At 43.4% G+C, this 72,089-nt stretch overlaps 1 protein-coding gene and 2 pseudogenes across 1 annotated transcript; 1 reads left to right on the top strand and 2 right to left on the bottom strand.

Moving 5' to 3' along the window:
• Positions 1 to 30,956: 30,956 nt before the first annotated feature.
• LOC123854964 (transmembrane protein 126A-like) lies at positions 30,957 to 31,676 on the bottom strand (annotated as a pseudogene).
• Positions 31,677 to 37,729: 6,053 nt separating this feature from the next.
• Positions 37,730 to 37,829, bottom strand: LOC123856303 (U6 spliceosomal RNA; annotated as a pseudogene).
• Positions 37,830 to 42,564: 4,735 nt separating this feature from the next.
• Positions 42,565 to 56,461, top strand: GINS3 (GINS complex subunit 3). The gene is made up of 5 exons (XM_054511307.2): positions 42,565 to 42,604; positions 42,863 to 42,955; positions 45,671 to 45,924; positions 52,717 to 52,950; positions 54,555 to 56,461. Exons 2-5 carry the CDS (start codon positions 42,913 to 42,915, stop codon positions 54,783 to 54,785), a joined length of 762 nt encoding a protein of 253 aa, XP_054367282.1. The 5' UTR covers positions 42,565 to 42,604; positions 42,863 to 42,912; the 3' UTR covers positions 54,786 to 56,461.
• The last annotated feature ends 15,628 nt before the right edge of the window (positions 56,462 to 72,089 follow it).

Below are 72,089 nucleotides of genomic sequence, written 5' to 3'. Positions count from 1 at the left end.
ATTTGTTCAAAGAATGAATAAATGAAAATGGGTGTTCATCTACATGTGGACCAGCTGAAGCTATGGGTTGTGGGCTTTGCAACTGTGCTTATGGGCATGCAGTGTGGAAGCATGGCTGGATACTTAAAAAAAAAAAAATCAGACCACAGCAAGCTTCATTATAGAATTTATTTTCCAGAGCATCTGTAGACAAGATATTGCTGTGTTGAGTGAGAGAGACAGGAAGAGGTGGGGGTGTGCCTTAGATCATCAGACTCTCCATCCCTCCCCTTCTTTTGCTCCTGACAAATGACCCCATTGAAGGGAAGAGTAGAAGGACCAAAGAAAGAACTAGGCCACCTTCTTTGTAGATCTCTGTTCAGGCCCTCCTCTACAGGGAGGAGGCAGAGTGCAAACAAGGATTTTTGTCTTATATGGATTTGGAAAATGTGCAATTCAGAGAGGCCTAGGGTGGATTCCGTGGCAGACCCAGAAAATAAGTTTTAATGATGAGGAAAGAAGGAAGTGATTGTCAAAATATGAATTCATTAAAGCATATTCCCTAGGGGCCTATTTTGGAAGCAAAGGTAATGAAGCTTAACTTTTAAAGGTCAGTTTTAACCAGCTCATGAGGCAAATGGCAACAGTGACATCAGACATCATCCTGGTCCTCTGTATCTATGGCAACTGAATTTCTGAGCTGTGATTAAACATAAAACTAGAACTACTGCATGAGTCCCAGCACCAGCCCCAAATAAGTGTATGAGCAAGTGGCAAACTTGACACATCTCTTGAAATATTCTGGCCATTGACTGGGAAAACAAGCAAAAGAATCTGGTGTTAAAGCTGCCTGCTAAAGAAGCCAGGTCATGGGGCGCCTGGGTGGCTCAGTCGTTGAGCGTCTGCCTTCGGCTCGGGTCAGGATCCCAGGGTCCTGGGATCGGGCCCCGCGTCGGGCTCCCTGCTCGGCAGAGAGTCTGCTTCTCCCTCTCCCACTCCCCCTGCTTGTGTTCCCTCTCTCCCTCTGCCTCTCTCTGTCAAATAAATAAATAAAATCTAAAAAAAAAAAAAAAGAAGCCAGGTCATCAGCCCCTACCCTCCTCTGGGACCTTGGATAAAAGAAAGATCACCCTCAAATCCATTGCTTTTCATTCATGTATTGGTCTTTAGTTGGGGAGTAAAGGTAGCAGAGGAAGGTGATTACTTAGGCATTTTAATTTAAAAAAAACCTTTTTTTCCTAATCATAGAAATGACTTAAGAAGAAACCAATTCATATTTATTGTAGGAAATTTCTAATATCCAGATGAATGTCAAGAAGAAAAAGTACCTGAAATCTCAACTGGGGTATTTCTTTCCTTTTTTCTGCATGTGCATTTATTTCATAAAATTAGAATTAATAATCCCCATGTCATTATTCATCGAAATATTTCAAATATGTTAAGATTAACAGTGGCATAAAATTCTGTCATGTAAACCAACTATGAATTATTTTTAAGCTTTGCCTCATTTTTCCTAATTATAAGATTAATTGAAGTGTAATTTTTTTTTATTTTTAAAGATTTTATTTATTTATTTGACAGTGAGAGACACAGCGAGAGAGGGAACACAAGCAGGGGGAGTGGGAGAGGGAGAAGCAGGCTTCCTGCTGAGCAGGGAGCCCGATGCGGGGCTCGATCCCAGGACCCTGGAATCATGACCTGAGCTGAAGGCAGCCGCTTAACCGACTGAGCCACCCAGGCGCCCTGAAGTGTAATTCTTATACTTGGCATTTTTACAGCCCCTTAGCATGTCCTGTGCAGGCAATCCTGCCCCTCGCTTAGGAGGTGGGGTTCCTGGTATCTGCTGTGTTGGTCTCCCACTTTGGGTCCTCAGCGGAAGCTGGAATGAGGTAATCCCATTTTAGTCTCCTATTTCTTACATAACAACAAAGTGCAGGAATAACCAAGCAAAACAGACAGAACTACAACAGTGGAGGTAGACTTTCACCCACTTAAGTCAGTCCTTGTTGGACTAGACAGTGGGGAAAAGGTAAGAAAATTATAGATAATAATATAATTAATGATTATTTAAGTATGATTTTTATATCATAAAAATTATATACACTAACACTATATTAATAATAATACGTGTTTATTAATAAACTAAAAGAACAATATAATCAGTAACTAAATATTCTAAACTGCATCCCTTGAAAAGAGTAGATTTATTTTCAAGTATGAATGGAACAATTTTATAAAAATGAACCCAAAGGAAAACTCATTATATATAATGAATTAGAAATAGTACAAATCACAATCTCTGATCATAACACCATAAACCTAGAAATAAGTTAAAAAGTAGAAGCAAAACATCAACCATTTGAGAATGTCAGGACTTTCTATCAAATTACCGTTGGACAAAGAATAAAGTTATAGACTCTTTGGGAAATAATGCTGATGGAAACATCACCTTGAAAACCCATGGATAGAGCTGCACTCAGAGGAAAATGGGTAGTCTTAACCATGCTCCTTACTGAATAAGAAAGAAATCTAAAATACAGCAGGCAACCTAGTTTGCCCAAGAAGCAGGGACGAGGAATGTGGGTTTTCCTCTGGGGGTTCCCTGAAAGAGGTGCCCCTTTACTAACCTCCCCCAGAGTCAAAGCTCTAGTCCAGCAAAACACGCAAAGAGGCAAACCAATAAATATCACAATTCCAAGGCTTATTCAGAGCTCAGTAAAGTAGACATTAGTGTTTTATCAGTTTTTTCTTAAGTATATTGAGATATAATTCACATACCACCCAATTCACCCACCCAAAGTTTAAAATTCAGTGGCTTTTAGCATATTCACAGATTTGTGCACCCACCACCACAATCAATTTTAGAACATTTTCATTACCATTAAAAAAAAAACAAAACTATACACTTTGGTAGTCACTCTCTGTTTCTGCCCAACAACCCCCGCCCGAGAGCCTGGCAGCCTCTGTCTCTGGATTTGTCTATTCTGGGCATTTCATATAAATAAAACCATTCAATATGTGGGGGGAGAGGGAATGGGGAGTGACCACTTAACGGGTATAGGAGTGATAAGAAAGCTCTGGAATGCAATGCTTCCAACTAGGTGGAGCTAAGTGGTTGCATGACACTGTGAATCTATTGAATGCCAGTGAATCATACTTTATTTATTTATTTTTAAGATCTTATTTATTATTAGAGACAGAGCATGAGCAGGGGGAGGGGCAGAAGGAGAGAGGCAAGCAGACTTCCCGCTGAGCAGAGAGCCCGATGTGGGGCTTGACCCCAAGACTCTGGGATCATGACCTGAGCTGAAGGCAGACGCTTAACCGACTGAGCCACCCAGGTGCCCCCTGAATCATACTTTAAAATGGTTAAAATGGTCAAGTTGGTATTATGTGTGCTTTACTACAATAGTAATTTAAAAAATCCAAATCTGTTATTTGTGAAGTCATTGGACAGGATCATATCTAATTTAAGAATGAGTCATGAATATTTAAGTGACTTATTTTTTGTCACATTGTATTAAGAGAAGCAACAAACACTACCAGCGAATTATCACCCGAAACAACAAATATTGAAGCGTATTTAACTAAAACAAGTTTAGGCATTTTGTTTCTTCAACAGCAAGGTACAATAATTTTAACAAAACAAACATATGGAGTTGAAAACTGTTTTTACTATAAATATGAAATGTGCTGTTGTTGTATTTCCATAGACCGAGCTATCTGAGTGATCGGGAAAGGCTTGGAACGTTAGGTTATGAGGCTGGCTTCCCCCTGCTCCTCCTCTTTATGTACAGATTAGGGAAGGAAGATAATCCTCCAGCTTCTTCAAGTCCCGGGAGATTTCTCACTTAGGCGTGGACAGAACATCTATTGCTTCTGTGGTTGCTGCCCCATCTCTTCCCTCATCCCCCCCACCCCGCCCCGGGGACTGCCTAGCTCAGCCAGCGAACAGGGGGCAAATCATCTCCCCCAGAGGCTGTCTCATCCTGAAGGCAATAAGGCTCAAAGAAATGGCATCAAATTCTAGAGCAAATTCAAGGCACCTGCCATAGTTGTGCCAAATGTCCTTCTGTTTCCAGGTGAGGGAACATGACAGTTTCTGAATGGTTTGGGATTTTAGGAATAAAATTACTCAAGAACACTGCAACTGAGCACACGTGGTTTGTGAGGTAGGCTGCACACTGGAATCATCTGGGGGCTTTCAAAAACCTCCATGCCCTCCCTGGTCCCACCCCAGACCAATGGAGTCAGAGGCTGAGGGGACTTGGCTCCCCAGGTGGTCCTGATGCACAGAGGAGGCTGGATGTAAGGGCCCGAGAAGCCTGACAAGAAGCTGCAAATACCTTCAGCTGCCAGCACTGAGGCTGCTCAGCTTTGCTGGAATAAACCTGTAGGAGGAACAGAAGTCCCGCTCTGGGCTCTGGGCGCCCTGAGCAGATGGAGAAGACACAGGGGAGCCTGGCTTCCATGCACACCCTCACCTGCTCAGCATTCATTTGTTCACTCACGCATTCACTCAACATTCCTTAGGCTCCCCCCTGGGCTGGGCCCTGGGGAAACCAAGCCAGAAGGAAGCCTGGTGTCCCCCCTCAGAAAGCTCAGAGTCTGGCAACTGAGTACAAAAAGTGCTGGGCTTCGAGGAGCCTTCACGGGAAGGAGCACGTCACCTAGGTCACCTAGGCAGGAGTAGGGAGCACCGTGAAGACAACTTTCTGAAGGAGAGGACAATTGACTGGGACCAGGTAGGAGGCAAATGCTACACTTCCGAGATATAGCCACAAACCCCCCTGTGAATGTGGTTCTCAGCCAGGGCTGCTCCTGGAACCCCACCCTCCCACCCCCCGGGAGCTTCTAAGCACGTTCACCTCTGGTCCCACCTCCAGAGGCTCTGATTTCATTAGTCTGCAGTGGGGACTGGGCGTTTGTATATTTTATAACTGTCATCATTTTTTATTGAGGTGACTTTCACATAACACAAAATTAACCATTTTAAAGCGAACAAGTCAGTGGCATTTAGGACATTCACACTGTCATGCAGCCACCACCTCTATTTGGCTCCAGAACATTTTCATCACCCTAAAATAAAACCCTGTATGCGTTAAATAGTCACTCCCCGTTTCCCCTCCCTCCAGCCCCTGGCAACCATAAATCTGCTTTCCATCTTTATGGATTTAACTATTCTGGATAGTGCACATAAAAGGAATCATACAAAATGGGACCTTTTATATCTGTCTTCTCTCACTTAAGCATAATATTTTCAAGGTTCATGCACATTGTAGCAGGCGTCAACACTTCATTCCTTTTTATGACTGAATAATATTCCATCATACGGATAGTCTAAAATTCGTTCATCCACTCACCCGTCAATGGACATGTGGCTTGTTTCCATTGCGTGGCTATTGTGAATAGTGCTGCTATGAACATTTGTACACAAATGTTTGACATCTATTTGCAATCCTTTTGGGTATATACTCAAGTCTGTAGTTTTTAAAAGCTCCCCAAAGATTCTTTTTTTTTTTTTTTAATTATGTTCAGTTAGCCATCATTAGTCTCCCCAAAGATTCTAACTTGCAGCCAAGGTTGCAAACTGCTAGTTTGGAATGGTGGTTCCCAACCTGTGGTTCTGGTTTAAAGATTTTATTTATGTATGTATTTATGTATTTATTTGAGAGCACGCACCCAAATGAGCACGGGCAGGAGTGGGGTGGAGGAGCAGCAGGGAAGTGAGAGGGAGGGGGAAAGAACTTCAAGCAGATTCTGCACTGAGCCCAGAGCCCAACAGGGGGCTGGATCTCACGACCTGAGATCATGACCTGAGCTGAAACCAAGAGTCAGACGCTTAGCCGACTGAGCCACCCAGGTGCCCCTTGTTCTGGTTTAGTAGATTTCTGGGCCTTGCTCTGGACAGTCTAATTTAGTGGCTCAAGGAATTTTTCTTTCTGGCCCCCTCTCTACCTTGGCATTTCCTTCCTCCGTGTTAACAGGCCAGTGTACCTATCAGCCTCAGGAGTGCCTCTGACAATGTATGTCTTTTTTTTTTTATTTAATTTTATTATGTTATGTTAGTCATCATACAGTACATCATTAGTTTTTGATGTAGTGTTCCATGATTCATTGTTTGCGTATAACACCCAGTGCTCCATGCAGTACATGCCCTCCTTAATACCCATCACTGGGCTAACCCATCCCCCCACCCCCTCCCCTCTAGAACCCTCAGTTTATTTCTCAGAGTCCATAGTCTCTCATGGTTCTTCTCCCCCTCTGATTCCCCCCCCCCTTCATTTTTCCCTTCCTACTATCTTTTTTTTTTTTTAACATATAATGTATTATTTGTTTCAGAGGTACAGGTCTGTGATTCATCAGTCTTACACAATTCACAGCACTCACCATAGCACATACCCTCCTCAGTGTCCATCACCCAGCCACCCCATCCCTCCCACCCCCCACCACTCCAGCAACCCTGTTTGTTTCCTGAGATTAAGAGTCTCTTATGGTTTGTCTCCCTGTCTGGTTTCATCTTGTTTCATTTTTTCCTCCCTTCCCCTATGATCCTCTGTCTTGTTCTCAAATTCCTCATATAAGTGAGATCATATGATACTTGTCTTTCTCTGATTGACTTATTTCGCTTAGCATAATACCCTCTAGTTCCATCCATGTTGTTGCAAATGGCAAGATTTCATTTTTTGATGGCTGCATAATATTCCATTGTGTATATATACCACATCTTCTTTATCCATTCATCTGTTGATGGACATCTAGGCTCTTTCCATAGTTTGGCTATTGTGGACATTGCTGCTATAAACATCCGGGTGCACGTACCCCTTCAGATCCCTACATTTGTATCTTTGGGGTAAATATCCAGTAGTGCAATTGCTGGGTCGTAGGGTAGCTCTACTTTCAACTTTTTGAGGAACCTCCATGCTTCTTTCCAGAGTGGCTGCTCCAGCTTGCATTCCCACCAACAGTGTAGGAGGGTTCCCCTTTCTCCGCATCTTTACCAACATCTGTCATTTCCTGACTTGACAATGTATGTCTTATCAAGTACAGGAAAACCCCCTTCCCCTCCAAGAGAGGTCCCTCACTTCCCCAGCTCAGTGCCCCCAGGCTGGTTCTTCTGGGGCCCACTCCAGCTGAGGCAGAGATGCTGCTCATCCTTCCTGCCTGGGCCAGCCCCTGCTCCTGACCTCCTGTGGGAGATTTTGGGCACTCTTATCCCCCCAAAACAAATCATCACGTTTAGAGATGGTGCGGTCTGGATTGACCTTTGTGGCCCAAAGCCCTCTGACTCTGTAAGGACGTATTTGGGCTGTAGATGCCCCCGCCAGTCACCTGTCTCATTCCTGGGATATCCTTGTCCAAAGCATTGGTATTTTGGTCACAGGTGACCACAGATTTGTCACCAAGAATCTTTTATTTGTGTCACTAAAAGGTCCATCCTGGAGATTTTCTCCAAGCAAAGGAAGCTACTCCAAAAGTGATCACAACCTTCAGAGACAGAAAACTGACCACTTTCAAACACCACTTCTCCAGCTTCAAAAAAATCAGTGAAGTCCATGGGTACCGGTTATTTAAATAAACCAAAATTTTATGGGTTCTGGCACCAGTGTCCAATCCAAGGACGGCATGGGCGTCTGTGAGTATTCACAAGCATACCTGGTGTGACCTCTTGCAAGGTAAGGAGGCCTCTTTCCTCCCCTGAGAACTGGAAAACCAGGAAAGCTGACTTGTTTCCTCAATAGGAGGGGTCGAAGCGGCTCTAAAGATCTTGAGCAATAAAAGACAAAAAAATTGGAAATGCTGCTATGTCAACCAAGTCCTACTCTATAAGTCACAGAGCAAAACCAGCTAAATATATTTAATCTACGTGTTAAAATACTTATAACATTTATTTTTACTATGGGCCAAACTCTGCTCAATGCATTAACACATATTATCTCATTTAATCCTCACAACTCCCAGGTGAGGTAAAATTTATTATCTACATTTTAAAGATAAGGTGATTGAGGCCAAGAGAGGCTAATCAACTCGCCAAAGGTCACACAGCTATTCAGAAATGTTGCTGGGATGCAAGCCCGGATCTGTTTGACTTCAAAGTATGTGCTCTAAATACAAACATTCTCTTAAAAAATGTATTTTGAGAAAGGAATGACCTACTGATCTGCACAGATGCTGCACCCACTCAGAGCGGTAAGAAGGATCTAAAAAGGATATCTACTGGGCGTGTTTAAAAAATAGAACATGATGTAAGCTAAGTGCTAGACTGTGCCATCTGTGGGAGGCGAAGGACCCAATGAACATCCCTCGTTCCCAACACCTGGCCCAGCAGCAGGTGGGAGCTGTGCTGGGTGAAATCTGATCACTGGTGATGTCTCTCTTGGTCTTAGATTGCTCTTTCAAATTTAATAACTCATAAATCCATAGAGTGACATCTTTTTAGAGCTTCTATTCCACAGGGTGAGTTTGTAAAACCTGATTCATTTTGGACAACACCAGTTTGTTCAGAGGCAAAGAGGATTCCCAGAGAGTGGCAGCAGAAATGGGAACACTCTTTCCTCGAGTGGGTAAGTTCTGGGCTCTGATTCCTTCCTGAGGTGACCACATACCTGTTATCACCCATCCATTGTCCAAGCAAGTCCAGCCGGGGAACAGACTAGGTAAATATTTCCACCCAACCAAAGGCCACCCTGGCACTTGCCTGTGGTGGTCACTTCGGCCGGCAGGCGGCGATCTTGCCTGCGATATTCCACCGTAGAGGTTTCTCCGAAGGGCAGCCGGGTGTGGCCCCCCAGCAAGTTGACCAAAGAGGTTTCCACGCTGCCGCGCCGAGGACTCCTTGGCAGAGAAGCTGGTATTCGCGACAGCAAAAGCGAGTGTCAGAAGCAGGTGCGCCTTCTCTGGCCTCAGATCACTGTTCTTAGAAGGAACTGCTTTTTAAAAAAAGGAAACAGAATTGCTTGCTTTTGTGGACATATTGAAAATGTTATTATTACATTCAACTAATTAAAACTTTAAATACCATCTTGGTGGGCTGGGGGTTTTTTCACTGACGTCAGCCTGAATTTCCCTCATTTTCCAAGGTGGCTTCGCATTTGGACTTTTCTTTTAAATGATTTCTCAAAGTAGAGGCTGAACAGGCGGACTGGCCTTGCGGGAAAATGTGTGTCTGCGGCTGTCACCCCTCACGGGGTGGCAGCGTCTAAACGTTCTATCTGCTTCACCGAAGCTTGGGGTTCCAGCTGCCCCCCTCCCCGTCCCCCGCAGAATCTCACGGACAGGCTGTGGGCCCCGGAGACTGAGGAGGGCGCCTGTCTTTGTATCGGAGATCAAAGGTAAGGTTCCATTTGATAGAAATTCTCTGTTGCTGTCAAAACAAACAAAACACCTTTAAAAACCAGTAATGGCACAAAGACCCAGGGGGGTCAAGTGGCACAGAAAAGCCCCTGGGGATCACACTTCAAGACTGGCAAAGACGAAGCTCTTTACAGAAATGTGTTTAAACTGAGTTGTGATCGGTTTGAATAGATTGACAGAAGTTAATGTTTGTAAGCTTGAATTGTAAACGAAAGCTCAAAAAAAAAAAACAAGCTTCAAAGGAGAAAACCGGTCATCCAAATTATTTTTGAAAAGATGATCAACCCACAAAAAGAAATATTTGGATGGAGGCTCTGCTTGTCTCACTCAGACCTTTCTCCTGGGAGAGAATTCTGTCCTCCCCTCGCTCCCCCACTGCTCGGGGGAGCCTTCTCTCCTGCCTTTGCCTTCCCCCTAACTTTGATTGAGCTCTATTTGGTTGTCTTAGAGAAAACCACAGGGGCTGTCCTTTTGTTCTGGCCCTGACAAGAGGTAAAGAACCACCATGGGTAATTTTGGAGTTGGAAAGGACAGGACTCAAGATGGTCCAACTCCCTCGTTGACAGAAGTGGGGGCCAGTGACTTGCCTGGGTGACCTTGGGTTACACAGCTGGGCTAGAAGCAGCAGATCCGATGTCTAGTTAGGCATTTTTTCCATTGCGTCCCAAGTGCCTAAGCCCAGCTCGGTGGGACACTGAAAATTGCCTTGGAATGAATGTCTTATGACCAAGGCCCCCAGAGAGTTCTCTCTGGGCCATTGACAGAACTTAGTTCCCATGATGTGAAAACCAAAGGAATGGTGAGGTTGCAGAATATTTTGTGGGGTTTTTTTTTTTTATGGCCATAATCTGATGAATAAAAGAGCTTTTTAAAAAATAATTCTTTGTACATATACCCTGGCTCCTTTATGAGCGTATAAGCTCGTTGAGGGCGGATAAAGGGTTACATTTATTCCTGTAAATTCTGTAATTCCCTCTCTATTCACAGTTGATTTCCAAGAAGTTATTCGTTGTTTGATTGAACAGAGATGGCTCTGAATTAAAGACTGGATTCAAAAATTGAAAGCAATGGCAGGATTTTTCAGACCTCTCATTTTTAGGTCTTTTTCTCCCCGAGACCAGGCCTGCAAGTTCTCCTCTTCCCTCTTAACACTTTTTCTCTGTGACACTCACTGGAAGTCTCGTCACCTGCAGCCATTTCCTATTGTTTCATGTACAACGTCTTATCTTCCCACCAAGGCTGTCCTCGAAGGCCAGGCTAATGTTCCCATGCTCCAGCGTCCAGGTGGCAGTGTGCTAGGCCCGTAGACAAATTCCAAAGGCTATCGAAAAGAACAGTTTCTGAATTGGTAAGAACTGACATGATGCTTTTATATGGCATTTTATTTTTTAAGTTCTCCCTCAGACATTATTCCTTTTTCAACAACATAACAAGTTTTTAATTTTCAAATTTTATTCAAAATAATTTTTTAGTTTATGTATTTTATTTTTTTATTGTGAAATTTACAGAACCGAAAATCTACCATCTTAACCATGTTTAGGTATACAGTTCGGAGGGAACAAGTACAATGATGTTATACAACCATCTCCAGCACGTCTCTCATCTTGCAAACCTCGAACTCTGTGTACATTAAACACTAACTCCCTCTTCTCCCCTCCCCCCAGCTCCTGGCAAGCCCCATTCTGTTTTCTGCCAAATTCTGTAAATTTGACGACTCTAGTGCTTTATGTTAGTGGGGCTGTACGGTATTTGTATTTTTTTGACTGGCTTGTTTCACCTACTATAATGTCCTCAAGTATCATCCATGTTGCAGCCTACGTCAGAATTTCCTTTCTTTTTAGGGCTGAATAATATTCCGTTGTATATACACACATGTATATCATATTTTGTTTATCCAGTCTTCCGTCAGTGGACACTTGGGTCGCTTTCTCCTCTTGGCTACTGTGATTAGTGCTGGTATGAACATGGGTGTACAAATAGCTGTCCTATTCCCTGTTTTTAATTTATGTGGGTATATACCCAGAAAGGTAATTACTGGATTATTTGAAAACTCCATTTTTAATTTTTTGAGGGACCTCCATAGGGGCTATGCCATTCTATACTCCTACCAACAGTACACTAGAGCTCCAATTTCTCCATGTCCTTGCCAACACTTGTTATTTCCTATTGTTTTGTTTCTGTTTTTGTTTATGACGGTCATCCTAATGAGTGTGAAGCGGGATCTCATTGTGGTTTTGGTTTGCATTTCCCTAATGACTAGTGATGTTGAGCATCTTTTCTTTCTTTTTTTTTTAAGATTTTATTTATTTATTTGACAGAGAGAGTACAAGTAGGGGGAGCAGCAGAGGGAGAGGGAGAGGCAGGCTCCTTGCTGAGCGGGGAGCCTGATGCGGGGCTCGATCCCAGAACCCTGGGATCATGACCTGAGCCGAAGGCAGATGCTTAACGACTGAGCCACCCAGGCGCCCCAAGCATCTTTTCATGTACTAAATGGCCATTTTTATATCTTCTTTGGAGAAATGTCTGTTCATCCTTTGCCCATTTTAAAATCAAGTTATTTGGGGTCTTTGTTGTTGTTGAGTTGTGGGAGTTGTTTAAATAATCTGGATATGTATGATTTACAAATATTTTCTGCCATTTCATGGGTTGCCTTTCCAGTCTTGATGGTGTCCTCTGGTGCACAAAAGTTTTTTATTTTGATATAGTCCAATTTATCTATTTTTCTTTCACTACTTATGCTTTTAATGTCTTATCCAAGAATAAGCTAACAATTTGATAGTGCAGTCCCCAAAATGGTTTCTAACCCTAAAATATAAGAAATTTGACATCGATTCAAGTGGGGAATGTCATTATTTCATTTTTTAAAAAATTGCAGTAGGGGCGCTTGAGTGGCTTAGTTGGTTGAGGGTCCAATTCTTGATCTCAGCTCAGGTCTTGATCTCAGGGTCACTGGGCATGGAGCCTACTTAAAAAAAAAAAAACTAAAATTGCAGGTGAATTGAATTAGTAAGTATCATTTTGATTAGGGATTAGGTTGCCATTACTGGGAATGTTTAAATATTATCTTTGTGTTGTGCCATGATGAGTGATAAGAGAGCCTGAGCCAGCCACTTCTAAGGTTGTTCTGGAAGATGTAAAAGTATGTGTCCTGACCTCTTAATCAGTAAATTTGGCCTGCAGGATCAATGTAACATATTTTCACTGCCGGGTGAATCTCTGTCCTTCTCAGAATACCTGTAAGAAGCAGAAGGGTACAGACATGGTCTTACAGACATAATGAGGAAAAAATGTCAGGCATCTCAGAAAAGATTATTACTCTTGGAATTTTAACTGGTTTAATATTATTATAAATTTTATCTGAGGGGTGCCTGGGTGGCTCAGTCATTAAGTGTCTGCCTTCAGCTCAGGTCATGATCCCAGGTTCCTGGGTTCGAGCCCCACATCGGGCTCCCTGCTCAGCGGGAAGCCTGCTTCTCCCTCTCCCACTCCCCTGCTTGTGTTCCCTTTCTCTCTGTGTCTCTCTCTGTCAAATAAATAAAATCTTTAAAATAAATAAATAAATAAATTTTATCTGAAAAGCATATATATGACAACTATGTAGGATAAAAATTACACCTCAGAAAACAAAGGAGGATTGAGCAAACGTGTAACTCTAATCACAGGAGAGGAAGAGAAGCTTGAAATATGCTCTGATGGCAACTTTGTGCTTACCCTGGTAATGGAACTACCCAAAGCTTCGAATACGATTTCCAGAACATTCTGCTTAACCCCCAATGTATTTTATCTTGTCACTCATTTATGGTATTAATAAATACCATACTCTATAGGAGAGTTACCTACTCTATAGGAGAGTAGAAGAGAGGGGAGGAGCAGAGGGGGAGAGAGAGAATCTCAAGGAGATTCCACTGCTGAGCACAGAGCCCCACATGAGGCTCTATCCCACGACCCTGAGATCACAACCCAAGCTGAAATCAAGGGCTGGACGCCCAACTGACTGAGCCACCCAAGCACCCTTACTCTATAGGATTTTTTAAAGTTTCTCCTACATTTTCTCCAAATTTGAAAACAAGCACTTTTCTTTTTTGTGAGCTCACATGAAAATATCAAGCTTACATGAACATGAGGACTTAAAATACAGACTCATTCTCAAGTCACCAAAACATTGGAAGTGTCAAAAATACATTCTTAATTATATTCTGGTTTGGGATTTTCAAACTTTTAAAAATCATGAGTCTTTATATTAAAATGTAAGTTGACCTTTTTCAAACACTAAGCTTATTGATATATAAAAGAGAGATTGTCATAAAATAAAATTTATGTGAGTTGTACCTAGCAATTCATAATAATGGAGAGTTTGGGGAAAATAATAATAATGGCGGGGTGGCTGGGTGGCTCAGTCGGTTAAATGTCTGCCTTTGGCTCAGGTCATGGTCCCAGGGTCCTGGGATCGAGCCCCAAAACGACGTCTTCAGGCTCCCTGCTCAATGGGGAACTTGCTTCTCCCTCTCCTCCCCACTTATACTCTCTCTCTGTCTCTCTCTCAAATAAATAAATAAATAAAATATTTTTAAAAATAAAATAATAATAGCAATAACATTTTAGAGTTATTACTTACTAAGTTGGAGATGAAGAATATAATAAATTTTTCCTGTTCTTTGATGTTGCCACCTACCCAAGTCAAAGAAAAACAAGTGTAATATATGTTCCACCTATAGGTGGCAATATTTGTACCATTAGCGTCATCTTTATTAAAAGGCAGATTATTAAAAATAATTAGAAATCCTCTTTTAGCAAATTTTTTAGAACTTTTTTATTATGAAAATCTAGAGCATACATAAAAGCATAGAGAGTAGTATACTGAACCACCATGTTCTCACCAGCCACTTCAAAAATTACCATGACCAATCTTGTTGTATTGGCCCATATCCCCTTCTCCACCATCTGGACTTTTATTTTTAGAGTTTGTCTATGTATGTATGTATGTATGTAATCTCTATGCCCAATATGCGGCTTGAACTCAGGACCCCAAGATCAAGAGTCCCATGCTTTTCCGACTGAGCCAGCTAGGCACCCCACACCATCTGAATTATTTTAAAGCAAATCTCAGACAATGCAAAATTAAAATAGAAAAATAAAGTTATGGTACCACCTTTAAAACACCTCCAAGGAATTCTCATAGCACACATGGAATCCTAAAAAATAAATAAATGGACAAATAAGAAACAAACCAAAAGCAACCTCCCTACTATGAAGATGAAGAAGCATTGATTGTCATACCCTGTAAAACATGGGGTGATAAACCTCCATCTATCAAGTAATGTAAGAATGTTTTTATTATATACATTGAGTATGCAGGTGAAATACAGGCGATACTTTAGGTCTGAAGGAGAGAAACTTCTTTAAGCAGTGGCTAAGTTACAGAAATACTGAGTGACAGAATATATGATATCCATATCCTTCCTTGGGGCTAAAAAAGTGATAAGACCAAGTTAGAAGTTTTTGCAAAATGAATGACGAAATATATAAAGGGTATACGAGTAAGCAAGGGGAATGGAAAATTACCGACTTGTTGGAACAAAGCAGTGACAGCTGCTAGCTCTAAAATTAGGAACAGAGAAGAAATTCTCAGAGCACCACCAAACAAAGACGCAATCCACCCAGCACCTCTTCAAATTTTAACCCCTAAGACAATACAAGGCAAACAGCTCTGCCGGGATGACCACTTAGTGTGTTCTCCTCCCCAAACCTTGATGCTCTCTGGGTCCAGGACCATCTCTCTACAGAGGGCTGCCCCTGGAGGACAGCTCAAATGAACACCAAGGGCAGGGAGCGAGCATCTCTTGAAAGACTTTAGCGTTTCTATGATTTACTGAGACATTTATGACTTCACAGACCATCTGAAAGTCCAACACATATTGCTTACATCTTCGTCACGCTCTCTGAGCTCTTCAAGCCCAGACTCTGGAAATAAAATGATTCCCAAAAGCACTCTAAGCATCTGGGTTGTAGACTCTTTCACCTACCTGAAGTAGAAACTTAGCCGCTGCTACCGAAAAGTTTTTTAATTATAAAAAATCCCACATGATGGTCTATAAACAGAGTACCTCCGAATGACTAAAAAGCAACGTTAGGGTCCCCAGACCTGCTTTCTAGTCAGGTCCCTGCCCCAGGATGACCAAGGACATCACACAAGCCACGTGGGGCTTGAGCTTCCTCCCCCAGGGAGAGGGAGTAGCTGTGCTGGGGGTAACTGAGTCACAGGAATATTGCTGAGGACGACTAGGAAAACTACCATAAATACACTTCAAAATTTTAATTTTTTTTAATTTTTCTTTTTTTTAAGATTTTATTTATTTGAGAGAGAGAGAATGAGAGAGAGCAAGCACATGAGAGGCCGGAGGGTCAGAGGGAGAAGCAGACTCCCTGCTGAGCAGGGAGCCCGATGTGGGACTTGATCCCGGGACTCCAGGATCATGACCTGAGCCGAAGGCAGTCGCTTAACCAACTGAGCCACCCAGGCGCCCACACTTCGAAATTTTTAAAACACTGAAAAGTTAGGTGGCTCAAGGGTTTCTTTTGCTCTGTTTCATGATTGGTTATATATGTTTTTACACTGGTGGTCATTTGCTCTCTTAATGGCCTAGCATTAACTTCTCCTCTCTGATAACAGTCAGCAAATTTGCCCCTAGGGCCACCCCGCCCCACTCTCTGCCCTGGGCTTGGGTACACTTGACCTCACCCTCCCCACCAGAGCAGGAGCCAGTCTGACCACAGGATGGCACATGCCCAGTGGGAGCCTTGTGACTTTGGGTGGTGTTTAAAGGGAGTGATGAGAGTCCTTTCTTCTCTTTTCCTGCTGGACTTGAACTGGAAGGATGGGAGGGTAAAACTGCAGCCACGTTACCTCAACATGAGGCCTGGGAATGAAGCCAACACCCAGAGAGAACAGAGCCAACAGACCAAGAGGTGGAGGCCTGAGCACATCACTTTAAGGTCCCTAACCCAGCTGCCCCAGGACTGCTCAGTTACGTCAGTGTATTCCCAGTTGGGGTTGGGTCTTCTGAAACTTGCAGTAACAAGAATCCTAACTGACAAGACACTCAGTAACTTGGCACAAAGCACCCAACGGCATCCTTTGGGGAAGCTCACTATATCACAAGGTATCTCACTCAAAATCAGGGATTCATTTGGTCATTGACTATCCCATAGATTCTGGGGGCGAGTCTTGGTTACCTCTGAATCAGAACTCTTAAATAATGTCTGAAGCGCCTAGTTTCACTTTCTCCTTTGCTCTCAAGAAATCAGGGAAATACCACTACTTGGAATTTCAAGGATTTCTAGCCTAGGATGGTGGCTACCAGCTAGAGACAATTACCTGGATCCTATATATTTCAGATTCATTGCTACATGGTGGTGCTAATGTGGAGATATTTGCTGCAAACAAATTTGTGGATTATATCCATTTTCCAAACCACCTGAGAGTCAAGAATTTGAAAGTGTTCTTGCTCAATAGCTCAAAGGAGCCCTGACCATCACCTCTCCAAAAAGCTAGAACACTGGTACAATTTATAGCTTCCACTACAAAATGCCAACAATGTAAAGTAAGATGTAGGAAGAGGTTGTAAAAGCATCGTGTAAGGTCAAGTTTTGGAATCATTAAACAGGAGAAAACTTTTTTAACGTAACTTACTGTTCAGAAACGTTCTCCTTGGTACTAGACTGAAGCTGTTAGAACCTTCCTAGATCCCCTTTAAGGAAAGAAGGCACTTTTCAATTCCATTATGTTCACTGTGAGTCCTTCATTGGAAAATTATGGTCAGTATGGAGCAGGGAAATGCCACCACTGTTCAGATCAGGATTTCTTAACTCCAGTACTGTGGACATTTGGGGCCAGATAATTCCTTGTTATGGGGGGCTGTCCTGTACACTGTAGGATGTTGACCAGCATTCCCAGCCTCTACCCACCAGATACCAAGAACACCCTTCCCCAATTGTGACGAACAAAGATGTGTCCAGAATGTCCCTTGAGGGGAAAATTGCCCCCAGTGGAGGACCACTGGTGTACGGTTTCAGCCACTGAAGCAGAACTGTCACTGAGTTGAAACTGAGCTGGTTACATACCCACAAGGCCTGGGCTACCATCTGGTGAGGTCATTATGAAGATTAATGAAGAAGCTGTCTACTGTGGCTCATTTGGGAAATTCCAAAAAGTAAAATATGGGCTGATAATCCTATAGTGGTTAAACAAACAGACTATAATATATTTAGAGTATTTATAAACTGTAAGCAATTTCAGCTCAGTAAAGTTCCTTTTCTTTAAATCATTTTTTTTAGTGTAACTAAATGACAAAGCTATAGTGTTTGTATGATTCCACTCATCCTAGGTACCTACAGTAGCCAAACACATCAACACAGAAAGGACAAGGGCGGTTGCCAGGAGTTGAGGGAAAGGGGAAGTGGGAAGTTACTGTTTAATGGGCACAAGAGTTTCCATTTTGCAAACTGGCGAAGAGTTCTGGGGCTGAGTTACACAGCAATGCATGTATTTAACACTGCTGAACTGTGCACTTAAAATGGTTAAGGTGGTAAATTTTATATTAAGTGTATTTTACCACAATAAAAAAATTATAGAGTTCACCTCATTTGTGGTGGAGAGAGAGTAACCTTTTCCACACATTTAAACATCCCTCTTAGTTGATCCCAGGAAAATAAACCCAGAAAAGGGCTCTGATTGGCCTGGCTTTGGAAATGCCCATGTGTGAACCAATCAGAGGTGGACAGGATGGGGGTAGTATGATTTTCCTAGGCTTCAGGAGAAAAGGAAAGGTCATATACCCATCCCTGACCCAGTTAACTCTAGCCAAGGGTGGGGAATCTGTCACGGCCAGCTTTCATCCAAACCATATGGCTGGAGTGGGCAGAGACACAAGTTCCAGAAAAGAGAGGGAAAGGAGGTTCAGGACAGACAAAGCAATAACTGAATATTCCTATCTTCAACCACCATAATTATGATCTAGTGTTCTCTTTCCTAGTTCCCTCCTGTTATTGCTGTTACCAAAGTGACACTGAGCTGGTTACATACCCACAGAGCTTGGGACACCATCTGGTACAGTCATCATAAAGATTAATGAAGAGTTCCAGACTTTTGCAAAGGGAAATGTATGACTTATAAAAGCTAAGCCTGTGTTGAATAAGAGTCTGCATTGTATAGCCTGGGAAGAGACTGGAGTTGACTCAGCTTTATTCGTTGCCTTATCAGTGAAGGCATTAGACATTAGAATGCCTGGATAGAGCTGTACCACCGTGAAATTTGCAGTCAGGGAACCTGAGTTCATAGCCCAGCTCCACCACTTTGGGGCAGGGGGTCACTTCCCCTCTCGGAGCCTCCATGTTCGGATAAAAATTAACCCAGGTGGCAATGTAGAACATCCTTATCAGGTAGGCTTTGGAAGAACACAGTTGTAGGCAGATAATGGGGCATATCATGAAGGCCTCAGCAGCAGGGAAGATTGGACGCTCACCCAGGCACTGCCCCTGCAGGAGCTCACAAAAAGAGCCACCAACTGGCCTCATGGACATTGACGTCCTTTTTGGTAGGAGGACTGCAGCCCAGCTGAAGTTCCCAGGAGAGAATCTGATGGGCACAGCTAATCGCCCCCGACCCTTGATTGGGTGGGTTTTTTTCAGTTGGGTCCTTCATAGGGTGCTCTCCTCTCTGGGAGGACTGGTCTGAACCAGTTCCTCCTCCCTGGGTTGGGCATCTGTGGTCCAGGAGTAGGGTTTCATGATGTAGAAAGTGGCCACCTGTGGCTATTCCCTCTGCATAATTAGCGCAGAGTTGTTTATTAAGAGAGGAGAACTGGGAGGACTGGTACCATCTTAACCTAGCTCAAAGCCCACATATACAGTAGGCACTCAACACATGTTTGCTCTTATCCTTAAAACATCCAAGTACTGTGTTCCAGTGACTGTGTTGGGCACCAAAGAGATGTGGACAGGATAGATTAAATCTCTAACTCCCTGAGCTCCCCCATTGAGTGAGGGAAGCATGTAGAAGTTTCATATGGGTAATATAGATGTTGGCGGCGGGGGGGGGCTCTTGGAGTCTGGCAGAATGGCAGCACAGGCTAAAGAAAAGTTCAGTGGAGAAGGGCAAGATCAAGGAGAGCCTTGGATGTCACGAGTATTCTCCTGTGGCCACTGGAGGGCTTTAAAGCAGAGAGCAATACTTTGGTATAACCAGGGCAACAGTGTTCATGAAGGAATGTTCCCATTTCCCTTCCCATTCCTTCATCCTATTCTGCTACTGATGCTCATGGTGAGGTCTACAGATGAGCAGTTTCCTTACAAAGACCAAAAGAATAGAGGCAGAAGAAGGAGAAAAGAGTGTGTGTGTTGGGGGTGGTGGTGTGGAGAACAATACAAATAGTACACAGGGATTTTTTTTTAATTCATTTTTTAGAACAGTTTTAGGTTTGGGGCACCTGTGTGGTGCAGTCAATTGAGCGTCTGACTCCTGGTTTCGACTGGGGTTGTGGTCTCAGGGTTGTGGGATCGGCCCCACGTCGGGTTCCACGTGCGGAACTGCTTGGAATTGTCTCTCCCTCTCTCTCTGCCCCTCTTGCTGGTGTGCTCTCTCAAATAAATCTTAAAAAAAACCAAAAAACAAAAAAACAGTTTTAGGTTCACAGCAAAATCAAAGGGAAGGTACAGATATTACCTATACCACTTGCCCTGACACATGCACAGCCTCCCCAACCATCAAAATCCCCCACCAGAGTGGTACGTTTATTACCACTGATGAACCTACGATGATACATCATTATCACCCAAAGCCCATAGGTTACATTAAGGTTCATTCTTGATGGTGTACATCTTATGGGTTTGGACAAATGTATAATAATATGTATTAATTATTATAGTATCATACAGAGTAGTTTCACTGCCCTAAAAATCCTCTGTGCTCCCCCCTATTCATCCTTCCCTTCCCTGAACCCCTGGCAACCACTTATCCTTTTATTGTCTCCATAGTTTTGCCTTTCTAGAATGTCATATAGTTGGAATCATACAGTATGCAGGCTTTCAGATTGGCTTCTGACACTTAGTAATGTGCATTTAAAGTTCCTCTGTGTCTTTTTATGGCATGATAGCCCGTTTCTTTTTAGCACTGAATAATATTCCATTGCCTGGATGTACCACAATTTATCCATTCCCTACTGAAAGACATGTTGGTTGCTTCCATGCTTTTAGCAGTTATGGATTAAGCTGCTATAAAGACTTGTATGCAGGTTTTTGTGTGGACATAAGTTTTCAGCTCTTTTGGGTAAATACCATAGAGTGTGATTGCTGGATCATATGGTAAGAATATTTTAAGTCTTGTAAGAAACCGCTAAACTGTCGTCCGAAGTCGCTGTACCATTTTGCATTCCCACCAGCAATGAATGAGAGTTCCTATTGTTCCACATCCTTGCCAGCATTTGATGGTCTTTGTTTTGTTTGTTTGGTTGGTTGGTTTTTTTTTTTTTTTTTTGGCCATTCTAATAGAGGTGTAGTGGTACCTCATTGTTATTTTAATTTGCTTTTTTTTTTTTTTTGATGATGTGTGATGTTGAGCATCTTTTCCTGTGCTTATTTGCCATTTGTATATCTTCTTTGGTGAGCTCTCAGGTCTTTGGCCTATTTTTAAATTGGGTTATTTGTTTTCTTACTGTTTAGTTGTAAGAGTTCTTCACGTATTTTGGATGCCAGTCTTTGTCTTTTGAAAATATTTTCTCCCAGTCTGTGGCTTGTCTTCTAATTCTTATGTCTTTCACAGAACAGAAGTTTTTAAAATTAAGTCCAGTCAGTTCTTTCATGGATAATGCCTTTGTTGTTGTATCCCAAAACATCGTCACCATACCCAAGGTCATCTAGGTTTTCTCCTATCCTATCTGCTAGGAGTTTTATAATTGTGCATTTTACATTTAGGTTGTGATCCATTTTGAGTTAATTTTTGTAAAGGGTGTAAGGTCTGTGTCTCAATTCATATCTTTTTGCATGCGGATGTCTACTTGTTCCAGCACCATTCACTGAAAAGACTATCTTTGCTCCATTGTATTGTCTTTGTTCCTTTGTCAAAGATTAGTTTAATATCTTCATGTAAGTCTATTTCTGGGCTCCCTATTCTGTTCCATTGATCTGTCTATATTTTTGCCAATACCAAACTGTCTTTATTACTGTAGCTTTATAGTAGCTCTTGAAATCAGGTAGTGTCAGTCCTCTGACTTTGTTCCTCTCCTTCAATATTATGTTTGCCATTCTGGGTCCTTTGCCTCTCCATAAAAACTTAAGAATCAGTTTGTCGATATCCAGAAAATAACTTGCTTGGACTTTTAATTGGGGTTACGTTGCATCTGTAGGTCAAGTTGGGAATAACTGACATCTGGGCAATATTGAGTCTTCTTATCCATGAACATGGAATATCTCTCCATTGATTTAGTTCTTCTTCAATTTCCTTTCATCAGAGTTTTGTGGTTATTCTTATATTGATCTTGTACATATTTTGCTTGATTTATACCTAAATATTTAATTTTTGGAGTTGGTAATGTAAATGGTATTGTGTTTTTAGTTTTGAATTCCACTTGTTCATTGCTGTTATGAATGGAAAGCAATTGGCTTTTGTATATTAGCCTTGTATCCTATAACCTTGTGATAGTTGCTTATTAGGTCCAGGAGTTTTTTGTGGACTCTTTCAGATTTTCTACATGAACAATCATGTCATCTTCAAATGGAGACACTTTTATTTCTTTCTTCCCTTTTATTTATTTTTCTGGTCTTATTGCATTAGCTAGGATATCCAATATAATGCTGAAAAGAAGTGATGAGGGGGGGCATCCTTGCTTTGTTCTAGAACTTAATGGGAAAGTTTCTAGTATCTCAGAGAATTTTTTTTTAAAAGTATTAAACAACACAAAATAATTTAAATGATCCATAATACCTGTATGTATGTGTATAAACACCCTCCGCTCTTCTAATCCTCCTCCCTCCCTCTACCATCATTTTGTTCTTAAGTCACCACCTATTAATTATTTTGTGCATGTCATGCTCAACTTTTCCCTATATATACTCACATATGCCTTTTGAAAGCATAGATGGAATTGTAGTCTACAGTTTTGTCTGTAACTTGTGGGGTTTTTTACTTAAGAGTATACTAATCATTTTAGCTTTCCAGGCTAGTGTATATAAATTTATCTTATTCTTTAAATGTTTGTATAATAGAGAAAGAAGATTTGGGGAGGCAGTGTCTGGGATTAAAAATAAGACCTCTTTTGGTGTTATTTAAGATGTAGAAGAAAACATCAGAAGGGTTTTTAATTTCCTTAGGTCACTGGGTTGTGTTTCTTTGAATGCCACACCAAGCTGAGATGGGCAATGGAGACCCCAAGATTTATTCAAGTTATATTAGAAAGATTTCTGGGGCAGTGGGGTGGAGGATATATTTCTGGAAGATGGTGGTTAAACTAGAAAGGGAAAGGGGGAGTAAGGACTATGGAAAGAGAGGGGAGAAAAAAATGAAGCCAGCAAGAGAGACTAAAAATTAGTGCTGAAAGGTAAGAGATGTACTGAGGGAGCATGCTATCTTGAAATGCAAGAGGAGAAAAAATGTCAAGAGTGGAGTGGCAAATAGTATGCTGCAGAGAAACCAAATCAGGTAAGATCTTAAAAGGGCCCATTGGGTCTAGGAGATCATGGGTGAGTTCAATGACGTGGAGGAAACAGAAGCCATAGAGCCGAGCTGCGAAGGGTAGAGAAAAGAATGACTGGGTGGAATTTAAGAAAAAAACAGATGAACAAAGGGAAGGGACAGAAAAATAAAATAAGATAAAAACAGAGAGGGGGGCGCCTGGGTGGCTCAGTCATTGAGCGTCTGCCTTCGGCTCGGGTCATGATCCCGGTGTCCTGGGATCGAGCCCCGCATGGGGCTCCCTGCTCGGCGGGAAGCCTGCTTCTCTCTCTCGCTCTCCCACTCCCCCTGCTTGTGTTCCCTCTCTCGCTGTGTCTCTCTCTGTCAAAAAAATAAATTAAAAAAAATCTTAAAAAAAAAAAACAGAGAGGAAGGCAAACCATAAGTGTCTTTTAACTATGGGAAACAAACTGAGGGTTGCTAGAGGGAAGGTGGGTGGGGAGTGGGGTAATTGAGTGATGGGCATTAAGGAGGGCACTTGATGTAATGAGCACTGGGTGTTATATGCATCTGATGAATCACTAAATTCTACCCTTGAAACTAATAATACAGTGTATGTTAACTAAATTGAATTTAAATTAAAAAATTTTTTAAATATTTGAAAAGCTAAAAAAAGAAAAAAAGAAGTGACTGGAGAGCAAATGATGGGCACAGAAAGGATATGCTATACTTTTGAGAAGTTCCACTCAAGACGAAAGGAGAGCAATTAAGCAGTGACTAAACTGAAGTCACATGAGGCTATAGGGCTAATTTTGAGCTCCTATTATTATTATATATAAATATGAAAAAAATCAAAGTTTGGACAGTCCTCTTCAATTTTATAAAATCAAACTCTGTCAAGTTAATGAGCTTACAGAGCTAATGAGCAAACCCATCTCTTTACCCCATTAGAGCTTATGTCATTTGGCTGTTATGGGTACCTGGCCATGACTCAGAAATGCACACACGGAGCCACATGACACCATGTATTACTAAGCATCCCCTATGCATTGTCAAACAGTGATTTAAAAGCTTGCATAGTGGTATACAGCTGGAAGACCAGACCAGAACTAAGGAAGCTACGTTTCCTTTTGTGGAAACTTTGGGAGCCTGTATTTGATTCGAAAATGCCTTGAGATTATGAACGCCAATCCATGAATACACAAAAGTTATAACTTTCTTTATATCTAAGCCTATGTAGGACAAACTATCTCAGAAATGTATTGATTCAATTCCATAGAATATTTTCCTGGCGCAAGTAATTCATCTTTCTAAGTAACTAGATGGCAGTGTGGAATAGTGGTTAAGACCACAGGCAGTGGGCCCCACCCGACTTGGAGTTTGAATCCCAAGTCAACTTCTTATGAGCTGTGAGGTCTTGAGCAAATTCCTGATTTGCAGAATGAGAAGAGTAATAGTACCAACACAGAGGGGTTTTATGCATATCAAATGAGGCCATGTGTATGCAGAGCTTAGCACTGCATGTGGCACCTAGCGGGGGCTCAGTAAGTATGAGGTGACATTCAGTTCACTGGGCCCAGCAGGTAGACAGTGGTACGAAGGGGACTACAGGCAAAAAGGGCTGAAGGCAGTAAGGACTGTGATTCAGCTGGGAGAGGAGAGGATATAGGGAGGGACCCAACAGGGAATAAAATAGGTAGGGTGGAAGCAAGGTATATGGATCTTCTGCTGGGAAAAAACAATAAAGCAAGGCTCCAAATAGTATCTACATTATATATAATTGTGTCTACACACACACACACTCTACATGTTACCATAGGAGTCTTTCCTATGCTTTGCTAAACCTATGCCTATTATCTGAGCCACTCTGTTTCTCAGTATTAAGTGACAGAAACCCAGCTTCAAGTAGCACAAGTCAAAATTATAACGTACCAGCTCACGGCACTGAAAACGGCAGGGGCGGGGGGCTCTGGCATAGCTAGATCTAATGCCTTCAAAACAACCCAGCCTCACCCCACCTCACAGCTCACTTGTCTCTGTGGGCTCCCAGGCTAGGCAGGTGCTCCCTTCCAGGTGGCCAGCAATTCAGTTACCTTCCCAGTAGCCCCCACTGGAAGACAACGTTCCTGGTGCCAGGATTGGTCTGGTTTGGTCACAAACCCATCTCTTTACCCTGATCACTTTTGAAGATGCTGGTGGGAAGAAGGTATTGGCAATTCTGATTGGCCAGCCTGAGACCCCTGACCCTGTGAGGGTCAACCTCACAGAATCCGCATGGCCTGAGAGCGGGGAGTGGGGACAGAAGGTGGGGAGAGGGTACCGCAAGTGAATAGATCCCGAGCAAGCTAATACAGCTCGTGTCCTCCATCACCTTCATCTTGGTGGTTGGAAATACTTTTAAATGGTTTCAATTTAGGAAATTAGGACCTGAATAAATTCTTGTGCATCTTTTTAAAAGATTTTTAGATTTGCCAATCCTCTACAGCAGTTTTCAAACTCATCACTGTTGACATTTTGAGACAGATAATTCCTTGCTGTGGTCCACTGTCCTGTGCATTGTAGGATCTTTAGCAGATCCCCAGCCTATACCCACGAGAAGTCAGTAACACCTACCTACCTTCTCCCTTCTGTTCTGACAACCAGAAATGTCTCTCAAGATTAGCAAATATCCCCTGGGAAACAAAATCACCCCCTGTTGAAAAGACTGTTCTAGGCTATGTGATTTTTCCCAGGCTTATTTTTATTATAATGATGCAGCTAAAATGCAATTTTGCCAAGTGAGTCTAACTACAGAAGGCTTCTCCGTGAGTACAACTGACTTTTGGGGAGTTTGGGGGAAAAAGTCCTGTCCGAGTAGCTCAAGTAAAAGGAGGGTATCATGAGGATAGGTCCTCTTGCAATCCAAAGAAGGCTGAATGGGCAAGCTTCAAGGAGGGGTCCCCCTGACCCTTCTCCGTCTCATTCTGTTTCTGTTTCTCACTCCAGAGCCCAGTGACACCTGCATCTGCACTTTGTGTCAATTAGTTCAAACTGTCAAGGGACAAATCTGACTGGTCCAGCTCATCTTTTCAAGCCACACCATGAGTCAGGCTCTGTTTGGACCAACGGTCAACCTATTCAATCAGCTATATCCAGGGCTAGAAGGAAAGTGGGATCTGGCGCTTCAGAACCTGCCCTTGTGAACAACAGGGGCTGAGACCGGGAAACCCTCCACCTATGGGACCACGGTCTGAGTGAGCAGCAGGTGAATCAAAATACATTCACTATATGATAGAAGTGTGGAGGGGACAAGCACAAAGGTGCCAGACAGGGGTGGCCCACTGTCCCAGTTCGTCTAGCACTGGCTCCGTTTTCTTTTTTTAACTAAAAAAAATTTTGTAGTGGTAAAATATACATAAGAGAACTTACCATTTTAACAGTCTAAGTGCACAGTGGCATTAAGTACATTCTGTATAGAATATGTATACCAAGTGACACTGTGCTATTAAGTACATCACGGTTGTGCAACCATCACACGGTGTGCAACCATCACAACCATCCATCTCTAGAACGTTTCCATCTTCCCTAACAGAAACTCTGTACCCATTAAAAAACTCCTCAGTCCCCAAGCCCCTGGCAATCACCATTCTACTTTCCATCTCTAGAAATCTGACTCCTGTAGGCACCACACAAAAGTGAATCATACCGTATATGTCCTTTCGTGTCTGGCTTCTTTCATTCAGCATCATGTCTTCAAGGTTCACCCATGTTGTAACAGGTGTCAGAATTTCATTTCTTTGGAAGGCTGAATAATGTTCCATTTTACGGATATACTACATTTTGTTTATCCATGTATTTGTCGATGGATACTTGGGTTGCTTCCACCTTTTGGCTATTGTGAATGGGACTGACTCTTTTTTTAAAGAAACTCTAGTATTTTAATCTTAAAATAGGGACTGAAGGTTTCATTAAGCAGATTTCCATATCAAAAGTATCAAGATTATACAGATCTGCTGCAGGGCACTGACTGACCAAAGAGCATTCATAAAATTTACATCTTCTCTTCTTTTTATAGCTTTTTAAAATTTTTTTAGTTTTATTTAGTTAAATAATCTCTCTACCCCATGTGGGGCTTGAACTCATGACCCTGAGATCAAGAGTCGCACGCTCCTCTAAGCCAGCCCTATGACCCCTTCTTTATAGCTTTATTGAGGTATAGTTGACATACAAAAAAATCATATGTATTTAATATACATTTTAATGAGTTAGGATATATGTATACATCTATGATATCATCACCACCACAATCAAGGAAGTAAACATATCTGTCATCTCCAAAAGTTTCCTCGTGTCCCTTCCTTTTCTGTGTGTGTGTTTGTTTGTCTATGTGTGTGTCATGTGTGAAGAATATTCAATAGATCTACCCTCTAGACTTTATAAGTGCATAACACCGTATTGTTAACTATAGGCACTATGCTGTAGTGGGTCTCTAGAACTTACTCATCTTGTATAACTGTAACTTTACACCCATTAAACAACAACTTCTGAGAGCCCCATCCCCCTATTCCCTGACAACCACCATTGTATTTTCTGCTTCTATAAATCTGACTATTTTATAGACTCAGGTAAAGTGGGATCCCATAGTATTTGTCCTCTGATGACTTATTTCACTTAGCATAAGGTCTTCCAGGTCCATCCATGTTGTTGCAAATTGTAGGATTTTCTTCCTTTTTAAAGGCTGAATAATATTCCATTGCATGTATATACCTCACTTTCTTTGTAAATTTATCTGTTGATGAATATTTGGGTTGTTTCCACATCATGGCTATTAATGAATAATGCCACCATGAACATGGGATTGCAGATTCTCTCTCCAAGATCCTGATTTAAATTCTTTTGGATATATACCCAGAAATGGAATTGCTGGATCATCTGGTAGCCCTATTTTTTAATTTTTTGAGGAACCTCCATACTCTTTTCCATAGCAGCTGTATCATTTTGCACTCCAGCCAGCAGTGTATGAGGTTCCAATTTCTCCGCATCCTTGCCAACACTTGTTACCTTTTGGTTTTTTGGTAACAGCCATTCTAATGGGTGAGGTGATATCCCATTGTGGTTCTCATGTGGTCTGCAAATATTTTCTCCCATTCCAAGGGTTGCCATTTCTTTCTGTTGATTGTTTCCTTTGCTGTGCAGAAGCCTTTTAGTTTGATGTAGTCCCCCTTGTCTATTTTTGCTTTTGTTGCCTGAGTTTTTGGGGTCCTATCATGAAATCATTGCCAAGACCAATGTCATGAACCTCTCCCTCACGTTTTCCTCTAGGAGTTTTACAGTTTCCGGTCTTAAGTTTAAGTCTTTAATCCTCAGTGCTTAGTTTTACCACTAAAAGTCCTGTCCCAAGAAACCCCTCAGGCCCAGACAACCTGGGACAGGAACCCACCCTGGACAGGAACCCAGCTAACACACTGGAAGCCAGGACCTCTGCACAAGCAGGTGAGAGTATCACCACCGGGGCAGCTCTGTCCACTCAGAGCATCATTTCCGTGTTCTGGAAAGGTGGCCCCTCCCACACAGCCTCGGAGGACCAAGCAGGCTAAAGAGAGGTGACTCTCAGAGGCCTCCAATGGACTGCCCAGTTCTCAGTGACACAATCCATGTCCAAAGGGGACACCAAAGAGAACTCTCTCTCACACATTCACATAACAGGAGTCAGTTTTGCCTAAACCTGGCCTTATTTACAAATGCAGTGCATCAAAGACCTAACTCTTATAAAGCTAAGAGGGTTTTCCATTAACAAGAAACTTTATTACAATCATGCATTTTCGGTAAATCTGAGATCTGATTCTTCCTTTGTGTTTTCGTGCATTATTTCTTAAACATGTAGCTGCCAAACGCATCCCTTTTCTATATATGTTTTTCACACTGCATTGGTTGTGCAGTGTAAAAACTGAATGCTCAATTTCTGGCATCGGACGCGTTCTTTGGTATGACTGTCGGTATAACCAACAGGGGCTTCTGTTTTTCATGGTCTGTAATGTGGCTTGTTGCGTGGTAAGAACAGGAACAGTAAGTTTTGGGAAGGTGTAACGTTCTATTTGTGTCGGTTTCCCAACTGTTAAACGCTGACAGATTTGGGCATCTTTCAGGTCTGAAATATTTTAGATCTTTGATGACATTGGAGATGGGGAAAGGGAAAGAGAAGTTTCAAAGAAATAAGTACTTTTGTTCTTTAAATCTCACATTTTAAATTTCAACCGTGCAATACTGGCTTTTATCTACTGGTAGTGTGGGATGCAGGATTTTTTTTTTTTTTTTAGTGTATTTTTATTCACTGCTCAGCTAATTTTTCTATTTTTGTTAAATAAAAATCTTTACCTCCTAAAAAAAAAAGGTTTCACCAACCAATATTAGGTGAACATGATCAGTGGTAAAAAAAAAAAAAAAAAAAAAAATGAAAAGAGCTCAGTCATGATGATGTGATATTGATCATTGTAAACTGAGTAAACAGGGTCTATTTCTAAAGATCAAACTGCCATAAGTAGCTTCACTAGGAGGATCGGAATCGGCAAGGGGGGCGTTCCTGGTTCCTGCGGGAAGCGTGGGCCCTCTTTACCTTCAGCACACCTTCCAACTCAACGTGTTAATACATAAGAACACCTACGTAGCAGGGACTGATGATTGATTTTAAATGTTAAATTATGTGTAATGATATTTCCGAGGATAAAAGCTTCCCCTGGGACCGAACCACGGGGCGGGGCGCTTGTATAGCTTGTATAGCAGGATGTCGGCAAATGCTCTTGTTGGTACAAGTAGAGTGCAGGGGTTGTCCCTGCCCCCCTGAACTTTTAAATTAGACACAGTGGCCTTCTGGCAGGGGTGTGTGCTGCTGGAGCTTCCCAGAAATCATCTCTTTTTTTCCCAATAAAAGTCCTGATTTCCCCCATTATAAGGGGCATAGGATCTTCATAATACGTAAGGTGATGGCTTATATTTTTGCTTTCACTACAAAAATATATATTTAAGATTCAAACTTTCTTTATTTTTAAATTTCTTAGAGTTTTTCTTAAAAGATTTATTTATTCGACACAGAGAGAGAGAGCACAAGCAGGGGGAGCAGCAGGGGCAGAGGGAGAAGCAGGCTCCCCGCTGAGCAGGGAGCCTGATGCGGGGCTCGATCCCAGGACCCCGGGATCATGACCTGAGCCGAAGGCAGACGCTTAACGACTGAGCCACCCAGGCGCCCCTAAATTTCTTAGTTTTTAATGTAAAAGTAATCCACGTACAGGTTTAAAATATCAAACTATGCAGAAGATTATGCAGTGAAAAGTAAGTCTCCCTTCTCCCCTGACCCTCAGTCCGCATTTCTCCTTCCTAGAGGAGACCGGCTACCATTTTTATGAATATCTTTCCAGAAATAGTCTATGCAAAGACAAACAGATCTGTAAATTGAGGGTCCCCACTTTTACAAAAATGGTTGCATGCTTTTTTAAAAAAAGCATTTTAAAAAAATGCTTTTTTTAAAATTCAGATTTTAAAAAGAACTGTAGATGCACATGCAATTATAAGAAACAACCCAGAGAGATCCATGTACCCTTTACCCAGTTCTCCCCAGTGGTAACATCTTGCAAAACTGTTCTACACTATTGCAACCAGGATATGGACATCGATACATTCCATCCACATAATTCAGATTTCACTTTTCCTTGTGCTCCTTTATGTGTATCCAGCTCTGAACAATCTTATCACATGTGCAGATTCATATATTCACCGCCACAGTCAAGACAGAACAGCTCCATCACCACAAACATCTCTTTTGGGGATGCTTTTATAACCATACCCATCTCCCTCCCAGCCCCTTCCTCATCCTGAACCCCTGGCAAACTACAAATCCATTCTCCATTTCTAATATTTTGTCTTTTCTTTTAATTTTATTTTTTTCATACATTACAATTCTATTTTTGTGTATACATTTGTTTAACAGTCACTGAATTTCTAGGCCAGGTTCAGGTAACTGAAGGGCCTTTATAATTAGCTTATATTGTCTAGATCCGAGGTATGCTGCAAACATAGTCTGGAGCAGAATGGGAAATAACATCTTTCTAAAGACAGGCTTAGAAATTTTAGTCCAGTAAGTTAAGGTGTTTCCTTTCTCTGGTAGCGGGGCTGACTTGTATCTGGCTGCTAGGCCACCATTCATAGGTAGAGCCAAGATAACAGGGTACAGAGCACCAAAAACGAGACCAACCAATTCACCCCATGTTATGGTACTGGTTTCACAATTCAAATCACCTGTATTCAAAGGTAAACTTAAAAACCTTTGTAAGCTATGAGCGCAGTCAAAAATGGGATCACTGCCATTGGTAAGCCAGTGGCTATATGAGCATGTGTCACATTTAGGATGCGTTGAAAAAGACCATTTGCTATTAGACCACAGAGACCAGCATTAAGTCCAACATATGTTGATCCATGTTCAAACAGATTCCTTTCTGCTTCTGGGAGTTGGTTAATTTTTCTGGTTATGATATTGAAAATTAAGTCTTCCTTGACAGTATCATCTGGTTCATGATTTTCCATCTTGAGCCTTAAAATATTTTTCAATAATAGATACCTTTTTTCCGGGACGCCAGTACCTTATGCTCTCCTCGCAGCAGTCGGTGCCTCCACCCGGCCTCGGCGACCACGATGGGGCTCGCTCCAACCTTTGCTCACCTACCCTGAGTGCAGCCATCTTTGGCTGACACGTGACTCGAGTCCTCTTTTCTTTTCATTTTCATTTTAATTTTTTAAAGCAATCTCTACACCCAGTGTGGGGCTCGAACTCACAACCCCGAGATCAAGAGTTGCATGCTCTACTGACTAAACCAGCCAGGTGCCCCCCAAATTTTGTCTTTTCAAAAATGTTATGTAAGTGGAAGCATACAGTAAGGAACCTTTGGTATTGGCTCTTTTTCTCCAAGCATAATTTCCTGGAGATTCATCTAAAGTGTTGTATGTCTGAGCAGTTCATTCCTTTTTTTTTAATGGTTTTATTTATATATTTATTTATTTGAGAGAGAAAAAGAGCATGTGGGTGGGGGGGAGAAAGGAGGGGCAGAGGAGAGGGACAAGCAGACTCCCCACTGAGTGTTGAACCCAATGCAAGACTCGATCTTCTGACCCTGATATCATGACCTGAGCCGACATCAAGAGTTCATCGCTTAACCTGACTGAACCACCCAGGCACCCCAATTTGTTCCTTTTTATTGCTGAGCAGTCTCCCCCAGTATGGATGTACCACAGTTTACTTAGCTGTTAACCTGTTGGAAGACGTCTGGGTAGTTTTCAGTGTGGGGCTCTTATCAATCAAGCTGCTATGAAAATTCATGCACAAGTTTTTGTGTCAACATACGTTTTCATTTCTTTTGGGTAAATGCCCAAGAGTATGATTGTTGGGCCATATGGTAATTTTATGTTTATTTTATAAGAAATTGCCAAACTTCTATTTTAACCACTTTACATTTCCATCAGCAACCCAGTTTCTTTGCATCCTCGCCAGCATTTGGTGTTTGTCATTACTTTTTCTGCATATAGGGAGTTTTATTGCTTCCTTTCTAAGCTATATGTCTTCTGTTTCTTTTTCTTGCCTTTTTACAGCGTTGTTGTTGTTGTTGTTGCTTCACTTAAGAACATAACTTTCAGGGGGTACCTGGGTGGCTCAGTTGGATAAGCGTCTGACTCTTGATTTCAGCACAGGTCATGATATCTGGGTTGTGAGACTGAGCCCCGTGTTGGGCTCTGCGCTGAGTGAGGAGTCTGCTTGAGGATTCTCTCTCTCTCTCTCTCTCCCTCTGCCCCACCACCACTTTCTCTCTCTCTAAAATAAATAAATAAATCTTTTTAAAAATTTTTAAAAGAACATAACTTTCAAGTCATGAGATTTTCCAGCTGAGGATTTTCCTCCTTTTTATTTTCTACTTTTTTTTTAATGGGGAAAAGTTGGTGTCAAAATCAAGAGGTTCTGCAATTTGTCTAGCATCAGTGACCCGCGTTCGATAAACATTATCACTGGTTTTCTTCAAAGAATTTCTTAATTCCTTTGATGCTATGAAGAGCATTATACACACTGAATTTGATTCCTGCATCATTTGGCTTATATCGCTAATTTTACTTAATCTCTCACCTAGAATAGTGTCGAGTAAATAAAATTTAAAGTTAATCGTTTCAGAAGTATACATTTGGCTTGCATTCTTTATCAATTAGCATTATCTTTATCAATAAAATCATCAATGGTTTAAGGAATAAAACTTGGATATCCTATCAATCAGTAATATGGATCTGCCTCATTCTTTTTAATGGTTCCATAGTGTTCCATGGTAAAATCACCTTCATTTATTTTACCAGTGTCCTATCAATAGGCTTTTACTTGACTCTAATCTTTTACTATTATTAGGAACAACACTTCAATAAATGTCTTTGTACGTATCTTTTCACACATGCACAGGAAACTACAGGAAAGAAATCCTAGAAATAGAATTATTACATTAAAAAGTATATTCACTTTATATCTTGATAGTGGCTGAATTATCCTCCAAAGAGGTTGAACCAATTTATAGTCATATTCAACACAGTGTCTTCTCAAATTTTTAAAAATCTTTGCCAATCTGATAGGTAAAAAAGGGATTTTGTTTGTCGTAGTTGCTGACTTTTAAGATGAGTTTAAACTTTGCTTAAAATGAAATAAAATTTAGGGGTGCCTGGGTGGCTCAGTAGGTTAAGCGTCTGCCTTCGGCTTAGGTCATGATCCCAGGGTCCTGGGATCGAGCCCCACATCGGCCTCCCTGCTCAGCAGCAAGTCTGCTTCTCCCTCTCCCTCTGTCCTCCCCATCCCACCACTCGTGCTCTCTCGTGCTCCGTCTCTCTCAAATAAATTAAAAAAATGTTTCTTAAAAAATGAAATCAAATTTATACAACTGAAAAGTGACTTTCCAAAAATAGAAGAGTACTACATGATCTTTTCATATATCAAAATCAGATAATATTACTATCTTTTATGCAAGTCGATGCTCCAGGCTGTTATTTTTAAAACAACGAAGGGCTCATTACACAATTCTTTCATGTATATGGAGGGAGCTTTAGCTGAAAGACTTCAGCAAATGGTATATGCCAATGAGTCAAGCTACTGTCTTCAAGGAGCTTGTGGTCTAGCAGTTGGGTTCCAAATAATTTCATTGTACTGTGGTAGGTATCACTGTCTCCCATGGATGCTCTCTGTAGTAAAGATTGAAAAAAAAGGAGCTAAGCTGCACCTGGAGGTTAGAGAAGGCTTTGAGCTGAGGTGAGAAGTAAATAAGGAGTGGAGGCTAGGCCGGGTACAGCGAGGAGGGTATGGCAATCTAAGCAGAGGGAACGGCCTAGGCAAAGACATTGAGGCATGAGCAAACAAGCTTGGAGAGTAAGAATACCAGAAATTCAGCATTTCTAGAGGGCCGGGCAGAGGATTAGGCCAAAACCTCAAGCAGGAGCCCAGTTAGAAGCAAAGATTTAAGCTTTCTCCTACAGGTTATAGGAACCACTGATGGCTGTAAGGAGAAAATGATCAGATTTGCATTTTCATTGCTTACTCTTTCTGTGTTGTGCAAGCCTGGATATACAGGTACTCAGACCATTACGCCTTTTTGGGAGTGCCTAAAATATTTCATAGTAACAGAGACCAAATGTGGTTATGCCTTAACATTTCTTCTAATTATGTCCTTGTCCTTTGTATTAAAAACCACCACAAACTTAGCGGCTTACAACTACACCAAGCCTGTTATGTTTCAGTTCTGGAGGACACAAGTCTGAAACGGGTCCCATAGGGTTAGAGCCAAGATGTCAGCTGGACCCTGTTCCTTCTGAAGGCTCAAAAGGAGAATCTGTTTCCTTGGGTTTCCAGCTTCTGCATTCCTTAGCTCATCACCCCTTCTCCCACTTAAAGAGCCAACAGAGCAGCATCTTGAAATCTCTGACACTCTCGGTGGCCTCGCTACGTCACTTACAAAGATCCTTGTGTTTGCTCTGGGTTGGCCTGAATCATCCAGCATGATCTCCCTATCTCAAGGTCAGTTGATTGCCAACCTTATTTCCCCCTTGCCATGGAACATATTTCCAGTTTCCAGGAATTAGGTCTTGATATGTTTGGGGGGTGGTCAATATTCTGCTTACCACACCAGCCATCCAACATTAAATTTTTCTATTCAAACTGTGGTAAATGAGACATGACATAAAATTTACCATTTTTAAAAAGATTTTATTTATCTATTTGACAGAGAAAGACACAGTGAGAGAGGGAACATAAGCAGGGGGAGTGGGAGAGGGAGAAGCAGGCTTCCCGCGGAGAAGGGAATCCAATGCGGGGCTCGATCCCAGGACCCCGGGACCATGACCTGAGCCCAAGGCAGATGCTTAATGACTGAGCTACCCAGGCACCCCCAAATTTACCATTTTTCAGAGGACTGCCAGTGGGATTAAGTACATTCATGGTGTACAACCATCACCACCATCCAGCTCCACAACTTTATCTTTCCAAACCGAGTCTCTATACCCATTAAACATTAACTCCCCATTCTCCCCTCCCCTTAGCTCCTGGCCACCACCATTTGACTTGCTTTCTCTATGAATTTGACTACCCTAAGTACTTTATTTTTTATTTTTTTTAAGATTTTATTTATTTATTATTTTGAGAGAGAGAGCGTGCACACAGAGGGAGAGGGAGAAGCAGGCTCTCCGCTGAGCAGGGAGCCCAATGTGGGGCTCGATCCCAGGACCCTGAGATCATGATCTGAGCCGAAGGCAGACATTTAACTGACTGAGGCTCCCAGGCGCCCCTAGAAAGAAATTTTAAAATATTCTATAACCTTAGTAGCTTAAACAACTATTTTTTAATTTTAACTTTTTTAAAGATTTATTTTAAGTAATCTCTACATCCAGGCTTGAACACACAACCCTGAGATCAAGAGTCACACGCTCTACTGACCAAGCCAGCCAGGTATCTCTTAAAACAATTTGTATCTCAGTTTTGTGAATCACGAATTCAGACAGGACCTAGTCAAGCAATTCTTCTGTTTCCTATAACGTTGACAGAAGTCGCTGGCTGGTATTCAGCTGACAGCTGGACTGGTTTGGAGGGTCCAAGTTGGCTTCATGGTCATGTCTGCTGAGCACCTGGGTTGGGGTGGCTGGAAGGCTGAGCTCAGCTGGGAGTGCCCACCAGAGCATGTCCATGGAGTCTTTCTACCACAATGGCTCAAAGTGGTCCGTTTTCTGATATAATGGTTCATCATCTGGGAGCAAGTGTTTAGGTAAACAGGACAGAGGCTGCATTACTTTTTATGACCTTGCTTCAGAGTCACAGAGCATCACTTCCATCACATATTGCTTGAACTAGTCACAAAGCCCTACCAGATTTAAAAAAGTTGAAGCTATGTCTTAAAAGTTGCCATGAGACCATTGGGCCCTCCAGCCACAAATTATTTACTTTTCTTTCACTTGTAAAAGACACGCACCCTTTTCTAGGACTTCTGCAAAATCTCATCCCATTATGACATCAGGATCAGGTTCTTCAAGAGATGCCTTTCCTTATCCTCGGTGACTTGTGAAGCTTCTGTTGGACCACATCCTTAGGAGTAGAAGCATACCTCCGAGATATTACAGGTTCAGTTCTGACCACCCCAAAAGAGCGAGTCAAATGAATTTTTTGGTTTCCCAGTGCATAGAACATTTATATTTACACTATACTGTAGTCTATTAAATGTGTAATAGCATTATCTAAAGAATGTATTAATTAAAAAATACTTTATTGCTAAAAAATACTGACCATCATCTGAGCTTTCAGCAAGTCACAATCACTGATCACAGATCACCGTAACAAATATAATAATAATGAAAAATTTTGAAATATTGTGATAATTACCAATATGTTACACAGAGACATGAAGTGAGCAAATGCTGTTGGGAGAGGGCGCCTGGGTGGCTCAGTTGGTTAAGCGACTGCCTTCGGCTCAGGTCATGATCCTGGAGTCCCTGGATCGAGTCCCGCATCGGGCTCCCTGCTCGGCAGGGAGTCTGCTTCTCCCTCTGACCCTCCCCCGTCTCGTGTGCTCGCTCTCATTCTCTCTCTCTCAAATAAATAAATAAAATCTTTAAAAAAAAAATGCTGTTGGGAGAATGGCACCAACAGACTTGCTCAATGCAGAGTTGCCATAAATCTTCAATTTGCAAAAAAAAAAAAAAAAAAAAAATCTTGCAAAGCACAATAAAATGAGGTATACCTGTATTAGAAGCACTGCTGTCTAGCTGAGAGGAGCTATAAATCATGCCCTTAAGACTCTCAGAGAGCTTTTTGTACACCTGAGTGGATTACAAAGAACCATCTTGTGTTTCTGAGGTCATAAACATACATCTTACAGTTAGGTACCAGATTCCCCCAAACAGTGTTTTATTGGTTGGTGCCCTTGTAGAATGGTCCACATTCTGACTTTGTCTACTTGTTTCCTCTTGGTATCTTTCTCACAGCGCCCCCACCCCCAACCCAACTCCCATATTTCCTGTGACGTCTAGACGCTTGCTTGGATTCAGGTTGGTATCATAGGTGAGTCAGCACACATACTGCAGAGACTGTCCCACTGTTCATATGTTAGGTTTGAGCACTTCCGTATGGTGGTGACTAGCAGATCTCTCCACTGTAAAAGTTCATTTTCCTCTTTGTGATTAGCGTGTAATATACGGGGTAATACTATGAAAAATATGGAATGCTTCACAAATTCACATCATCCTTGTAAGGGTCCATGCTAATCTTTCTGACATCCTCCCAATTTTACTCTGTGCTCTGCAAGTAAGCCCTGGCCTTTAAGGTTAAATGAAGTCATAGGGGTGGGGCCCTAATCCAATAGTACTGGATTAGCATCCGTATAAGAGGAGGAAGAGAGGGGCGCCTGGGTGGCTCAGTCAGTTAAGCATCCAACTCTTGATTTCAGCTCAGGTCATGATCTCAGAGTTGTGAGATGGAGCCCCTCATCAGGCTCCATGTTCGTCATGGAGTCTGCTTATCCCTCTCCCTCTGTTCCCCTTCTCTCTCTCTCTCTCTCTCAAATAAATAAATAAAATCTTTAACTAAAAGAAGAAGAGGAAGAGACAGCAAGGAGTGCATGCACAGAGGAAAAGCCATGTGAGGACACAGCAAGAAGGTGGCCATCTGCAAACCAAGGAGAAGAGCCTCAGGAGAAACCAACCTTGCTGACACCTTGATCTTAGACTTATAGCCTCCAGGCCTATGAGAAAAATTTCTGTTGGTTAAGCCATCCAGTCTGCAGTATTTTGTTATGGTGGTCCTAGCAAACTATTACACAGTTCTTAGAAGACACCTAAGACTTAACGAGGAATTTAGATTTTATTCTGTAACCAACAGAGGGTGATTTGGGTTGTAAGCTGGGAGTAACAGGATCAGATCTTTTGGACAGGAAGATCACTGCCAGAGAAGCACAAAGGAACTTTGGAGCAAGGAGAGAGTAGAGACAGAGAAAAAAACAGTCAGGAGGGATTTTAAGAGTATGGGTGAGAAATGATGAGGACTTGAACAAAAGCCATTGGACAGACAAAGCAATGGTAAGGTAGAATCAGCAGAATGTATTGACCAGTTGGACATGGGGAAGCAAGAAAGGAAGCAATACTGAATTCTCCCAGGTTCCTGATTGGGTAGTGATTGTAGTACACATTTATTTGTTTCCTACCCAGGCTTCCCCATCCTAAGAATACTCCAGAATTGACCCCAAACCTTCCCTATTGTGCAGCCCATGTGCTTTGGGGAAGCTCACCCTATTTCCACTAATGGTGGGTTTGGACTGACTTATACTAATTAGCACATTCCATTGGTCTGGCTATAGTTTTGGGTTCAGGAGTGAGCATGTGGTCTAAACATGCCAATGAAGGGGAATGTCAGAACTCTAAATTGGATGGCTCAGACTGAATGCTCTCCCCCACTGAACAAGAACAAGGAAGCTTGTAGGCTTGACTTAACTGGCAAACATTTTGTGACCCCAGGGGAATGAGCCATACACTGGAGCTGACTATAGGCAGAGCAAAGCAAAGATAGATCCCCAGAGACACCCTTGGGCTGTTGGATCAACTGACCATGAAGTCCTGGGCTCTCCAGTGATGGAGTCTAGAAATCCCCTGATGTTTAAGCCGGTTTGAATTGAATTTTGCTGTTCCTCGCCAGATAGATACAGGTAATCAGGTGAATGGTGGAGCCATTAACTCGCATATGCAAGGCAAAAGGAGGGGCCCCTTTGAAAGGAAAGAACTTTCATCTTGAACCTTCACAATCTTACCTCTTCGCTCAGAGTTGATCCTTGGGTCTGGAATGACCCCCTTCTCACACCTGTGGGCCTGCTAAAGAAGTCCTCCTCACACCCAGAGGCCCCATTCTTATGCACCTTCCTTTGTAAAGCCTTCGTGAACCCCTATTCTGTCCAGGTCAGAATTCACCACTCTTTCTGAGATTCCATAATATTTTGGACACAGTTCTATCATAGCTTTTTATCAACTCATGTTACTATTTCCTCCACTGGGCGCCAACCTCCTAGACAGTCCAGGACACATCATATTCTTCTTCATGTCCACACCAGTAGCCGTGCAGCCTCTGAGCATCTCGATGAATGAATGATAGCTCTTCTTCCCCATATTCTTCTCATACTAATGAATTTACCTGCCACTCCCCCCACTTTGGACTGAGGGAAACTCTGGCTATCAGATCATGGATTAAATTATATAAAAAAAGTTGAAAATATAGGAACGTGAGGAAGGGGTATTTTTATGGAACTGGGAATACAGAAAAAGAAAAGTTGGATAAAATAAGTACCTCGATTATAATGATGTGATCACTGCTCCTTTGCCAAGTTAGGAGGGTGACACACACTCTGAATCTCTCTGGATATATGAGATGGGTTTACAATGTCTCCTAGTACTGCTGAAGACTGTGGGAAGAATCTAAAATCAGCACTACCCACACATAAGGTCGCATCATGCCTATCAGTTTATTTTGATCTCATTGAAGGCGTTTTGGAGTAGTGCGCAAGAAATAGCTCAACCAAAAGAACATTTAAATTATGTAAAAATGAGCTCCAGTGATTTAAATCCATTAACCTTACATAATAAAATTTCAAACATAGTACTGTAATTTCAAAATACGAAAAAAAAAAAAAACCCTTTAATAATTTGAACTCAGAGGAGATAAGTTGTATCTGAATCTTCGCGGAAAAAAGTTGAAGGATACCGATCTTCCTCTACAAGTCCATTTGGAGATGTGAATTGCCGGGGAGGCAAGTGTAGCCAAGCCTAGATCGATGAGGATAATAATGAATGACGACAGCCTTGAGCCTCAGAGTGCGTGCTATGTGCCAGGTGTTATTTGAGGTGCAGAGGACACAGCAGTGAACAGACACATCTGAATAATGATGGTGAGAAGGACATGTACTGAGCTCTTGCTATGTATGGGCCAGGCCCTGAGCTAAGTGCTCTGCATATATTGGCTCATTCATTCCACTCCTACCATTATTGTCTCCATTTTTTTTTTTTAAAGATTTTATTTATTTGAGACAGAAGGAGAGAGAGAGAGAGCACATGAGAGGGGGGAGGGGCAGAGGGAGAAGCAGACTCCCTGCCGAGCAGGGAGCCCAATGCGGGACTCGATCCAGGGACTCCAGGATCATGACCTGAGCCGAACACAGTCGCTTAACCAACTGAGCCACCCAGGCGCCCATTATTGTCTCCATTTTACAGGTGCAAAAACTAAGCTTCAGATAGGTAACTTCTCCAAGGTCACAAAGCCAACTGAAGTGGTGCAAGTAGGACTCTATCCAGGCCTGTTGGATTCCAGAAGTCACACAGCAGTTAAGTATAAACGGTTGCTGGAAATGTTCCATGGGTAGGGGGCTAAGCCATTTTAAGTCCTGTTCGCTCCTTTTGCTTACACATTCCATATTTACAGTTGGCGTGAAGGTAAAATTCAGTATAGTTCTACCAAAACTTCAACAACTTTAAATCAGGGGAGCTCAACCAATGAGTTTTCATCAGGGCATTTATCAACGACTTAAGTTCACAAATCTAGAAGATTATGCAACCTAATCTGTACCTTGGCAAACTATTTTTACCATTTTTTTTAAAAAAAGATTATTTATTTTAGAGAGAAAGTGTGTGTGCATGAGTGGGGAGAGGGGCAGAGGGAGAGCGAGAATCTCAAGCAGACTCCCTGCTGAGCTTGGAGCCTGATTTGGGGAGATCACGACCTGAGCCAAAATCAAGAGTCGGATGCTTAACTGACTGAGCCACCCAGGCACCCCTATTTTTTTTACCACTTTAATTCAGCGTTCCCCGTTTCACTACTACCCTTTGTGACTTTCATAATATGTGCATACCACATGTACTATTATTTACTTAAGATTGATTCATTGTTTTTTGCTTAATGTTTTAAAGGAAAATAATATCACCACTCTAAATAAAGAACCACTAATTCATTCAACAAATATTTATGAAGTGCGTAATATGCACGAGGAAGTAGGGATATAGTAATTAAAAATACACCTCAGGAATCCCTGCCCTCGTGGAGCTAATGTTCAAGTAGGGGTGACGGATAAGAAACAAGTTAAAAAAGTAATATATATAGAACATAAGAGAGTGATAGTCCTAAAGGGAAAAAAAAAAAGAGAGAGAGAGAGAGAGGGTCAGTCAGGGAGGGCTAAAATTTTGGATAGGGTGGTGAGGGAGGCCTCACTGAGAAGGTGACTTTTGAATACAAAGACCTGAAAGGGACCACCCACGTGGAAATCCGAGAGAAAGGCAATCCAGGGGGTGGAAACAGACAGTGCCAAGCCCTGAGAAATCAGTGTGCCTGCAGCTTTCAACCATAAGGAGGTCATGGGCAGAGGCAAGACTAGACAGGAAACTGTTGCAAAAATCCATGCAAGAGATGATGTTGGTGTGGACCACAGTAATGAGAAATAATCAGATTGCTGATGGACCAGTTATAGAGTATAAGGGGAGATGAATAAAGAAAAACCCTAGAGGGGCGCCTGGGTGGCTCAGTTGGTTAAGCAACTGCCTTCGGCTCAGGTCATGATCCTGGAGTCCCGGGATCGAGTCCCGCATCGGGCTCCCTGCTCGGCAGGGAGTCTGCTTCTCCCTCTGACCCTCCCCCCTCTCCTGTGCTCTCTGTCTCTCTCATTCTCTCTGTCTCAAATAAATAAATAAAATCTTAAAAAAAAAACAAAAGAAAAACCCTAGAACTTTTGACCTAGGAAGCAGCTGGAAGGATGGAGTCCAATATACTTCTTCTTCTTCTTTTTTAATCCCTCCATAGATCCTCCCCCATCCCCCGGATCTGGATTTCTGTCACTTGTGTCACAGTCTCCCCACTCAGAGGAAGAAATTTAGAAAGAACCAGTATAAAAAAAAAAAAAAAAGATTTAAAGTTGCTTTTGGTTTTGCTGATCTAAAGTCTGTGTGTGTCCCACGTTCTAGGACTCTGCAATCTTGATGACACTGGGAAAGTTAGTATTGTTTTTTTTTTTTTTTCAGGGATCCAGCAGACACCTTTGGAATACTGAAATTCTGTATAAGGTAAATACACTGAACACACTCTGAATATCATAAATATGCTGAAATCCTGTCTAGTGCAATTCTGGTTCATAGATTGATTGGCTGGGTAGTAAGGAACAGAAGCTTTCGGGGAGAAAAGAAACGTTCCTGGCTCTTAAAATATAGGCTATAAACAGACCTATTTTTGGCAAACTATGTACCACTTGTGTCAAGTGAATTAATGCAATTGTTTAGCATCATAAGCTCAAACTTTAATTTCACTTTTTCTGGCTTACTCAGTAGTTCAAAAAGAGGAGAGATCAAACAGAGCAAAAATACACAAGCAGTGAATGAGTTTCATGGTGAGCCAAGACATCATGGAAGAAAAACAAGGTAATCTGGTTTTATCTTAAACACTGGCCTGTTACTTTAGTATTAAAAGAGCTGTGGTATTTTTTGGTTTAGAGCCAATGGTCTCTGTACAAAAATAATGCCTTTCTTGGCACTGATAAATCATTAGTCATCCATCCTAACGGTTTCAACATCAAAAATAGCTTACTGGCCTTGTCAGTAAATAACCTGCATTGCCTTCAATTAGACAAATTAACATATTCACTGTATCGACCCTATAGTCATTTCATGAAATTATAAATATTGACTATGAATTATGTTTACTTTTACATCGGATAGTGTAGCAAACTGAACATTTAAAATATGATAAAGTTAAAGGCTCTCCTGTAACTACCTCTAAATAGAACCTTAACTGAAGGTTCAAGGTGGTTTCTCCGCAGGGCTGCAGACCTACCTGTCTAGAGGCTCCTAGACTCCATCGTTAAGTGCCATACCAAATTCATCTGTTACCCCAAATTGCCCATATTCCTGTGCTCTGTATATCTGTTAGTGACATCTCCATCCACTTGGTCAACCAGGTTAAAAACTCGAATCACCTTTGACCCCTCTCTGCCCTTCGCTTCCTATATCCAATTAGTTGCCAGGTATTGCCCCCTGAACTTCCAAACTGACGTCCCTGTATTGAATCTCTCCCTTCTTCACCCCACTGCGGGAATTCTCTCTTAAAGCTCAGTTTTATGTTGTTACTTGCTCAAAAATCTTACTGTTTTCTATTTCCTATGGAATAGCCTAAACTCTTTAGCTCCCAAGGCTTTCTACAGTTTGGCCCTGATGCCCCCACCACCTCTTGTTTCGATTACACCAGGATTTAATTCATAAGGGTGACTGAGTAATGACAGAGTGGTCATTGCCATTGAAATAAGTTTTATTGCTCACCTTTCGCAAGAGAAGGGGGCACACTGTGCCATTTAAAGCCACACAGGGAAGTACCAGGGTCAGGAAGGAAGCAAAAAGAGTGAGAGGAGAGCATGACCCGGAGCCTCTATTGTGGTTTCTGCGGGAAGAAATGGGTGAGACAGAGTAGGCAAATTTAAGCGAGCTTAGGATGGGATACTTTGATTAATGTCAGTGGACTCTGGGCTATAAAAGGTGTTCTCACTGTCCAGTATTCAGCCATGGGGTGATTTAGGGCAAGGGACCTGCGAGTTAAAGGAAGTGGTTGGGGATATAGGCTTTTGACTGTTTGGTTAACGGAAAGTGTGTTCACAGACAAGTTGTTTGTTACTCTAGGAATTAGCTCACCCAAAGAGGACAGCTCCTGGGGGGGGGGGGGGGCTAAAATCCCAAGATGTCACAGCATCTTAAAAAGCAGGGAATAAGAAACATGATTAATACACATCTCCCTTCCCATGAACCCTTTGCTCATAGCTCTACTAACCCCAGAAAATGCCCTTCTGTATGAAGTTCTACAGGGCATCTCTCAACACTGCCACTGCCCACACCTGTGACTGAAGAGCTACCAAGTCTGGTATCATGTAACTATAAACCGTAAACATAAAACTGCCAGTTATTTTACCAGCAAAAATAGGTTTATTTGGAAATAGCAGAGAATGGCCATCCAGCGCAAGCAACCTATGGCAAAACCAAAGACAAGATCAGAGAACACATGAGACTTGGCTCATTTATGGAGAAGAGGGACACTTGGGGAAGCTGTTATAAAGAAGTCCATTAGAGTAAAACAGAGGAGTTCAACGTACAGTGGCTTCTCATTGGCTGAGTTGTGGCTGTTTCTCGTTGGCTGGGCCTTTGGAGGAAAGAAAACCTTTCTTCCTCTGGCTAAGGTAGTAAAATTGTATCCATGTGCAAGGTCCTTCTCTCCCTGTTGGATTTGTAATTGGCAAAGAGTGGTAGAGCATGAGAGCTCCCCCTGCTGAATCTCCCGACTCCATCTTAGTGAGGTTTCTCTTTATTAATTTTCACATAACCATGACCCCTTCCCTACCCCTTTCCCCCAACTAGACAAGCGATTGCACCTGACACGGGAACCCATCCAATCTATAGGGTGGCAGGCAACATATGACTGTTACGACCTTCTTCAAAAAGACAAACTGGGCCAATCAGATTTCCTCTTTTAAGGTTCAAATTAAGGCCATGAAAGGAGATTTCCAGCGGATGGTAAGGTGGACTGGGAGGCCCTGAAGTAAACTCAGGACCTTTGTGAGCCAGACATAGCCCAGTGCTTTCCCCCTCTCTCCTCCTACTCCATCCCTTACCCATGCCAAAATACTACAAATAGTCCATAACTCTCTGGGGCTAGTGCTGGAGGTTTTGTTCTGTAGAAAATAGGCCTGACTTGATCAAGCCTTAGACGGAGACCACAATGATGCCCTTTTATAAGACCCCAAATGTGTTGCAGTGTTTTTAACTTCAGGTAAACATTTAAAGGACCACATAAACAATCTAGTACAAATGCATCCAGCAACTTCAATGGGCATTTCCAGCTCCTTTTTAAGGCTCCCACACTGAGCTCACACTCTGCGCGTTAGAAATCTTCCGGGGGCGGGTGGGGGTACTGCGCCCCGCCCCTGATCACGTGGGACCAAGTCCGCAGGTTGTCGATTGCTTCTGCCTGGGCAAACCCTCCGGGATCGATTGCTCCGGTCTGGCCCGTCCCCGGAGCGGGAAAATTTTCAATCCAGCCTGGCGGCCGCAGCAAACACTACCTTTCACAATCCTGACCTGCGTCCGCTTTTTCAGGCTTTTACATCCCGGACTCCCGGCATCCCACCAGTGGAAGCGGAGAAGTTCAAGCCGCCGCCGCTGCCATGTCCGAGGCTTATTTCCGGGTGGAGTCGGGTGCGCTGGGGCCTGAGGAGAACTTTCTGTCCTTGGACGACATCCTGATGTCCCACGAGAAGCTCCCGGTGCGCACGGAGACCCCCATGCCTCGCCTCGGCGCTTTCTTCCTGGAGCGGAGCGGAGGGGCCGAGACTGACCACGCGATCCCTCAGGTAATCCTTTAGGCGCGGGTTCCTCCTGAAAAGACTACAATTCCCGGTGGGCCTCGCGGCCGCGCCCGACCCGCGCTGCCCCTTGGGATTTGTCGTTTTAGGGGGAAGCTGGGCTGTACGCACACACGAGTTCCATTGGCCGGTCTCAGCGCGCTGAAGTGGTTTCTTAGCTTTCGCCTCCTGTGTGAAACCAGATTTATGCTAGGTGGTCTCATTTCATTTTTGAAACTGTCCAAATTGAACAGTGTCCCCACCCGCCCCGTCCTGTGTCGAAGGCTTAAGGATTGGCTACTACTGACCGCTTCAGGATCGGGGTTCTGATCCTGTTTGGCTTCTGATACGTCTGGGAACCGCAAATTGCTAGATTGATCCCTGCGCAACGATGACGGTATCAGCAACTGTCTCCCGAGGGCTTTAGTGCCGGCGTGGATGGGGTGGGGGAGGAAATTTCCCCATCTGTTACCCCTTTAATCCTTCAACGACCCTATAGTTAGATAGGGTTACGCACTGGGGATCTGAAGCTCAGAAAGGTTGTGTACCTTGCCCAGGGTCCCACTGCACATGGTGAGCTTGGGATTGGAGCCTGGAGCTGTAGGACTTCACACGCACGTCGGTCCCAGGATCGGGCTCGTCATGGTTATTTTGTTACCTCCTCTTTTTTTTTTTTTTTTAAGATTTTATTTATTTATTTGAGAGAGAGAGAATGAGAGACAGAGAGCACGAGAGGGAAGAGGGTTAGAGGGAGAAGCAGACCCCCTGCCGAGCAGGGAGCCCGATGCGGGACTCGATCCCGGGACTCCAGGATCATGACCTGAGCCGAAGGCAGTCGCTTAACCGACTGAGCCACCCAGGCGCCCGTTACCTCCTCTTTAACCTACATTTTGTTTGGAAGGGTGTGTTAGTTTGGCGTGTTTGTTTTAGTTTTTATCAAAGTAATGCATGTACAAAGTTTTTTTTTTTTTTCTAAGATTTTATTTATTTATTTGACAGACACAGCGAGAGCAGGAACACAAGCAGGGGGAGTGGGAGAGGGAGAAGCAGGCTTCCCGCGGAGCAGGGAGCCCGATGCGGGGCTCGATCCCAGGACCCTGGGATCATGACCTGAGCCGAAGGCACACGCTTAACGACGGAGCCACCCAGGCGCCCCTGCATATACAAAGTTTTAAAGGTCAAATGGTACCAACAAATGTATAACAAAAAATAGTGGGCCCTGCCTTGCTTTCCCCCACTTTTTCTTGCTCCACCCGGTCTGTCGACTTTTTAAATAGTTTCTTTAGGATTTGCCTCTGTGTTTCTAAATAATAGTCTTAAGCTTGTTTTCTTGTCTTAAAAAATTAAGACATTATTTCTGGGCTTTGCATTATAGTAGATAAGGGTTTTGTTCTCGTACATACTGCTGAGCAGAGATGTGCTGCCCGTACTTTATTCATATTGCCTTCGTTTTACCAAATGTCCTTTTTGTGTTCCGGGATTCCATCCAGGCCACCCCACTGCATTTAGTATCCCATCTCCTTAGGCTGCTCTTGGCTGTGACAGTTCATCAGATTTTCCTTGTTTTTAATGACCATGACAGTTTTGTGGGGTGCTGGTCAGATAATTTGTGGAATGTTCCTCAGTTGGGATTTGTCTGATGTTTCCATCATGGTCAGACTGCAGTGACAGTTTTTGAGGAAGATCACAGAGGTAAAGTGCCATTTTTATGACATCAAGGACGCATACTGTCAGCATGGCTTATCACATTGATAGGAACCTCGATCACCTGGCTGAGGTAGTGTTTGTCAGGATTCTTCACCATAAAGTTACTTTTTTCCAGGGCGCTTGGGTGGCTCAGCTGGTTAAGCATCCAGCTCTTGATTTCGGCTCAGATCATGATCTCAGGGTCGTGGGATTGAGCCCAGAGTTGGGCTCTGTGCTCGGAGTGGAGCCTGCTTAGGATTCTCTCCCTCTCCCTCTGCCCCTCCCCACCTCTCTCTCTCTTTCTCCCCTGCTCTCTCTTTCTCAAAAAAAAAAAAAAGTTACTTTTTTCCACCTTTCCATACTGTTCTCTTTGGGAGGGAGTCATTATGCACAGCCTCACATAAGGAATGGGGAGTTATGCTCTATTTCTTTGAGGGCAGAGTGTCTACATAAATTATTTGGAATTCTTCTGTGTGGGAGATTTGTGTAGGAGGGTTTTTAATGACATATTTAATTTCATTCCTAGATGTAGGACTATTCAGATTTTCTGTTTCTTCCTGTGTTTCTCTTGGTACATTGTTTTCTCCCCTAGGAATTTGACGATTTCATATAAATTTCCAAATGTAACAGTATAATGTTCAAAATATCCTTTTACTATCTTTCTGACATCTGTAGGATTATATTGATGTCTTGGTTTTTATTCTTGATATGGAGAAATTATGCTCCTTTCATTAGTCTTGCTAGGAGTGTATCAAAGGCATTAGTCTTTTACTTTTTTTCTTCAAATTTTTATTTAAATTCTAGTTAGTTAACACACAGTGCAATATTAGTTTCAGGAGTAGAATTCAGTGATTCATCACTTACAAACGGTACCCGGTGCTCGTCACAACAAGTGCCCTCCTTAATGCCCATCCCCCATCTAGCAACCCCCCACCTACCTCCCTCCATCAACCCTCAGTTTGTTCCCTGTTGTTAAGAAACTGTTTTGGTTTGGGGCGCCTGGGTGGCTCAGTCGTTGGGCGTCTGCCTTCAGCTCAGGTCATGATCCCAGGGTCCTGGGATCGAGTCCCACATCGGGCTCCCTGCTCGGTGGGAGGCCTGCTTCTCCCTCTCCCACTCCCGCTGCTTATGTTCCTGCTCTCGCTGTCTCTGTCTCTGTCAAATAAATAAATAAAATCTTTAAAAAAAAAAAAAAGAATCTGTTTTGGTTTGTTTCCTTCTCTCTCTCTCTTTTTTCCCCCTCCCATATGTTCATCTGTTTTATTAGTCTTTTAAAAGAACTAACTTATAGCTCTGTCAGTTTTCTTTGTACCTTTGTTTTCTAAGTCATTAAGTTCTTATAATTAGTTCTTTCCTGCTACTTTCTTTGGGCTTAATTTTGTATTGTTTCCCACCCCCCACAATCCTGCCCATGCATTTTGAGATGGGTCCCCGGGTCCTTGATTTTTCAGCCTGCCTTTATGCATTTTTTAGCTCTACATTTCCTCTGAGCACAGCTTTAACTGCATTCCACAAGTTTTGATTTGTTGTGTTTTATTTTCATATCCGTGAGTTCAAAATAATTTCTAATTTCCATTGTGATTTCTTCTTTGACTCATGATTATTTAGAAGACCAGTGCTTAATTCCAAACATGTTGGGATTTCACTCTTCATCTTTTTTATTTTTGATTTCTAGTTTAATTCATTCCACTATGGCCAGAGAATGTAGTCTGAAAAATTTCAGTCATTTGAAAGTTAAGGCTTGTTTTATACTGCAGCATAAAATCCATTTAGCCATTCTATATGCACTTGAACAGATGTGTGTTATGAAGTCATGGTGTGTGATAAATAATGTAAGTTAAGTCAAGTTTGCTATTTGTTTTGTTGAGGTCTTTATATTTTTACTGGGGGTTTTTTTGCTATTATTTATCTAAAGAGATATGCCAAAGTCTCCCTCTATGATTATAGATTCGTCTGTTTCTCCTTTTACTTCTGTCAGTTTAGACAGATACCTATCTTTTTCTTGTGGATATGATGATCCTTTTGTTATTGTCAGATGTCCCCTTTATCTCTAGTATGCTCCTTTCTTTTGACTACTATTTGCATGGCATTTTTTCAACCTTCCTGTTTCTTTATATTTAAGATATATCTCTTTTAAGCACCATATAGTTGGGTTTTGGTTTTATTCGGTTAGACAATTTTCCAATGGGTGTATTTAATTTATTTACATTTAATTTAATTATTGATATATTTGTGTTTACTTTTGCCTTCCTGTTTTTTACTTTGTGTCCTGCATTTCCTTATTTCTTCCTGGGATCATTTTCATTCTCCCTTCAAGATTTCCTTACTCTGTGTCTTCTGGTGATAAATTCTCCATTTCTGTCTGTACAAGGGGTCCCCAAGACCAACCCCAGGTTTGATGATTCACTAAGAGAACTCAAAGGACTCAGCACACAGTCATTCTTATGTTTAAATTTTAATACAATAAAAGGATACAGAGTAAAATCAGCAAAGGGAAAGGGTATGTGGGATGAAGTTTGCAGAAAGCTGGACACAAGCTTCCAAGAGTCCTGTCCCAGTGGAGTCGCACAGGATGCACTGATTTTCTCCAATAATGCATTATGACAACATGTGTGAAATATTAGTGTACCAGGGAAGCTCATTAGAGACTCAGTACCCAAGGTCTTATTGAGAGCTAGTTACATAGGCACTCTACCTAACATATACCAAGAGTCCAGGCTCCCAGAAGAAAAGCAGGTATTCAACATAAACCACATTGTGCAAACTGTTTAAGCACAATGAGACACTCGTATCCATTCTGAGAATAGTGGGAACCCTCCTGAAACCCAGGTAGGACACCCACCAAGGACCAACCTTGTAAGCAGGCCCTTCTAAGGAGGGCAGTCTTGGGCTTGCTCTGTTAACTTTCTGCATGTTTCCTGTGTGAAAATGCCTTTATTTCCCCTTTGCTTTTAAAGGATATTTTCACTGGGTATAGAATTTTAGATTTGCAGTTATTTCAGGCCTTTTTAAAAGATGTCATTCTAGGGCACCTGGGTGGCTCAGTCGGTTAAGTGTCTGCCTTCGGCTCAGGTCATGATCCCGGGGTCCTGGGATCAAGCCCCACATCGGGCTCCCTGCTCAGTGGGGAGTCTGCTTCTCCCTCTCCCTCTGACTGCTGCTCCCTCTGCTTGTGCTATCTCTCAAATAAATAAAATCTTTTAAAAAATAAATAAATAAAAGATGTTGTTCCATTTTCATTGTTTTGTGTCTTCCATCATTTCAGTTGAGGGGTTGGCTTTGACTCTTTTAGCTCTTTTTGTAAAGGAGATGTGTTCTCACCCCCACCAGCAGTGCTTTCTGAGATTTTCTCTAGGTCTTCATCTTCCGGCAATTTGAGTAAGATATGCTGAGTTGTGGTTTTATTAGTATTTTTCCTACTTGGTGTTCATAATATTCCTAGAGTCTCTTTAATGTGATGTGATATCTCTTTAATTTTGGAAAATCCATGGCCATTGTCTTTTCACATACTTCCTTTGCTTCAATCTATTCCTCCTCTCTTTCTGGGCTTCAAATTACATGCAGGTTAGACTCCCATTTCTTTCTTTCTTTCTTTCTTTCTTTCTTTCTTTCTTTCTTTCTTTCTTTCTTTCTTTCTTTCTTTCTTTCTTCCTTTCTTTCCTTTCTTTCCTTTCTTCCATATTCCATAGTCGACTTCTCATGCTCTTTTCTGTATTTTCTTTCTATGCTTCAGTTGGATATTTTCTATTCACCCTTTTTTCAATTCATGACCCTCTATCTGTGTCAAATCTGGTAAGCCAGTCAAATGTGACTTAATCTATTGAGTTCTTCTTTTTTTTAAGTGGGGAGGGGCAGAGGGAGAGAGAGAATCCCAATGGGCGGCTCAGTCTCATGACCCTGAGATCATGACCTGAGCCCTGAGATCATGACCTGAGCTGAAATCAAGAGTCGGATGCTTAAGCGACTGAGCCACCCAGGTGCCCTTCCCCCGCATTGAGTTCTTAAAGTTCAATTCTTGGATTTCTCAGATCTGGAATTTCCATTTGATTTTTTAAAATTTATTTTAAAGTTGGTACCTAATTACTCTTGATATTTGATACAGAAATTGGACTTAATTGTCTCTCTATCCTTTTTTTTTCAAATCTTGGTCCCTTATGTTCTGGCTGGTTTGGCAGCCTTGAACTCAACATTTGTCTCCCCAGCCCTGGGAGGTTGGCTAAAAGCTCTGCTCACACACACTGCAAAGCTGAGTCCACCTTTTGCGATAGTTCTGCTTTGTGAGAGTTCTATGCTGTTGTTACCTCTTTCAACTTAGTTAGGTTTGACTTTTATTTTTTTGGATATTTCTCTTAATTTCTGGTTGGTCGTGGCTACCTCATCATATTTTCCAATTCTGTTAAGGCTTTAAAAATTTAGAGAGATTTATCTTTTCTGCCATCTCTGAAGTGGGATACAGAGGAGCTGTGGTCTGAGCTCAGGCTGATCCTGTTTTTCCTTATAGCCCCCAGCACCCAGGGTGGTGCTTCTTAGCACATAGTAGGCCCCAATAAGTGTATATGAGGAATAGATATTGAATATTCAAAGAAAGCAGAAATGTTTATTATATTTCTGAAGTGTCTGCAATTGGAAGTTTTTATTTATGTGAGTTAGAAAACTTTCCCTTGGGTGCCTGGGTGGCTCGGTTGGTTAAGCGACTGCCTTCGGCTCAGGTCATGATCCCAGGGTCCTGGGATCGAGTCCCATATCGGGCTCCCAGCTCGGCGGGGAGCCTGCTTCTCCCTCTGACCCTCTCCTCTCTCATGCTGTTTCTCTCTTGCTCGCTCTCTAATAAATAAATAAATAAAATCTAAAAAAAAAAAAAAAGAAAACTTTCCCTTTATACCACATTTTTGTTCTGTACTATGCTTTTGTTGAATAAATCCATTTCTCTCACCATTCCATCATGACATAAAACTTCAGTTTTTCAGCTCACAACTAGATCTTCTGCGTGTGATAGCCCTGCCCCCAAATAGAATAGGCACCACTGATATTTGCCCAGGGCATGTGTATTTCCTTTCTGCTGCACACGTTTACTATGTGATTTATCGTTAAAACTGGCATTCTTGTCTGACGCAGGGCTCAAAGCTTGAACTCCCCTTGTGGCTGACAAAGGGACTTTTTGACAACAAGCGGCGGATCCTTTCTGTGGAACTTCCCAAGATCTACCAACAAGGTTGGAGGACGGTGTTCAGTGCTGATGCCAATGTGGTGGACCTCCACAAGCTGGGGCCCCATTTCTATGGGTTTGGCTCCCAGCTCCTGCATTTCGACAGTCCAGAGAATGCAGACATTTCCCAGTGTCTCCTGCAGGCAAGTGATTGACCTGAAAACCTAGGGCCCTGCACGTGCGCCAGGAGCCCATGTGGCAGCCAGCAGACTTCACTGTTCCCCAGGGAAGAGTATCATTTATACAATTAGTTTATTCGTTTTTCCACATCAGCCGACAATTAGACTGGGTTTATACATACTTAAAAATGATTGGTCTGCAGCTCTTCATATTTGCTTGTTTAGAGTTGGGACCAACAGGAAGTCCTAGAAATAAGAAAGGGATGATGGTTGATCACAGGGGATGGGCACGCAAATGCACCAGCCCAGCCCCGGGACGGGCCTGAGGGCTCCTGTCAGGAATGCGCATGTTGCTTGCTCTGGGGTTAAGACGGGTGTCATTTGGTCAAGCTGCTTGACCTCTCTAGGCTTCTCAATTTTTCACCTGTTAAGTGGAGATATAATAGCACCAAAATTATCGCACCACAGTGAGATTACGTTGTGCTATTTCATAAATGGTATCTATTACTGTTATGTTCTTATGTTATGGACAAGACAGTGTTATACACATAGTACCATCCTTTACGATATGACCTTATTTTAACTTTTTATTCTGCTAATATGAGAAGAGACCACCTTTTCTACCTGTTTTACTCCCTCATTTCTAGCTTTATAAGCACTGGTGGCTGAAGACACATTTTCTCCCTAGATCGTGCACATGCTTTCCATCAGGCTCAAGGCTTAATTGGGGTAATGTGTACCGGTGGTTTTTAATGTGGATAGTTAAGAAAAACTTCATTGCTCTCCATTCAGATAAGGAAGCCAGTACACAGACTATAGACCGTTGGAGCTTAGGAAACTCTTGTGAGCAGAAAGCTAAAAATGAGAAAGACTCATTTGTCTTACAATGTCTCCAGGACATGTTCTTGAACTGGAACACTGCCCTTTGCTAGTGAGTTCCACGTTTTCTTTTCCCATCACTGCTTTGAAGTCCTATAAAGTTGCTTATACATAAGGTGACGTCACCATGAGGCAGTGGAAGAAACTGAAGCCGGGGCTCATGGCTTGGTCTCGGAGCCCTGGGGTAGAGTGACACCCCTAGATCACATGTGTCTCTGTCCTGCTCTCAGACTGAAAAAAGTAGAAAATGCGTTCAATTAGATCAGGAGTCTTCTCTGTTGAAACCTGCACGTGTCACAGTACATTATTATGGCCTTTGTCACTAATAACAATAACGCGTAATGCTTTTCAAGGAGCTTCCTCTTGCCAGCCATTTGCAAGATGCTCTGCGTGTGTTCCTTCATTGGTTTCCCTAACAACCCCTTGGATTTTCCTAACAGTCCATTTCACAGACGGGGAAATCGAGGCATGGTGACGTGAAATAACTTCCTCGAGTGGTAAAGGCACCTCAGACCTCCTTCCGACTGAGTCCTACACCAAAGTCTTTCCCTCCGTGACATCTAAGTGTTCAGGGATGGTGCGCCTGGCTGGCTCAGTCGGTGGAGCATGCGACCCTTGATTTCAGGGTTGTGAGATCAAGCAAGCCCCACTTGAACTTGGTGTAGAGATTACTTAGAAATAAAATCTTTAAAACGAAAAGGTTCAGGGGTAAGAACGGATCTGAATTCTCTCACTCCCTTCTCCTTCAGACATTCATTGGACGCTTTCGCCGCATCATGGACTCCTCCCAGAATGCTTACAATGAAGACACTTCGGCACTGGTGGCCAGGCTGGATGAGATGGAGAGGGGCTTGTTTCAAACAGGACAGAAAGGACTGAATGACTTCCAGTGTTGGGAGAAGGGGCAGGCTTCTCAGATCACAGCCTCCAGCCTCGTTCAGAACTATAAGAAGAGAAAACTCACTGACATGGACAACTGAAGGCCAGAAGAACACAGAAGTGCTCCCACTGGAGGGAAACACCCTGTGTGTCCTTGATAGGAGCCTCGTTGACCTTGTATAGGACCAGAACCATGTCCCATGTCCTGACTTATTTCCCTCAGCCGTCCCGGAAGTGGTACCATCTGGTTGGGGAAGGACGTGCCGGAGGATGTCCCTGGCCTATAAGGCACACGAGACTGTCCCACCCTGCTGACCCACAGCCCAGGCCTATTTACCCCATGAACCCCCAGCCGGGGAGACACCAAAGTCCTTCATAAAGAAGGATGGTTAATACCTGCATCGAAGTACAGTTGGAACTGGGATTTCTTGTCCCCGGGAGTGTGACAGCCTCCAATGTCCAGTTTCACTAGCTCCAAAGGACAGGTACAAATGGGCCATCTCCGCCTGCTCACAAATGTTCTCTGGAGCTTAACTGCCCCATCTTCCTCGTGGGTGCTCAGAGGACAGCACTCCCAGGATGCCGGCCTTACTTGTGTCCCCTGCCTGTGGGGAGTTACCCCAATTTCCAAAGACAGTTGCCAAGAATAAAGAAGAAAAAGGAGAAGGCAGATGAGTGGCAAGGCTTTTACTAAAGGGAAAGCATTGCTTTCCTCATCTGTCATCGGGGCTTTGGGGTCTGGACGTCACAGATCTCTGCAGTCAGCCTGGATGGGAAATGGTTAACCCAAGTCTGGCTTTTGTCTGGAGATCTTCAGAGCCACCTGCCCAGCAGTTCCTTCCCTCCCTAGAAAAGCTGCCAGGGAGTCATTTGGAATCGCAAAGTAGTTATTAAAGGGTGTTAACCAGCCCTTCTTACACTGAAAGCTGGACTTTAGGGTGGCTGGTTAGGAAGGGCCCCGTTCGAGAAGCTTCACGTGGCAAATGTAAGTAGGCAGGAGACCTTGACGATGTTTTTCCTCTTCAGTAAATTCAGCAGCGTTATTACCTGGAGGATTCCTCACCATTTACTGAGGATCTGTTTCAGCAAGCACAGAGCTCTTCCCTGGAGATCAAGGCAGAAACCTGGGGCTGAGTAAGAAGCCTCATTCCCTGCAGGCCACCCCGTTCAAAGGGTCGTTGTCTCCGCGTTGACTTCCCACAATGAGTGACAGTTGTCTTTGTCATTAGAAATTATAGAGGGATTTGGGGATCCAGATTGTGCAGATGTCTCCCTGCAAACTTAGAATTTTTAAAATGCATGTTTCAAGATGGAACCAATGTTTTTATAATTTGATTTTGGTGCTAAATAAATGATCCGTTTTGCACATGAATACATTCTGTACAAGTACTATTTCTGTAACTTGAGTACTACAGATGATCAGACAAAAGTGATCAGAGAATTTTGTCTTTGATCGTATCCGGCAATAATGCACAACTAAATCCATGTTTTAGTGGCTGCTCTTTTGTTTGCACCAGACTCATGAATATGAGGGACGTCCTCTGTAGGGACGAGATGTGTTCCAGAAAGGTGGGCCTTCCATCGCTAGCACAGCATTGACATATAGCCAGGGCCCCGGGCACGATTCATAGTCAGAATGAGAAAAGCGTATTATTTCATTTGGGATTCACTGTTTTCACAGATAGCTTTGTATTAAAGTCTATCCTAAGGCTGCTGCCATTTTTTTCTCTTATTGGGAAAAAAAAAATTGTGCAGGAGTCACATGCTGGGAATAAGTGGGTATGCATGTGTAGAATTTATTCCCTGTTTTACATTTTGAACAGATTATTGTAAGTAGCTTTTGAAACCTATTTCCAGTTACAAGGTTGCCTTTAAGTCTTTCAATTACTGCCCCTCTACCCTGCAGTCCTCCCCAAATTAGGCTTATAGATTACTATTTGATCCCTTCAGAGAGGTGAATATTTCAAAACAAGTCCACAAATGACTCAAATAACAAATTGCTCTTAAATCAAGTGGGGAAATGTGTATCCTTCCCCCCTAAGGCTCTGTTCCCGGGTAACTCTGGTCTTAGTTATATGCAAAGACCTCACCATATTCAGGTTTTTCCCTGGGATCATCTGGGCTGCCAGGGGAGTGGGGCAAGTCTTGGTCTCCTGAGTCCATCCCTCCTGCTCTCTTTGACCTCTGAACTTTGGACAGCCCCAGGCTCAGTCCTCGGGTCTCTCCTAGCCGTTCTCACTTCCGAGAGCATCTCCTATCTCAAGCTTTAAATACCATCTATGTGCTGTTGACTGCCCGAAATTTGATCTCCAGCTCAGACCCTCCCTCCAACTCCAGACTTGGATCCAGCCACCTGTTTGACATTTCTATTTCAACATCTGACCTAACATGGCTGAAATGGAGCTGATCTTCCTCAGTCTGCTCCTCCTATAATCTTTCTCTTCTCTGTTTCTGACAATGCCATCCTTCCCTGTTGCACAGGACAAAAACCTGGGTGCCTCCTTGGCCCTGCCCTTCCTCTCCATGTCTTTTGGGTCTACCTTCAAATCACCTGCACAGTCTAACCACGTCTTTCCCACCTCCAGTCTTGCACTGGATGGTTGTGGTCGCCTCCCAACTGCCCCCCTGCATCCACCCTCCACCCCACCCTGAGACTTACCACTGTAGCAGCCAGAGTGGTCTTGTTCAAAAATAAATCAGATCTTACTCATTCTCAGCTCAAAACCCTCCCATCTCCAAGAAAAAGGTCATTCTGCCATCCCAGCCCCTTTCGTTAAGAAGGTCACTTAATCCCAGTGATATGGTATAGAAATTTTTTTAATTTATTTTTTTAAAGATTTACTTATTAGAGAGAGAGGGTGAGCAGGAAGAGGGGCAGAAGGAGAGAATCTCCAGCAGAATCCCCACTGAGCACGGAGCCTGATGCAGGGCTCAATCTCAAGACCCCGAAATCATGACCTGAGCTGAAATCAAGAGTATGACGCTTAACCGACTGAGTCACCCAGGCTCCCCTGGTGTAGAAATTTTTTAATGCTTCTGTAGCAGAAGTAATTTGCTTCTTATTTTAAATAAAAATTTCACATTCTGCCTAAGAGATTTCTCAGTATCTTGCAGAGTTTCTCATTAATCTCTCAGCACCACTGGACCTGAGAAGTTTCTGGAACACTGCATCTGGAGTAGTGCAATCAGAATGCAGAAGTATTGAGTGACTTGCTCAGGTCAGTCCCACTGTGAATCTATCTGTTCTCTTCTGTTCCCCCATCCTTCGAGAAACCCCAAAAGAGCTTTTCATCTTTATGCATGAAACAGCTGTGCTTAAATGAAAATATAATATTTTACACATCTTAGCAAAGGAAAATAACTGTGCAGAGGCCTGTGTGTTTCTGAAAGCAGATATCTTTGTGTTTAAAAGAAAAATCTATACTTGAGTAACTTGTTGAACAAAATGAAGGATAGATGCTTACCTATAAGAACCTTAATCTTAAAATCCTTACCTAGTATGGGTAAGCTGAAATTTTTAATTTAGATACAGATAATTCCTAAAAGACAGTTAAATACCCTAAAACCTAAAGAAAAGTGTCTGAATTTGGAGTTCTGTTGCTCACTCTTGATATCACTATTTTGAATGAGCAGTAAACCTCCCATCCTTAATGACTAGTGACTAAAATGTATATGAATCAAGGGGAAGCCTGAGACAATGTAGAACCATGCTCTCCTACTAAGAGCAAATGATTAACAAAAGTGACAAGCCCAGCCTGCTTTTGTTTGAGCTCATTTTGTTGATTTTTCCAGGCTTGTGCATTTCTGTCTAGCACGGAGACACTGAGACCCAGCTCACTTGCCTGGCAACCTTCCTTAGGACAGGAGCATTCTCCTTCCAGGGTACCCTCTCCCATTGCCTGTGCTGTGGTTTAGGGGAAGGTACAATTGGGGCTGACCCCCTCCCCCGAAGCCAGAGGTTTCCTTTGTGTGTCTGCTCTTCAGAGATCAGAGTCAAGTGTACTAACGGGGCACCATTCCACTAAACCTTGTGTATTTGGGAGTAGTATAGATTTCTACGACAGTGTGTGAAGACAGTATAGAGAGGCGCCCTGTATCCTTCACCCAGCGTTCCCCCACAGCTTACGTAACCGTGTGCATTTATTAAACTCTGCTAACTAAGCCACAGGCTTTATTCACATTTCACCAGTTTTTCCACGAATGCCCTTTTCCTGTTCCAGAATGCAATTTAAAAATCCTCCGTTGCATTTAGGGGGCAATCGTTTTTGAAAGCAAAAAAGAACATCAGACTCTTCCCTATGTTAATTTCAGCTTAGCTTATTGGAAAGGGCGGTCAGGGCGGTCAACTAGGGGCCTGTTAGGCCTAGCCCAGGAGCAAGCTGCTGGTCAGCTCATCAAGAAGGCAGAGTATTTGCTTTTCACCTGAAAATGTCACTCCCCAGTACTTGGATCTGACGGGAAAAGGTCTCTGATTTTACTTAAAGCTTTTCGCATTCTCTCTCTGACAGCAATAGCAAGATTTTCTCCCCTTTCCCTTCTGGCACATAGGAGCTAATTTTCTTTGTGTTTAAATGAGTTTAAAAAGAGCACAGCTTTATACACCAACGTTATTAACAAGTGTCAGGACAACTCTGAAAATAGTCCTGGGAACTGCTAGCGTTTCAGAATCCATAAAGGGAGCGCACAGAACCAGCTAATCCTTGCAAACATCTCCCACTTATGCCCAATTAAAAAAAAAAAAAAATCCCAGAGTTTTAGGTCTTTATGACCTTCTCTGCTCCTGTATCACCCTTGAGAGTATTTGATTCCCACACAATTTCCATGACTCCCTTTGTGCAATGAACATTCTTCCCTGAGGATAGTTTCTTTTCTTTGGGTGCAGAAAAGCAAATGAGTGGCTAAGGATTAGAGATTCAAATGCCACCAATGAGGTCAGAGAATGGGGGTGTGATTTATTGAAGGGAACGTGGTGAAGATGAATGGTGACGCTTGAAGACCGGAGACAGAAACCAGTAATAAGAGTCGGCATGTGCCAGAACCATCGGTTGGGAGAGGTGACAACAGTTGTCCCCAGAGAGTGGCCTTATCTTAATGGGAATAAGAAGGCTTGGCGCTCGGCTATCTTGTAGGCTCAGGAGCAAAGCACTTCACAAAACTTTTCAAAAGACACTGTCATTTTTCAAATTTAGCATTTCATGGTCAGGTCTTTATCCAAGATTCCAGATAAATATTAAGTAATGTGCCTCTTCAAATCACTGAGAAGTCCAAGAGAGGTTTTCTCAAGCTCAGGCCTTGATCCACATTTCAGAGGATTCTCCTGGCTGAATGTCCAAATCATTTCAAAGATCTTTAGGGGGAGCTGTCCGTATAACCTGATAATCATGTTTATGTCTGGCCAGCAGTGCAAATTAAGTTCTGCAATATTTAAGGCATTTTTCAAAAGACATTAATAAAAACTGACAAACCTCACTCCATTTTGAAAGACTAGTTATCTTCATAGACTGTTGTGATTTTAAAAGGCTTTTCTGCCACTGCACTAAGATAAAGCATAGGGAAAAATGTGTTGAGTTATGTATTTGTATTTGTTGAGAGAACAGGGTGCAGCTGAGTTACACGGAGGTGAGGGGATTGCCTTGCTTAATTACAGCTGAAGCATACTCACCTCCTTCCATGTCGCCCATGAGGGTTCTGTGGGGACCTGCACCGCACAACAGATCTCTCAGGAAAGGCGTGATGTCTTCAGGCCCCTGACATGGTCATTAACTCTGGGAAGCCAAAGAAAGAGAACTCATCTAGGGTTGGCTTCTTGATAGTATTTTCCATGGGACCCCTTTGTTTAGTGATTCCATCCCCATTCCTTCCCAGAAATGTAGTGGTTGGTAGATGGGTGCCTGATGACCCCTTCATTCTCTGTCTGACTTGGGCCAAAGTGCAGGAAGGTGCAGGCTAAAGAGTTCTCACGATCCTGGGGGCAGTGGGGGCGCTGGGTCAGGCGCAGTTCGCCGTCTGGCTCTTTCCTCCTGCCCCAGGGTCTTTCCTGGTGCCTCCTCTTACTAGCCTCCAGCCTCCACTCTGGGTTCGGTGCCCAGAATTTGTTTTGGAGGCAGTGACACGCCTGCTCTTTCCAAATTCTTCCCCCAAATAAGCAGATATTGGAATAATGGAGTGTTTCGTATCAGATCTTGCTAAACTAGCAGCTGTGATGCTGTAGCTTAGAGCCGAAGGGGCCCTCGAGGATTAACGAGTACAGGCTGTAAAAAATACTTGCTTTCTTTTTAAGTAATCTCTATACCCAACCTGGGGCTCGAACTCATGACCCTGAGATCAATAGTTGAACGCTCTACTGACTGAGCCAGCCAGGCACCCCTGTAAAAAATACTTTTTATCATGTTGTATACATGTCAATACGTTTAAAAGAATGTATGTGCCCTAACTTTATGGCACATGTTCATCACAACATGAACACCGGTGGATGTCTACTCATTTAAGTTCTGGAACATAAGCTTCTGGGTTCCTTCTGCATGGTGTCCCTGATGCCCCCCACCGCAGAGTAACCCCTATCCTGGATTTTATGTTTATGACCCCCTTGCGTATTTATATATCTAATGAATATATTGTTTTGGTTTGGTGTCGAAATTTGTCAAATGCCACGCTGCCTGCGTCTTGCCTCTTTTACTCAATTTTATGTTTGAACTTCCAACCACCCTAGTGCAGCTCCTTTTTACTGCTAAACGATAACCTATTGATAGGAACATGCCATGATTTCCAGAAGCCTTCTCTCATCACTGGAGATTTGGTTCACGTCCCACAAACATTGTCACCGTGCACATTCTTCGACACATCTGGGTCATTTATTTGAGAGTTTCTCTGGGGTGAGTTTCACCCAAGAGTGAAATTGCTGGCTTTTTGGCTCCGTGGATGTTTGACCTCACAAGATAGTATGGAAAGGTACCGATCTGCTCTCTGATCAGCTGTGTTTAAGAGTCCCCATTATTAGAGTTCTTAACTTTTGCCCATTTAGTGGGTATAAAGTAACTCTTCGTGATGCTGATTTGCATTTTGCTGATCTAATGATTTGCCTCACTAATGAGGCTGATTTTTTTTTTTTTAAATATGTTCACTGGCTGTTCATGCTCCTTCTTCTCTGAAATGTATTTTTAGGTGTCTTGCCTATTTTTCTACTAGGTTGTTTGTTTTCTCCTTACTGATCTATAGGACTGTTCTGTATACTGATCCTTTGTCGGTTATCCGTGTTGCAAAAATATCTCCCAGTTTGTGGCTTGTCTTTTAATTTTCTTTGTTGTACTGTTGATGCATAGAAAGGTTCTTCACCTACTTTTTTAATAGAAGAGAGAATAGGCACAAAGAGGTGATAGGAATTCCTCAATATAAAAGTGTTACTACAGAAGAATGAAGTTGGACCCTTACCTAACACCGTATACAAAATTTAACTCCAAATGGATTAAAAATCTAAACATAAGGAGCGCCTGGGTGGCTCAGTCGGTTAAAGCAGTTGCCTTCGGCTCAGGTCATGATCCCACTGTCCTGGGATTGAGCTCCACATCAGGCTCCCTGCTCAGTGGAAAGCCTGCTTCTCCCTCTCCCTCTGCCTGCTCTGCCTATTTGGCGCTCTCTCTGTCAAATAAATAAAAATCTTAAAAAAAAAAATCTAAACATAAGACCTAAAAGTATAAAACTCCTAGGAAAAAAATATAGGGAAAATCTTCATGATATTGGATGTGGTAATGATTTTTTGGATCTGACACCAAAAGCCCAGGTAACAGATGCAAAAATAGGCAAATGGGACTACATCAAACACGAAGCATTTCTGCACATCAAAGGATACAACAGCATGAAAAGGAAAACACAGAATGGGAGAAAATATTTGCAAATCATGTATCTGAGATGGAGTTAATGTTCAGAATATATAATCAACTCCTACAACTCAACAACAACAAACCAACCTGATTAAAAGTTGGGCAAAGGACTGCATATACTTTTCTCTAAAGATGACATACACATGGCCAACAAACATGAAAAGATGCTCAACATCCCTAATCATTAGGGAAATGCTAATCAAAACCACAGTGAGAAACCACCTCACACTCATTAGGATGGCTACTATCCAAAAACAAAACAAAACAAAAACAAAACAACAATTGTTGGCGAGCATGTGGAGAAATTGGAACTCTTGTGTGCTGTTGGTGTGAATGTAAAATGGTGCAGCCACTGTGGAAAACATGAAGTTTCCTCAAAAAATTAAAAATGGAACTATCTCATGATCCAATAATCCTACTTCTGGGTGTACACCCAAAAGAACTGAAAGCAGGAGTTTGAAGAGATCCTTGCATACTCATGTTCATCACAGCATTGTTCCCAATAGCCAAGAGCTAGAAGAAACTCAAGTGTCCATCTGTGGATGGATGGGTAAATAAAATGTGGTTTATGCATACAGTGGAATATTATCCAGCCTTAAAAACAAAGGAAATTCTGACACCTGCTACAACACGGATGAACCTTGAGGACATCATGGTGAGTGAAATAAGCCAGTCACAGATAGATAAATACTTATATGAGGTATCTAAAATAGTCAAACTCGGGGGTGCCTGGGTGGCTCAGTTGGTTGGGCATCTGACTTTGGCTCAGGTCATGATCTCAGGGTCCTGAAATTGGGCCCCGCCATGGGGCTCCCTGCTAAGCGGGGAGTCTGCTTCTTCCTCTGCCCCTCCCCCCACTCATTCTTTCTCACTGTCTCTCTCTTTCTCTCTCTCTCAAAATAAATAAAATCTTTTTTAAAAATTTAAAAATAAAATGAAATAGTCAAACACTTCAAAAGTAGAATGGTGGTTGTCAGGGGCCGGGGGCAGAAGGAATGGGGAGTTGTTCGAGGGTACAGAGTTTCAGTTTTGCAAGATTAAAAAGTTCTAGAGATTGGTTGCACAACAGTGTGAATATACCTAGCACTCCTGAACTATACACTTAAAAGTGGTTAAGATGGTAAGTTTTATGCTGTATATTTTTAACCACAATTTAAATTTTTTTAAATTTTTAAATGTTATAACCCAATAAGAGCTCTCATGTATTGAGCGCTTACTCTGTGCCAGGCCCTGTGACATCTCATTGACTCTTCACAACAACCGTGAGGGATAAATCACTACTTCCTCTCATTTTCCTGGGAAAGTGGCTCAGTGAGGTTAAGTCACTGCTCAATGTCACACAGCAACCGTGCCGAACGCAGGGCTGGAAGCCAGGTCCAGCTGCGTCCAAAGGTTGAGCTCTTCACTGCTCTGCTGTGTTGCCCCGTAGGCAGCAGAGCTAGGCCAGGCGCCAAGGGAGGCCCTCTTCCCTGCACACCGCCAGGTGTCTCCTGCTTCAGCCATGGTCCTTCCAGCACTGCTTCTGCAGGCATCTCCGTGCCCCACTACTCCGAAGCATCTCCTCTGGGGAAATCGGCCCAACATCGGCCTATGTCGCACCCCCACTCTCTGCAATATAAATAGGACTCCTCTTGCTAGTTCAAAACACTGCTCATGTCTTTGACAATTCATGCTCATTCCTGAGATTGCAAGCTGCTATTTTTGAAAAGATATTTTGCATGGCGTCTTGCCTCAGGGGCCCTTGGTATCTCACTTGGCAGGACACAGTGCAGCCCTCTGGATCTGATTGTAGGTGTCTAATCTGCAACTTTGGCTGTTCCCAAAACTCCCCTCCCCTCCGTCCCTGCCCCAGTGCCTTGCTCAAAACTAAGTGCTGGGTGATTGGCCTGATGGAAGGGAGGTTGACAGAAAGAAGAGCCCACAGGGCAAGGCTAGCTGATTTCTGGCCTCTTCCAATGAGGATTTCACTGAGAGCAGAAACCCCGTTCATTCGCTTCTCTGATGAGGATCCACTCTGGGCCTGTGCTGGAACCTGGGTCCACAGTGGGGAGTAGAATGGTCACCCCTGCTGGCTCTTAGGGGGTTAGTGGAAAAGCTGGAGGGAACTTCTTTAAATAATATATTCAAGGAAGGCCTCTCTGAGGAAGGATGTGGAGCCTGCCAAATGAAGAGCCCAGAGAAGAATGTTCCAGGCCGTGAATGTAGCAAGTGCTGAGGTCCTGGGGCAGGAAAGTGTGAGGTCTGTAGCTTGGCCTATTCTGAGGAAGAAAGCAGGCCTGGGTGGCAGGAGTGTGGAAGGTAAGGGGTAGGAAATAGTGGCCAGATCTTTTGAGGGGTGAATACAAGAAACCCCACCTTGTGCATGGAGCTGATAGGTAGGGGGTGGGGGCACATTACTAAATCATCACAAGCAAGAGCCCAGGAGAAGTCATACAGATTGCCTAAGAACCTACGGCAGGAGCATCTTCCCAAGTCAGTGTGTGTCTCAGGGGGAGTGACATTTAAGCAAAATCCTAAAGCAGTGGTTCTCAAAGTGTGGTTCCTGACCAAGAGGATCAGCACCACCTGTGCATTCATTAGAAATGAAAATTCTCAGGCCCCACCCCGGACCCACCCAAACCCCCAGAACACAAAACACAGAACCTTGTACCCCGGGGCGCTTGGGTGGCTCAGTCGTTAAGCGTCTGCCTTCTGCTCAGGTCTTGATCCCGGGGTCCTGGGATTGAGCGCCCGCATCGGGCTCCCTGCTCAGCAGGAAGCCTGCTTCTCCCTCTCCCCCTCCCCCTGCTTGTGTTCCCTCTCTCGCTGTGTCTCTCTCTGTCAAATAAATAAATAAAATCTTAATTAAAAAAGAACCTTGTACCCTGTAAGGGCTCTGTTACGGAATGCTTGAATCGCAAGCCGTCCAGTTCCAGAAGGTGCTCCCATGTTAAGACACGGAAGTATGGTGGGCACCGCGCACCAGCCAGGTCGCACCCACCCCGTGTGGAATGAGGACAGGGCCGGGCCCACGCGGGTGTAGCTGACTTCGAGGTGCAAAGGTAGAGACGAAATGCATCTCTATAGCTCTGCCAAGTGAAACTTCACACTTGGCCTCCTGGGGCCCTGGGGCGGTGCTTAAACTTTTACAGGTTGTGAAAGGAATGAACAATTGCTGCCACTGGTTGGAAGCCTTTAAATTGGTTTCAAGTTACAAAAAGCAGGCAAAAAAAAAAAAAAAAAGCAGAAGGGAAATGATGTTGTGCTCAACCTCCGTTAACTCAAGACCAGCGGCAGGCGACGTTGCCAGATTACCTGCTAAGACAACCCGCCTTGAGGGGCGCCTGGGTGGCTCAGTCGTTAAGTGTCTGCCTTCGGCTCAGGTCACGATCCCAGGACCCTGGGATCGAGCCCCGCATCGGGCTCCCTGCTCCGTGGGAAGCCTGCTTCTCCCTCTCCCACTCCCCACTGCTTGTGTCCCCTCTCTTGCTGTGTCTCTGTCAAATAAATAAATAAAATCTTTAAAAAAATAAATAAAAGCGCGCCTCGCCCCCAGCAATGCAGAGCATCAGGCCTCGACACCTTAAGTGCTCTGATAGACACAAGTTAATGGAGTTTTATATAAAAATAGAACCCAAATAGGCGTGGAGTCCCCTAGTTTTGCAAGCAGAGGTGCTGCTGGGTTCGGGTTCCACAGGTATTAGGGCTGGTCCCCTTTTGGCAGCCTGAGCCTGTGGAGAGTCACAGAAAGAGAATGAGTTCATGGATTCAGTACACTGAGAGTCAACCAACAGTAGAACCCTATGGCCTGTCCTGTCCTAGATTCAGGCACATGCAGGTCAAACCATGTCCCTCAAATCACCACAGGCAGTGAAAGCTTCGGGGTGGCGGTCCTGTGAGCCGTGCGCCCAGCTCCCCAGCAACGTGTAGCCCTGCAGCTGCTCCTCCAGCCAATTCAAATCTTCACAAAGTAGAGAAGGGGTCAGTTTTGATCTCATTCATGGTTTGGGGCAGGGTTGTTTAGTAGTGAAAGGCCCCAGCTCTGGGCTGAGGCCGCCTGGGTTCGGATCCCTGCTTTGCCAGTTTTTTGCTGCCCGACTTGGGGACAAGTCCTCACCGCTGTGCCTCACTTTCTTCCTCTGTAAAATGGGTTCACAGTTGTACTTACCTTGTAGGGTTTTGAGGAACACGAAATGGGTTGTCTGTGGCGCCCAGCACAGGGGAGGCTCTGGAATCATGCTGGCTGCTGGGGAGATTTGGAAACCGAAGGAGACACGAAGATGTCAGGTAAGCAGGGACCCGTGAAGGAGATGAGCAGGCTGATGTGACAGAGCCCGGGGGAGGGGGTGGGGGGGGGTAGGGAGGGATGCTCCAGAGGGGCCCTCCCTTGGGGAGTTGAAAGAGCAGCGGTCATGGTCAGGGGAGGCTGGGAAGCAGGGAATGCAGCCCCCCATGCAGGGCAGGAGCACGGACAGGCAGCCCGGATGGAACGCGATGGTGGAAGGGAAGGGGTGAGAGGCGCTTGTAGACATGGGACGGAGTGAGACCATGCAAGGCTTTGGATTCTAGAAGCAGTGGGGAACCAGGGAAGTGGCCCTTTGCCGAGGCTGAAGGCCAAGCTGGCTGCTGGCCGGGCGGGAACAACGGGCAGGAGGGCGGGCCTTCGGGAACAGAAGACACGGGGTAGGAGGCCCCTGTGCTAATGGAGTGAGAGGCAAAGGGGCCAGAGGAGCAGTGGGGGGCGCTGGGGGGGGAGGCGAGAAGAAGTGAGGAGGATGTGTGACCACTGACTGTGGGGAGTGAGAGACCGGTGGAGTCCAGCCCAGCAGCAGGTTCGAGAAAGCCCCAGAAGGAAACAGGTTTGGGCTGAGATAATAGGATCCCATTGGGTTCTCAAAGCCGCTGCGGCCCCTCTCCCTTCTCCCTGGCTGTGCCGTGTCCCACTTGACTTTTGTCACTTGGTTTCCACACGGCCCCACCTGCACCACCTTTTAGAAAACCATTCACTCCTTGCTGGCGACAGAGCCTGTTTCTAGTCCTGAAAGTAACCAAGATCTCAGGCCTCCTTCCTGAGACTTCCCGTCGGCTCGCACATGGGGCTCTCGAGCAGCCAATGGTGGGGCATTTGGGAGTGTGGAGGCTTTTGTATTTTAAAACGATTTCATAGTTTAACCGTGTGCTTTTTGCCGGATTACATAAATACTACATGTTCATGCACCTACAGACTCGTGAGAGATTCAAATCATGCAGAACAAAACACACGGTCCCCTTCTCCACCACCTCCCACACCCCACGCCCAGCTCCGGGGAGCCTCCCCAGAGGTAAGCGGTCGTCAACAAACAGATGGCTTTCGGCCAGGCCCCGGCAGCAACCTGACACCCTCCCAGGGGTCCTCAACGCATGCTGGACCTCATCTTACACCCTGTTCTGCTCCTTCCCTTCTTGACCTAACGATCCACATCATGATCTATCTACTTACGCTTTTTTTTTCCCCTTCTCTTTAACACTGCAGTGTGTGTCACTGGACCTGAATTCAGACACACCTGCAAAGATTTCTGTAGAGCACATTCCTGGAAATGGAATTGCTCCATCAAAGGGGAGGTACACCTAAAATTTGGGGTACCTACTACCCATTAATCTTCCCCAAAGTTGTCTTTTCCTTTAAAAAAAAAAAGTCTCCTTAATTTCAAAAATAATCTAAGGTCTTATAAAAACTATAAAGAATACAAACAAGACTGGAAAATAAATTTTAAAACACTCACCATCCCATTACCCAGAAATGACAAATGTGAACATATGATCTATTTGAGTCCTTTTACCATGCCTGTATGGACGCATGAATTGTTATGAAAATGTGGTCATAATAGATACCCTTCTTAGAAACCTGCCTTTTGCAGTTAACTATGTACCACAAAGATCTTTCCAAGTCATTTGAGATTCTTCCTTGGTGACATTCGAGATTGCTAACACGGTTTGGGGGCAAGAAAAGCAAAGCTTATGTGGAAGGAGGGAAGCTAAAAAGAATTTTTTTGAGAGGCTGTGCTAAAAACAATATTGACAACCCATGTGTAGGATATATTCACATGAATATGTTTATGTAGGAAAATTATTCTACAACCCTGGTTCTTGGGCATCTTTGAGAATCTATTAAAGCTGTTTTCTTCCTTGCAATGTGTATGAGCACATAATTTGTATGTAATTTCAGAGGTCCATCCTCCCCCCACCAAAAAATCCCTAATCTACACTATCATTTTGTTTTATTATATATATATATAATTTTTTTTTCTTAGAGAGAGAAAGAGAGAGGGAGCATGTGAGCAAGGGAGGGGGAGTGGGAGAGAAAGTATCTTAAGCAGGCTCCATACTCAGCACCGAGCCCAATGCAGGGCTCGATCCCAGGACCCTGAGATCGTGACCTGAGCCGAATTCAAGAGTCGGACATTTAACCGACTGAGTCACGCAGGTGCCCCTACCCCATCATTTTAAATGCTTGCATTGGCTGCCTCGGTATGGGTGGAGTATTGATTATTTAACCCATAGAGTAGCTAAGAATATGGGCCCTTGAGTCAGACACCACGTCAAGTGCTGGCTCTATTTCATATTCCTCAGTCCCTCTGTCTGCCTGTGTCCTGGCTTGTAAAATCCAGACAGTAACAGGTGGGTTATAGGGTAGTTGTGAGGCTTGAAGAGTTCATACGCCTAAGATGTTTAGAACAGGGTCTGGCACATGGTAAGTGCTAATTAAATGTCAGCTCTTATTATTTCCAGTGTTTTGCTTTTTGCAACATTTCTAAGTATATCTTTGCACACATCTGTGATTACTTCCCAGGGATAAATTTCTAGATAGGGACTAGCTGGGTGGGATTAGCATATTTATAAGATTTGAAATACATAATGCAAAACTCCTCTATTAAAGATTCAGATTCAGTAATGATTCTATGACTGGGTTTACAATGGTAAGCAAACGGACCAAACTCCCTGCCCCGGTGGGGCTTGCGTTAAAAGGTGGGTAGACAATAAACAAAATAAAGAAGGAACCTATTTGAGAGCACCTCGGTGGTTCAGTCTGTTAAGCATCTGCCTCGGCTCAGGTCGTGATCCTGGAGTCCTGGGATCGAGTCCCGCATCGGGCTCCCTGCTTGGCAGGGAGTCTGCTTCTCCCTCTGACCCTCCCCCGTCTCATGCTCTCTCTCTCTCTCTCTCATTCTCTCTCTCAAATAAATAAATAAAATCTTTAAAAAAAAAAAAGTAACCTATTTGAAAGTAACAAATACTATGGAGAGAAAATAAGCAGGGTTGGCAGTTGGCAGTTGGTAAAGCTGGGACAGGGTGGGGGTTGCAATTCTCAAGAGGGGGGTCAGGGAAGCTCCCTGAAAAGAGACACTGGAGCAGAGACCCAAAAGCAGGACGCAAACATGAGGACAACTGGGGGAGCAGTGTCCAGGCAGAGGGAATAGTAAGTACAAAGGGCCTGGGGCAGGAAGGTGCCCAGGGGACCTAGAAGGAGAGAGGACAGGGACATGTCACAGATGGCTGGACTTTGGGAGCAATTTTGCTTTTGTGCAACTCGAGGTCTAGGAAAGATGAGGTAGGTGTTCAAGGAGACATTTAGAACAAATTGAAATTATGTTTCTCTTGTTGCAGTCTATGCTGAAAGGAAGTGGTAGTTCTCACTGTCCCCCCCAAGAAAATCAGAGGTTCCTTGTTCGCTGAGTAAAACCTGTGAATGTTTCAGATACTCAAGTCCAGGCTCTTTTTCCTAGAACAGTGAGAACCACGAGAAAAACGAAAAGACACAAGCGAGTTTGGTTTGTTCCTGGGCTGAGTTCCCGGACAGCCCGTTTCCCAGGTGCGCGACTTGGAGACAATAGTCACCAGGGGAATTTAGGGCTGCGAGCCTGAGATGACATTGCCAGGGTCGAGGGTCCCTGGGCCCCAGGCCTTCCCCCTCCTGTTTTCCCTGCACCCCACGAAGCACCGGCCCCAGAGACACATGCAGAGGGGGGGAAGGCCGGCTCCATGGAGGCTGCAGTTCAGGGCAAAGAAGTAGCGAGCCACACGTCCATGGTGGAGAGCACCACGGCTGAAATCATGACCTTGAATTTCCACCCACTTCCTCGAACTGCAGAGCCTCCGCTTGGGGTGAACGAGAACATCCCGGGGGCTTGGGCAGGACCAGGCGCTGGGCTGAAACGGTTATAAAGGAGGGGAGACGGATCTCGAATCTTGGTGTGGAACTGAGGCTGGTGGAGGTGCCTGTTGCCACGTGGGGTCAAAGCCAAGCCCTGGCAGGATGCTCGCTTGTGCTGTTCAGGCTTCATCTACACCTTGACGGGCGCTCGACCTGGCTTGTCGCCGGTATGTCACCCATCGCCTACCGCAGACAGGCACACGGCCGGGTGCCATCGGAGGGCTATGAGGGACTGCGCCTTTGGGAGCTGCCAATTCCTGCCGGGGGAGGGGGGACGCTCTGCTCCACAAGGTGCTTGGCTCAGCGCCCCACGAGCCTGGTCTGCTGCAAGTGAACACCAAGCAGCTTTTCTTTTTCTCCCCCTTTCCTTCCCTCCTTTCTTTTTCTACCCCCCCGCATTGTCTCTCTACCTTCCCTCCCTCCTCCTTCTTTCTGTTTTGCAGACAGTATGGTTTTTATCATGATGAAATGGGATTAGACAGAAGAAACTTGTCCTCTAAACTGTGTCTTAATGTTTCAGCAGAAATAATAAATGCTTGTAAAGAAGAAAACTGTGAAAACATCCAAATAAAAAGAGCAAATCTTCATTGCATTCACTCCCTGCTTTTCCTCTCCCAAGTTACTGTTAACAATTTAGTGTTTACTTTCCAGACATTTTTTCCCCCATGCATACACCTGTTTCGGTACATCGTTTTCATACAGAAAGGGACTATGAAGTCCTCCTGTTTAATTTACTGCTGTGTTCCCAGCTCCTGGCACATGGTGGACACTGAAAATACTTGCAGAACAAATGAATTTTCAATTTCTGAAATTTGTCTCTCTCACTCAAATGTGCACCATGGACATCTGTCCATGTCATCTAGCTCTTTTTTTTTTTTTAAGATTTTATTTATTTGACAGAGAGAGACACAGCGAGAGAGGGAACACAAACAGGGGGAGTGGGAGAGGGAGAAGCAGGCTTCCTGCGGAGCAGGGAGCCCGATGCGGGGCCCGATCCCAGGACCCTGGGATCATGACCTGAGCCGAAGGCAGATGCTTAACGACTGAGCCACCCAGGTGCCCCTAGCTCATTCTTTTTATGGCCGTATCATGTCCTACAGAACGTGTACACTGTTGTTGAACCAGACATCAGGCTGTGTGTTTTCAATATTCAAATCCTCAGCACCTGGGGATCTGTTTCCTTACCTGGCAAAGGACTTGCAGGTTCGTGAGGAGTTAAGGCTCCTAAAATGGGGCGTGTATCCTGGATTAGCAGGTGGGCCCCATATAATCACAGGGCTCCTTAGAAGAAGAGTTATGGCAGGTGAGAAGAGAGGAAACGGGTTGGAGGATTGGCCTTGCTGGAAGGAGGCTACAAG

Source organism: Mirounga angustirostris, unplaced genomic scaffold, assembly GCF_029215605.1.
Source record: "Mirounga angustirostris isolate CCGP_5_RB_7025 unplaced genomic scaffold, mMirAng1.0.hap1 SCAF_16, whole genome shotgun sequence".
NCBI lineage: Eukaryota > Metazoa > Chordata > Mammalia > Carnivora > Phocidae > Mirounga > Mirounga angustirostris.
This window is presented reverse-complemented; position numbering and strand designations above follow the sequence as displayed.

Bases quoted from the DNA above. Each gene is read 5' to 3' on its own strand.
- GINS3 (XM_054511307.2), top strand. From the start codon at position 42,913: ATGAGTTTCATGGTGAGCCAAGACATCATGGAAGAAAAACAAG. The intron at 45,925-52,716 runs GTAATCCTTTAG...TGTCTGACGCAG, and splicing joins CTGACCACGCGATCCCTCAG to GGCTCAAAGCTTGAACTCCC. The intron at 52,951-54,554 runs GCAAGTGATTGA...CTTCTCCTTCAG, and splicing joins TTTCCCAGTGTCTCCTGCAG to ACATTCATTGGACGCTTTCG.